This window comes from Acomys minous (genome assembly GCF_964271855.1).
Source record: "Acomys minous genome assembly, chromosome: 14".
Lineage (NCBI taxonomy): Eukaryota > Metazoa > Chordata > Mammalia > Rodentia > Muridae > Acomys > Acomys minous.
In genome coordinates, this window is record NC_140496.1 from 54,794,968 (window position 1) to 54,855,915 (window position 60,948).

At 48.2% G+C, this 60,948-nt stretch overlaps 1 protein-coding gene and 2 long non-coding RNA genes across 5 annotated transcripts; 1 reads left to right on the plus strand and 2 right to left on the minus strand.

Moving 5' to 3' along the window:
* Positions 1-15,959: 15,959 nt before the first annotated feature.
* Positions 15,960-29,191, minus strand: LOC311582661. Its single transcript, XR_014774187.1, has 2 exons — positions 29,079-29,191; positions 15,960-17,451 (listed from the first exon to the last, which is right to left on the minus strand). It is a non-coding gene; the product is annotated as an uncharacterized lncRNA (long non-coding RNA).
* A 118-nt stretch (positions 29,192-29,309) lies between these two features.
* On the plus strand, positions 29,310-46,780 carry ACP6 (acid phosphatase 6, lysophosphatidic). 3 transcript variants are annotated; one of them, XM_084755871.1, is made up of 11 exons: positions 29,310-29,427; positions 29,535-29,885; positions 35,408-35,536; positions 35,645-35,775; positions 36,101-36,177; positions 37,249-37,336; positions 37,715-37,847; positions 39,969-40,069; positions 42,142-42,237; positions 45,891-46,056; positions 46,598-46,780. In XM_084755871.1, the coding sequence occupies exons 2-11, from the start codon at positions 29,688-29,690 to the stop codon at positions 46,748-46,750; spliced, it is 1,272 nt and encodes a 423-aa protein (XP_084611997.1). In that variant the 5' UTR covers positions 29,310-29,427; positions 29,535-29,687; the 3' UTR covers positions 46,751-46,780. The 3 variants fall into 3 exon arrangements, with proteins under 3 accessions (XP_084611997.1, XP_084611998.1, XP_084611996.1); XM_084755870.1 differs by having other exon boundaries at positions 29,371-29,885; XM_084755872.1 differs by lacking the exon at positions 42,142-42,237 and having other exon boundaries at positions 29,367-29,885.
* Positions 46,781-55,538: 8,758 nt separating this feature from the next.
* LOC311582847 lies at positions 55,539-58,487 on the minus strand. Its single transcript, XR_014774273.1, has 3 exons — positions 58,453-58,487; positions 56,935-57,175; positions 55,539-55,656 (listed from the first exon to the last, which is right to left on the minus strand). It is a non-coding gene; the product is annotated as an uncharacterized lncRNA (long non-coding RNA).
* Between the last annotated feature and the right edge of the window lie 2,461 nt (positions 58,488-60,948).

The following is a 60,948-nucleotide window of genomic DNA, read 5'->3' on the forward strand; positions in this document are numbered from 1 at the left end:
TTGGGTCAGAAGACGAAGCCGGGCGGCTAGCTGCTCAGAGGACTGTGGCGAGTTGCTGGAGCTGCGTCTCCTTGTCACTTAAGAGGGAGACGCTTCAGAATAATAACCATGGCTTTCAGACAGGGCTCTGCATAGCGTTCTGTTCAATTATTCATTAGCTAAATATTTGAGTTCTTGCTCTATGCCAGACACCATGCTATACACTAAAGATGGATCACTCAGAGAAGCAGATCAGGGTCACTGCAGTGTAGTGCCAGAATCTTCAATGAGGAAATCACATGGGATCCCAGGTGTGGAGGCAACTGCGTTCTCAGGAAGATCTAATCTCTTCTTCTACCAGGCCACATGGACTGCCCGTGTGACCAACGTGGCCTGCAGTTTCTGCCTGTCTCAGATTGCTCACTTGGAGGGAACATAGCTACACCACGCCATGATGCACACTCAACCTTCCAGGGAGAGCTCCAGAGAGGGAGGACAGAGGCCCCTTTCTTGCCAGCAGCCGTGTGAATAAGCCACCTTGTGAGCAGACCCTCAAGCGCCAGTCAGGCCTTCAGAAGTGACTTGCTAAACTGTAACCTGATAGGAAATCCCAAGCCAGATCAGTTAAAGCGCTCACAAGGAAAGAACAAATTGTCAGGTTAAGAAACTAAGTCAGGGGCAACTTGTCACACAGCCATAGTTAACTAATACCAAAGGGAACAAGGAGTGACAGCAAAGTTGAGTGGGGCTGCTGTTTTTAGTAGAGTGGTTGGGATAGGTCTTTCTTGGAAGGGGGACACAACGAGCAGAGACTAAAAGGAGGCCTGGGCATCTGGCGTGGTGGCCCACGCCTTTAATCCCAGCACTCAGGAGGCAGTGGAAGAGGCAGGGGGACCTCTGAGTTCAAGGCCAGCCAAGGCTACACAGAGAAACCCTGTCTTGAGAGAGAGAGGCAGAGAGAGAGAGAGAGAGAGAAGGAATGTCTGGGGGAAAAGCAACCATTCAGAGAAAATGGCTAGAGCAAAGGTCTGAGTCAGGAGTGTGCTGAGAATTCTGATGGACAGCAAAGACAGTGTGGTGGGTGGAGAGCAGGGAGACAGCGAGAGGAAGGCAGTGGCTAGTCACTACAGGTGTGGAATGTGCACAGCACCCCATACGTCATCACTGGCCTCCATGGGGCAGTTTTGGTTTCAGTGTCCTGAAGGGGTTGAACAGGAAAAAGAAGAGGAGAAATAGCTCCAGAGCTTTGTCACAGCGAGTAAGAGAGAAACAGGATGTCCCTACAGAAAAGCAACTAGCCCCCAAAAGAGGTTTTCAGTTTAGGAGGTACATTCCGGCACATGGGGAAGCTGGTGAGCCTTTTCTGGGAAGACGGAGATGAAACCTGTGTTGAAGTAGGGGCGGGGCGTGTAGGCAGGAGGTTATTGTGTAGTTTAAACTCTGATTTCCTGACTAAATGTTGTGTAAATTCTGTTTCCCACTTGTCCCCCCTCTTACGCCAATAAAGCAGCTTATACCTAATCAATGAGCAGGAAAGAGAATAGGTCTGGACTTCTTGCCGGCCCGGGGAGGAGGAGTTTAGGATATTGAGCCAGGGGATTGGGCCGTAAGGAGAAGTCCAAGGACCATCAGGAGGATGGAGCTGGAGCTGATGAAAGCTACAAAGTGCAAGCATTGCTGGGATGTTTGCAGGGAGTAAGACAAAACAGCATAGAGGGTTAAAAACAGGCTTAAACTGCTCAGATTGTGCCGTGAAGCCTTGTAGTATAAGAGTCTCAATAATTTGGTGATCCAGGTTAAGAAATAAGCTAAGAGAAACAAAGACTGTTCTATAAAAATGACTTCAACAGGGGCGAGTCAAAGATGCAGTGAAGCTCTGGGGGGCTTCAGAAAGCCTGAGGAGTCATCTGTGTTAAAGAGGACAGACAGACTGGGCCAGGCGGCAGGGGCCCTGGCAGCTCCTGGTTGATAATGTCTCCTTTTTTTTAATGGAGGAAGGGAAAGGTTTGCTTGTAACACACTGCTAGAAGTGACAAGTGCAAAAATCAGGATGTATGGAAGACAGAAGCCGAAAGCCATGTACAGCTTGTGTAGGAAGGAAAATGGCAGAACACATGGGGGAAAAATCCTTACATCTAGCACAAACAGGGTTGTGAGTTGCGCCTGATTACTGGCACTAGGTGCCTTTTCTATGGGAGATGTGAAGAACACACATGCCTTCACCCCAGGCAAGACAGTGACGACAGACCAAGGCAGTGCTCCACTCAAGTCCAGCAAACCAATGGGGTTATTGCATTACTACTTACAAGAGCATGGGTGAGGGTTTACTTACAGAAGTACAGGCCCTTCAAAGGCAGGGCCACCACTGAAAAGGGCCGCCCCAGCATGGGTGGACATCTCAGAACGTGGCATCTCTGGAACTCCCTGCCCTGCCTGAGGGCAGCTCCACATGGAGAGACTTCTCTTGTCAGCTATTGCCTGCTGTTTTTCTAACATTATGGAGGGGGGGTCTACAAGTCCTCCACCTTTGGAACATTTTGAGTTTTGTAAGTTCCTATAATTTCCTAAACCTTGGAAGTCCTTCGGCTTCCTGAGTCTTATGCCCTGCTAATCTGTGTGCATTCATGCATGAGTTAGCTGTATGATAAACATATAGAGTTATAATTCCAGAATATGGGCTCATTCTGGCCTACTCAATTCTCCCACATTATGATATTCAAGGTTTTAAAAAAAGATTCTTGTCCTTGATTTTTGAGAGGTATATAGCTTGGGTGGACCACACTCAAATTTTGAGGAAAATGTGAAAGTATTCAAAGCGGATAGATCCAAGACAGAATCCTCTTAAGTCTTACCAGGCGGGGTTCATATCATATTATACCATTATCCGTAGGTACTCAAAATGCCCCCTCTATTTGCACCCAAGTACTGTCCTTGTGTTCAGCTGCAGTGCTTGTCTGTCCTTTCCTCCAGGAGAAATGCTTCGGTGTGGGACTCCACAGGGCGTCCTTCTTTACTAGCTGTGATTATTAAAGTGGGTGATCATTAGCTCCTACAGGCCCTAGTCCCCGGAGGCTCATTAAGTCCTGACTCGCAGAAAATCAGCGGCCTGCCGCCCTGAATTTTCTGCAATGCTTTGAGCTGGTATGCTGGAGTTCCCTAACTACAGGCTGCCTTCTCTCCTCAACCTTGGGTCCCCTTTTATTCCTTTATTCCTCAAACTGAAGGGAGAATAATTATTTTATTAAGGCCCATACTGCAAAAGTTAAATAGTGTGTTGATTTTCCCTAAATACTATGAGCTACTTTTTTTAAGTCTGAGGTAGACGCAGGTGCAGGGTGGGGGTGGCGGAGTTTGACTCTTATAATAATTGCTCTATAGTCAAGATAGATGATAAGTAATAGATAGATAGATAGATGATAAATGAGTAGGTAATTAGGTTCCTTCAGTGTGTAACTTTCATTAATACACAAAAACTTCTCTTTAAGGAGAGAAGACCTTATTGTAGTAGCAGTAACTATCACACAAAAAAATCTCAAGTTAAACTTTAAGAGAAATTATTTTAAGAGTACTTATTTACTGAAGTTGAGTAAATAGAGAACAAGTGTTCCCTCTACTTCCTTCTGTCTGTCTCTCTAGCACAGGCTGGCAGAGGACACAGGGGGCCATTGGCTTCAGCTGACTGCCACATGCACCTTAGAAGGGCTGCAGGCTTAATCAGCCACTCTGCTGCCTGCAGCATTCCAAGACTCATCCAAGCCGCTCACACTGAGCTCCTGCTGTGCCCAGTGCACAACAATCTGCTTTTGAGAGAGAGGAGACCCTTAAAGAATCGAAGGACATGCTTTCTTCACAATGAACAAGCACACAGGAAACAAGTACAGAACCAGATTTAACAGAAATACTGAATGCTATAGGAGAGGAAAGTGGGGGGGAGGGGAGGACAGGGGAGGGACCATGGTTATCAGTCGCCTCCTATTTGCCAAGTCACTGTGCTTGAATGATTTACATGTGGCCCTTTCTTCATTCTTCCCATCAAAACCATGACGTAGGTGCAGCCCCTTTTATAATAAAGGCAGTAAAGCTCAGGAGGCTCCAGAAACTCACTCAAATCCAACCACGGTAAAGGAGAGACGAGGAATAGGATGGGATTTTAAGGATTGACAGAGGAGGGGCTGAGCAGCAGGAATCTGACCGTTGCTGTCAGCAACAGGAGGCCTGGCTGGCAAGGCTCGGCAAACAATCAAAAGTGACCCTACCCACAACGCGTTGTGGGCGGAGTCCTGAGCTTACAGAAAAGCAGAAAACTCACTGCTTCCCAACAGTCCAGGGCAGCACACCATAGGGAGCCACCCCAGGGGACTGCCTCTGTTGACCTTCAACAATAGATGCAGAAAGGATTTTTTTTTCAAAGACTATCACAGATCCTTTCTGGTTTTAGTAGACTGGGATGTTATGCCTGTTTTTACTGCATGATTCCTGTGACTTGGGTAGTTACTCAGTTTTCCTGCTTTTCTGGGCCCAGCAAGGTCATCCACTGTAACCAAGAGCTAGAATTCTTCAGGATCTAGTTTTAAATTCATTCTCCATTCTGCCCTCCCTTTAAAAAATATTCTATTTATCTATTTGTAATTAAATCTTGACTAATCATATTTTTATAAAGGAATTATTTTAAGAAGGTGAAAGGAAGGAAGAAAGAGAAAGTTAGGAAGGACAGAAAACCAGAGACTCCCAGAAATTTGAGGGAGCCTTGAAATCCTAATGAAGGCAGGGGGGTCAGCTCTTCAGAATCAAAGGGCAATGGATCATGCGGAAGAAGATGAATCAGGCATAGAAACTGAAACAGAGCAGAACTCCAAGGCTGAGGAGCTACACTTGCCCTCTATGGCTGCTTGAAATCCAGCCTTTTACTGTAATTCACTTTTCAGTTTGTCCTAGTAGCCCATGAGAACAGCCCACTTGCTCCAGAACTCCTCTTTGTCACATGTCATCTTGTTTAGAGTTCTTAATCCAGAATGTCTTAGTTAGGGTGTCTATGACTGTGAAGAGACACCATGACCATGACAACTTTTCTTTTTTTTTTTTTTTAAGATTTATTTATTTATTACATATACAGTGCTCTGCTTGAACTGAATGTACACCTGCAGGCCAGAAGAGGGCCTGCAATATATTCTAGATGGTTGTGATCCACCATGTGGCTGCTGGGAATTGAACTCAGGACCTCTGGAAGAGCAGTCGGTGCTCTTAACCTTGGAGCCATCTCTCCAGCCCCCAACTCTTATAAAGGAAAACATTGCACTGGGGCTGGCTTACAGTTTCAGATGTTCAGTCCATTACTGTCATGGAAGGAAACATGGCGGCATGCAGGCAGGCATGGTGATGGAGAGGTAGCTGAGAGTTCTACATCCTGGTCTACAGGCAGCAGGAGGAGACTATGAGTCACACTGGGGAATAGCTTGAGCATAGGAGCCCTCACAGCTTGCCCCCACAATGACACTTTCCCTCCAACAAGGCCACCCCTACCCCAACAGGGCCACACATCCTAATAGTGCTGCTATGGGCCAAGCATTCAAATGCATGAGTCTATGGGACCCACACTTATTCAAACTACCATACAGAGTATCAAGGTTCCAACCTCTTATTATCAACTTTTGTCATCTTATAATTCAATTCCTCATGTAGCATCTCTCTCCACACACTGCCTTAAATATGCACATGACCATACTCCTTAACTGCCAGTCATGGCCAACACCAGTCTGCAGGTGCAATAAATGGTCCTGCAACAATAAACACACCAGTGGGAGTGGGAGCTTGATATGGTCCCAGCCCCCAGCCCTGTGAAGTTCATTTCCGAGAAGGAAAGGCTTATTTGGGCTCCTGGCTTCAGATGTTTCAGTCCAGTGTCATCTGACTCTGTTTGGGGGGCAACTCTGGTGAGGCAGAGCACCTTTGTAGAGAACGGATCGTGGCTGCTATGCCATGGTGGATAGGCAGAGGAGAAAGGGGGAAAGAGAGAAACAGAATATGAATGAGAATGCGTTGGAAGACACAAGATACAGTCCTTTAGGACCCTTGCCATTCAATTAAAGTCCCAGTTCTTCAGTTTCTATTCCTTCTAAAATAGCCCATCAATGGATAGGTCCTCAGGGGACCATTTTCCACTCAAGTCACAACACTGAGAGATGCCTCTGGTATGTCCAGCCAGCTGTAAGGCCAGAGGCACTTTATTTTTCTCACTTGAGAGATGAGCACACCTGCTATCTTCCATTCTCTGACTGGACACATTGTGACCCTTATTTTGTACTTAGAATGGCTTGTTTATTCTGTCCTGTGTGAAGCCACATGGTACATCAAAGCCACCCAGCCCACATTCTCTGTGGTCTGTTCTCTGCTGTTTATTGAAGGACAGTCAGGCCTATAACACCTGCCACAAACCCTTTTCTTAGTATACAAATGCTTGAGCAACAGCTGGGTGCCTTTGCAATTCTTCAGGTAGTTAGCCACACTCCAGGTAAACAATCTGAGTAAAACCTTACTGTCTGGGGCAGGCTTCCCTGAGGAGGAGGATGCTTCCATTTGCCCAACCCAAAGACCACCAAGAAAACCATCTCAGCACACAAGGCAGGTTCTGCCTCCCACGTCTCCACTTCCTGGTGGAGTTGTTTAAGGGTCCCTTCCAGGCCATTTGAAAGTGGAAATGTGCCAAATATTTTCAAGGTACCAAATATTTTTTAAATTTCCAGCACAGTTAGAAATTCAGATTTTTTTTTTAATCAAAAAATCTTTCCTTTTCTAAACTAAAAACAGATAAGCACATTCTTTTGAATCATATAGGAGACTTTCAGGCAAGATATCAAATTAGGAGCTGTGAGGAGTCAGTATAAAAAAGAATGCACTCTATTCCAAAGAGAGCAAAGAGAAGAGCTTTGGAGACTCACAAAAGCAAAGAGAGAATAGCTGAAATGTGTGAGGGAGATGATGCCAAGAAGAAGCCCGCCACATAGAGCATTGCCCCAGCCACATGGCTCCCCAGTGTCGCTGAAGCGGACACCTCACCCAGACATTTGTTTAGTCATCACTGGGTGATACTGGGGAGTGAGCACTCAAGAGCAGGCTGCAGAATAAGATGGTACACCAGTGAATCCCAAAGAGATTCCCAAGCAAACATGTGCAAGTCATAACACAGAAATAGAAGAAACATGGAAAAGGAGGGCAACATCACCATGATGCCTCCAGCTGGCCATTGTAAGACCCCCAGCACGGTGGTCTTAACGTGGAGACCCCCACCAAGAACCAGCGAGACCAAGGTTTCGGTTGCAACACGCAAGAGGCTTTATTGCAGGGGGTCGGGTACCCGGGCGTCTCAGTCTCTGGAGAAGCTGGCGCGCCGAGCGAGTCTTTCGGGGGGGCCTTTTATAGGGATTTTAGCCGGAAGCGCAGGTACAGAAGCGAGAAGCATAGTTACAGGGCTCTGATTGGTAAATTTAAATGAGGCGAGGTTATGGCCCGGTCATCAGATGGGCTCTAGGAACAGGGGAGTTTACCCGTTCTCTGGGCCAGGTGGCCAACCATAAATATCTTGTTTGACAAGGACAAACTGTTTCTGTTATCTCGGCATGCTTTTATCTTTCTCCTCTGGGCCCCAGGCCTCATCTTATCCCGGGAACCTATTATTCTAGTCTTGCCTTGCAAGATAGCGTTACTGCTGCTATGCTTGCTATGGCGGGTGTACAGGGGAGGGGGTCTTACAGCCATAACTCTCAATGAACAGACTTAAAGATGCTGACATAGGTAAAATTTAAAACTTAAAAAATATATTAAAAAGTATATGTAGGCTCTGTTTCTTAACAATTAAACTTTATTATACAACCGACTAGCTTACACAAGAGTGAAAAAAGGTTAAAGGGAAAAAAAGAGTGAACTTTCCGGTATCTGTTCCACAGGACGGGTCCTTAGGTGTCTCTGGCCTGCGTGCTGGTCCAGCCTGTTCGCTGATGCACGTGCGCTCAAGCCTGGTCTCAACCTGTTGTTCTCTCCTCCCCACCTGCCTGTGTCACTTGTCAAGGGCGGTCTCCTTCTCCCATTGAGGGTTGATTAGAAAAACAATAGTCCAGGTGGAGTCCCCAAGTCTGCTTCCTGAATTCCAGGCCCAGGATGGCTCCACTCAGTCTATCACAAGGTATCCATGGGGTGCCCAAGGGTAAAGCCCGCCAAGACTGCTTCCACCTGTGACAAAGCTTATAGTCTTTCCCACAAGTATACTAGTGAAAAGAACCAGTGACATGAAAGAGGATGTAGTCAAGCAGGTGAAGTCAACCTGGGGCTGGAGGAGGAGGCTAGTAACGGAGGGTCAGCACAACTGTAAGACTCCAGGACGGGATCTCACCTTCCGGGAGACCCCAAATGAGAGACGGAGACCGGCTCGATGCAAAAGCAAGAGGTTTATTGATCCAGCACACTGGGGTTGATCTTCACCCTAGGGAGAGGCAGCCCCGAACAGAAGAATCTTAGGGTTTTTATATTCTTAGGCTGGGCAGATTTTGGTAACAGCGGACTAAAGCAACTCATTGGTGGGTTCAGATTGGGTGGAGGCTGGATCTCAAGGGAAAGCTGTGGGTCACAGGAACGTCGACCTTCAGGCAGGTTTAGTTTATGGCAGTGCGTGGTCTTTCCCGGAACGCAGGAAGAAGTGAAGTCACCTGGAGGACAAGTTCTCATACAGAACATGGTAGTAAACACAGAATATAAATTACATATAGGATATGGCATTAATTTTGCCCTTACAGAACGAACGAGAAAAAAATGGCAACAGAGATGAAAAAGCTGGCAACACTGAGTATCTTAATGTCTTTTCATATTGCTGTGCTAAAATACCCTGACAGGAGCAACTTAAGGAGATAAAAGGTTATTTTGGCTCACAGTTCCAGAGTGATACTCTGGGGGTTTGAATGCAAAAGGCCTCCATAGGCTCACCTTGTTGGAGGAAGTGTGTCATTGAGGGTGGGCTTGGGGGTTTCAGAAGCCCAAGTCAGGCCCAGTGTTGCTTTCTCTTCCTGCATCCTGCTGATCCAGATGTAGAGCGCTCAGCTCCTCTCCGGCACCATGTCTGATAATGATTACAATTGACTAAACTTCTGAAACTGTAAGCATCCCCAATTAAATGTTTTCCTTTTAGAAGAGTTGCCATGGTCATGGTGTCTCTTCACAGCCATAGAGGCCTAGCTAAGACAAACACGGTCCACAGTGGCAGGGAAGACATGACAGCAGAAAGGAAAGGCACCGTGGCAACAGGAGGAGGCTGGCTGCGTGACACACACATTTGGGGAACTGGGGGAGACGAATGCAAGCTATTGTTGAGTTCCATTTCTCCGTTTTACAGGCCAGGATCCCCTGAGAAGGGAATGCTGTTGCCCACAGCTAAGATGGGTCTTCTCACATCGATTAATGCCCGACATACACAACAGCATCCAACAAGAGACTGCCTCAAGGTGGAAGGCAAGGTCCAACACTCAAGGTTGACCTACATGTTCTAAGCAGGACTTGTCACAGCCCTCTGTGGTGAGTGTGAGAAACACACAGGCTTCAAGCCTCACCATGCTTAGGCCCTGCTCACTGAGGCAGGTGCCACCCTCAGTCGGGGGTGAGCAGAGTGGGAAGGGGGGTGTAAAGAGGGCTAGGACTCCTCCTCCTCCTCTTCCTTCTCCTGGCCTTCACTTCCTCTCCCAGCTGCAAAAAGAAACATGCTACTGGCTGGTTTGGGTTTTCCTGTAACAAACTAACCAAGCTTCAGAAAAGAGTTTTGGGAGAAGGGGGAGAGGGAGAGAGGGGGCAGGAGGACAGAGGGAGAAGGGGAGAGGGGGGGAGAGAGAGACAGAGAGAGAGACAGAGAGAGACAGAGAGAGAGAGAGAGAGAGAGAGAGAGAGAGAGAGAGAATAGCTGCAGCCAGTCTTCCCTGCTCCCCCACCCCCAATTGCAGATGCGCCCTCTAGTGGAGGCCAGAGGCATGGGATTTTAGAGGCAAGTCCTGGAGACCTCGGAGCTTAGTGAGCAAAGGACACCAACACCAGACACTAACACCAGAGGGAAAGGCTTCTTCAGGTGTGCAGAGGAATGCAATGCGCCAGCGAATGTTTGCTGCTCTCTGAGGGCAAATTTCAAGGCATTAGCGGTAGCCGCAGTCCCCACCATGGAGATCTTTGGACAAGCACGCTGCAGAACAGAATGCCTGGCACTGGGACAATGGCCTGACCATGCTGAGGTGGCTTTTCTGTGTCCATTATTCTCCTCAGCAAAGAGGAGCTGTGTGTGGTATGTTCCTGTATCTGCCACTTCTCTCTTCGGTCCAGTTCTTATGCTCAATTTTTATGTGTGTTTATTGAGCAAACATATTAATAGTATTACTCTATGGAGCTCGTGTAGCACGTTTGCATATAGCAACGCTCTCCTCATTCATAATGCCGAATCAGGGAGAAGAGAGGAACATTTTCTAAAATGCACCGCAAAGCCTCTTTGTGACTGCTGCTGTCACCATGCCCCCCTGAGAGCATCCCACCTAACGGTAACTGAGTTGTGACATCAGTAACACTTGTGCTTCTCCTTGGGCATCATCTGTCCCCCACAAGCAACTCTCCTCCATTTCCTTAGGAGATGGGCACAGCCCAACACTGGTAAAAATCCTTTCACTCCTTGTAGCAGCCTCTTCCAAACTCCTTCAGGTACCTCCTCTTCTCTCTTTTTCTATATCTAAAACCTCAACTACATGAAGATGGACAATGGCCAATACATACATGGTCTGTGGCTAACAAGACACTATTTGCACTTCAAAGGCAGTTCCTAAGTGTAACACCAAAAAGACACATAGCAAAAGAAAACATAGATGTGTTGGACTCTTCATAGATTTAAGAACTTGTTTAAAATCAAAGGGCACTGTTCAATGTAATGGAATGTCAATGCTCAGGATGGCAAATGTCTTTGAAAAAAATCACAAATTTGATAAAGAATTGACTGATATCCAACATATATAAGAACACCCTCAATTCAACAACACATGGCAAAAAATCCTATTTTAATGTGTGCAAAGAATTCACACATATCTTTCGCCAAAACAGAAATACAATATGAGTATGGGGGTATACACTTGTAATCCCAACACTCAAGAGGCTTATGCAGGAGGATCAAGCCTGGGCTGGCTAGTGAGAGCCAATCTCAAGACAAAGAAGAAACAGAACTGACAGTAAAACACATGAAAAAGGATGTTCAGTAGCACAATCACTAGGAAAATTGAGAATAAAAACTATAATGAGAGTCACAGTACACACACAAGGATATACTGTAAAACAAGTATAAATATAGATGTAGAATAATTGGACTCCTACAAATCAAGGTTGGAATGTAAAATGGTGCCGTCACCATGGAAAATATTGCAGTGGTTCTTCAAAAATTGAAATGCAGAACTACCATCCAATTCATAACCCTGTGTATGAGCCCAAACCAAAGCACTGAAAGCCAGGCTGACCAAATATTTGTTTCTCTGTATCACAGTGAAAATAACCCAAATGATTGTCAGTGTGTGTCAGTGTGTGTCAATGTGTGTCATGGTGTGTGTCTCGGTTAGGGTTCTCTTGCTGTGAGGACGCACTATGACCACGGCAACTCCAATAAAGGAAAGCATTTAGTGGTGCCTGGCTTATGCTCAGAGGTTTAGCTCACAGTCATGGCGGGAAGCATGGCGGCATGCAGGCAGACATGGTGCTGAAAAAAGAGCTGAGAGCTGTAGACTGGGTCAGGTCTACATCCAGATCTGAGGGCAGAAGGAGGAGAGCAACCCAGTGGGCTTAGCTGGAGCACCTGAAACTTCAAAGCCTATCCTCAGCGGCACACTTCCTCCAAAAAGGCCACACCTCCTAATAGTGCCATTGCCTATAGGCCTATGGGGGCCATTTTTATTGAGAACAGCATATTACGATAATCTATACAACAAAACATCACTTGGCTTTTAAAAGAAGGAAAACTCTGGTGCCTCCTGCTATGATGGGGTGAACATTTAAGACAAACATGAAAGAAGAAATATTTTTATTCCACTTTTATGAAGCTTCTAGAAGAGTCAGACTTAGAGAGACAGGCGGTGGGTCTTCCCAGATCTTGGGGTGGAGAAAGGGGCATGGAGAATTATTATTTAATAGTATTAATTAATAATATTATTAATATGACTTTCAGTTGGGGTGATGAAAGTTTTCTAGAGTTTGATAGTGATGGCACTGTGACTGTCGCTGAGCTGGACCCTGGAGCCGGTTAAGATGCTAACATCTGTGTGCTGCTGTTTTACCACAGTAAAGTGAAATGATTCTTTCTGGCTGGCCAAGCATTAAGGCTGTGACTGATGATGTACGAGCTCTCTAAAAGTGTGGCATCTCTGACACCCCTAGAATTAGAGATTGGACATGTGTGAGGCCTAGTCTTCTCTTGCAAGACATTAAAAAACACGCGCTAACTTTCTAAGCTAGAATTTCCTTGTCTCTAAATCGGAGCTCAACGTAACTATTGGAATTTCTCCTTCACATAGGAAGATGTAGAGTTTCCTCAGCCCCCAAGGCTGGCTTTGCTGAGTCTACTCCCTGGGTACTGGAGGTGGGGCTGGGACATGACTCAAGTGTTTCTTCTTTCTCTGAGCAAATGGGCTTAAGACCCAAGAAAGTTCAATAGAATTAATCCCAAAAGTCTTTCTAGAACAATTTAGGAATTTCTTCTTTTGACTGAGCTTCCAATGAGATAGAACATGGAAGTTGCTGGCAGCCATTTGTGACTGAGGAGAAGGCTTACCAGAGCACAAAGAAGACATAGGAGAGAGTGGGCTGAGGAACAGAGAGCACAGACTTGCACTAAGATAGTATGATCTAGGGTCTAGGCTCAGTCGGTGAGTGCCCGCTGCACAGCACAAGGACCCAAGTTCAGATCCACAGCATGTACGTAAAGCAGGCAGGACAAAGTGTTGTTTTTAACAAAATTTCAAAGGCTTAATTTTACTAATAAAGACTAGGGAGCCAGATACTGTGGTGAAAGCCTGCTAGCTCAGAGAGCCATTGAAAGCACCCAGCTGACCTTCCCCCTCAGCAGATGTCCCAAAGGAAAAAGAGGCCACCCTTCCCCATGCCATCTTAAAACCATCAAACAACCACCACCCTCGAACTGAATATTCCTCCCTTCCACTTCCTGTGCAGTCCTTCCTCCTGACTTCCTCTTCCTCTTAATGGCTTTTCCTGTGTTCATTCCCTATTAACTGGTTGCTTGCTCTGCTTCTTGACCTAGGGTTAATTTTATTTAATCCTGTTTACAATACTCAAGCAGAAAACTCTTGATCACAGTGTGATCAAATATCCTGAGACAATGCCATGCATCTGAAATCCAAGTCCTGGAGGGGGCTAGAGGATGCTAGTACAGGTAGGCCCTTGGAATTCAACGACCACCTGGCCTAGCAGAATTGATGCTCTAGGTCCAGTGAGAAATCCTGCCTCAAAACCAAGGTATAGCACCATCGGAAAGACAGTTAAAATTGACAAGTTGACTTCTGGACACACACACAGAGAGAGAGAGAGAGAGAGAGAGAGAGAGAGACAGACAGACAGACAGACAGACAGACAGACAGAGACAGACAGAGAAAGAGACAGAGAGAGAGAATACCATTTAATCCTTGGCTCAACAGTACCTGAAGGACAAATCTTTACAGATTTTTTTTTTGTTACAAGATTCACTGTTTTTGTTGTTGTAATTTAAAACATCGAATGATCTTTTTTGTTCCTTGTAACTAAAAAACATCTTGACAAACGCACTTGCTTTTCTGTGTTATGGGAGAAAGTAAATGTAACGATTATGTAAAGCCTACACATCGCACTTTCTTGTTTATCTCTGAATCCCATCCAGAAAATGTAAGTTTAACAATCTTAATAGACATAGGGAGTCACAAAAGTATAAAATTTGGGACTCTGGGTATGACCCATATTGTACAGGCTCATAATATAAACTCAGGAAAGCTTTAGATAGGCTTCAGTGAGTTCTCCTCCATGAAGCTGAGACAGGCACGGTGTAGCGGCTGATGCTCATCATTTGTGGTAATTAAGTTGACCATATTTTAAGTGGCTCTTATATATAAAGCACTGGTTAAAAGACCAGTGACGAACACTAGCAATCAAAAACACATTAGCATGCCCCCAAATTGCAGATGTTGAAGCTTGATACTGTCTGTGGAACCAAGGGGGTCATTTTGGATAGTGGTGGCATTTGACCTGGATATTTAAATGAGGACTGACTGTGAACAGAGGCAAACTACCCTGTTCAGCACAGAAGGCAACATAAAGTATCTTGTTTCAGGACAACACCCTAGGTAAGTCAGGCCACGGAAGAGTGCTCTGTGTGCTTCGTTCCTGTTGGGGCTTTGTTCGTTTGTTATTTGGATGACCAACTCTGCCTGCTCCCATAGTCTTATTCCTTACAGAAGAAAATCTTCCTGGGGGCACATAGCATACTCTTAGTTCAAAAATCATCAAGTCAAAATATGATACAAGAAAATATGCGCAGCAGTTAATCCATGAAGCTCAGTAGCTGGAGGAGGGAGTGAGTTGATTTCCAGATGACTTAAGAGATGTCAAGAACAGAGCAATGACAATATAGCTCTCCCTAAGCCAATATCCCAATGGTTTATTATGCCTGAAGCTCTGGGCTTGTCCACAGAGCAGAGGCTGCGGGAGGATGAGGAACAATGGCTGACTCTTACAGTCACCATAGCTTATCTCAAATGGACCAAGGCAGAGGATGAGCATTGCATTAAGGAAGCAACCATAGTTCCTACCAAAGAGAAGGGGACACCAAGGATTTAAAATCACAAGGTACTAGAACAACACTGAAAGTTAATTCTGAAGGTGAGAAGGGCTCCTGAAATGAGTGGCCACTTGGACAGAGTGTCTGAGAGTCAGGATAAAATAATGGTCTAGAATATTTCTTATTCTTATTAGTCTAGTTATTATCAAACTATGAAGTCTTCTAAAACTAATTCAGTGCAAGACCTAGTAATTCCACAAAGTATAGACAGACTCGAAAAATGTAAATACGTTCACATAAAAGTTTATAGATGAATGCCCATAATGACGTTATGCACAATAGGCAAAATGTAGAAACAAACCAAATGTCTATCAATTAACAAATGGATAAATGCTGCCTAGTTTTATATCAACTTAATACAAGTTGTTTTAGAAGAGTGAACAAACCTGAATTGAGAAAAAATTACCACCAGACTGGCCTGTAGGCAAGCCTGTGGCACATTCTCTTTTCTTTTTTTTTTTCTTTTACAAGTTTGTTGTTTGTCTTTGTTTTTGTTTTGTTTTTAAGACTTATTTACTTATTTATGTATACAGCACTCTGCCTGCCTGTACACCTGCGGGCCAGAAGAGGGCACCAGATCTCATTATAGATGGTTGTGAGCCACCATGTTTCTGGGAATTGAACTTCAGGATCTTTAGAAGAGCAGTCAGTGCTCTTAACCTCTGAGCCATCTCTCCAGGCCGGCATATTTTCTTGAGTGATGACTGAAGTAGGAGGGCCCAGCTCCCTGTAGGTGATTTCATCCCTTGGGGCCATGGTTCTCAGTGCTATACAGAAGCAGGCCCAACAAGCCATGAGAAGCAAGCCAGAGAGCAGCGTCCTTCCATGGCTTCTGTTTCAGTTCCTGCCTCCATGTTCCTCCCCTACTTGAGTTGCTGTCTTGACTTCCTTCCATAACAGAAGTTCTATGAGTTAGAACTCTAAACCAAAATAAACCCTTCCCTCCCAGGTAGCTTCTGGTCGTGGTGTTCCATAAAGAGCTAACTAAGACAGTATCCTTACAATGGAATGTTACTTAATGATTCAAATGAAGTTTGAATTCATACCACATGGGTAATTCATGATACATGGGTATTTCTTATAAGCATGATGCTAGATGAAGGAAGCCAGGTTAAAAAAGACACGTATTATATTATTTCATTTATTTGAAATGTGAATTGGCAAATCCATAGACTCGGAAGGTAAATTACTACTAGTTGCCATAGGCTCAAGGGAAGAACAAGGAAAAAGGGGGGACTATGGATGGGTTTGGGGTTCTCTGGAAACAGAAGATGCTGTGGGATTGGATACGAGAGAATGAAGAGTTTTTGCTAATATACAAAAACATCACTGACTTATTCACGTGAAAAGGTTGATCTTATAGTATATGAATTAATAAAACCAAACTGTTTAGATCACTCCAGCTTTGTGAAGACTTCCAGAGCCCCTTGCTTAGAACCAACTTTTCCTTCTATATACAAACTTCAGAGCACACTTTTTTGAGGATTTATGTGACTCTCTATAATGTACCATCCTCCTCTGCTGACTATGAGCTCTCCCGGGCAGGATGCTCTGGTCTGTGCTGGTATCCTCAATGGACACACAAAACTCACTCACTGCATATTCAGTAGATAGACGGGGATTAGTCATTTCTGAAACCTTCATAATCCACCGCACTATTGAGCAACTTATATTAAATATAGCAAATGTTCTGCACATTCTGTATGTAAGACTTTGATGATATAAAAGTGGAAAAGTCATAGCCTCTAGCTCCAAGGAATATTTTCACAAGATAGCTACAGTACTTCTATGCTTAGAATCCACAGCTAATAGTTTAGGAATGTAAAAATCACCACCTTAGGATGATGACAGGAAGACAGCTGAGGGCGGAGGCGGGAGGGGGGGGGAGATGGAAGTCAGGGTTAGGGTTGTTATGGGGACGTTGGCTAAGGTACATTCCAGAGCCCACAGGAGAGCTGCACTGCTTTGCACAGCACAGGGAACAGGCAACTCTCAGAGCGAGCATGGAGTCCCTGACGAGAAGTCAGCCTTGAACATCAAGCGCAAACTTGATCATCAGCACAGCACTAATCAACCTGAAGCTCTGCCAATCCTCCTGAAGCTCCGTCTGCCTCCTCTAGGGTTGGGAGGAAGGAGAGCGGGGAAAGCAAGTAAAATGAAGGCCCTTGCCTTCCTACTTTCAAATTCCAGGCTTCGGGCCCCAGGGCAAAGCGAGCTGGTGGAGAGGGTAGACTTCAGCTTTAAATTGAGGCTGAAGTTAGAATTCTTACCTAGCCCTGACATTTTAAATTCCCAACTACCACTTTGTTTTGTGACTGTGAAAGCAGCAATGCTGGGCCTGGGAGATGGCTCAGCAGGTAAAGGCCCCTGCAGCCAAGCCTGGCAACCCAACTGGAGCCCGTTCCTTAGACACATGAGAGTCGTCCTCAGTGGTGAAGAGCATTGGCCACTCTTCCAGAAGATCCAGGTTCCATTTCCAGGGCCCACATGGTGACTCACAACCGACTCAGAACCGTCCAGTTCTAGGGAATCTAATGTCCTCTTCCAGCCTTTGTGGGCACCAGGAAAGCACACAGAGCACAGAGAGCATGCAGGCAAAACACCTAATAAACAAAGTGAAAGAGGAAAACGATTTCAGTGACAACCTTTAATTATCTCTGAGGTGTAGGCTCAGGTTTGTCAAAAACCTATTTTATTTAGGGTTCTTAAACACTTCTACCTCCCTTCAAACCCCCTGACCAGAGGTAGGGAAGAAAGAAGGTTAATAGGAAAAGGAGGTTGTGGATCTGTTTAGTGGGGCGACTCCACTCTTCACTGTCAGGATCCCAGCAGCAGTCCAGTCAAATAACAAACATGAAAAGGCCACAGGAATCATCAGCAGTGGCACGATCCAGCAGAAACAATAAGACTCTGACGAATTTGTACAAGTCAGCGGAAACAGCCAGAGTACCACAAGAAGTTCTCTGGAGCATTTCTCTCTGTGACATGAACTGCAGAAAAACAGAGACCAGCAAACTGATGTAAAGGTTGCAATGTGATGCAAAAGCATTGTTGTCTCACTGTCTGTGGGTTTCTATGTATCTTTTCTCAGAGACCACACAAAGTAGCTTCTGCAGCTGGCAAAAACCATGCCCCTTGCATGAGACAGCTTCCAGCCAAACATCAAGTGCCTTCTCACAGGTCTGTTTTCTGCTAACAAAGGACATGAGGCTGTCTTCAGTGGTGGAAAAATACTCTCACATCGCATACTTTCAAACAACACAAACAACACATTCACAACTGAGTCTTCAAAGAAACCAGAAACTTCCATTTCACTGAGGCATGACTTACCATGGGGTGTAGGATGCACATTGGCACTCAGTACCATGGGGTATAGGGTGCACACAGGCACTCACTACCTTGGGGTGTAGGGTGCACACAGGCACTCACCACCTTGGGGTGTAGGGTACAACAGGCACTCACTACCATGGGGTATAGGGTGCACACAGGCACTCACCACCTTGGGGTGTAGGGTGCACACAGGCACTCACTACCATGGGGTGTAGGGTACACACAGGCCCTCACTACCATGGGGTGTAGGGTACACACAGGCACTCACTACCATGGGGTGTAGGGTGCATATAGGCACTCACTACCATGGGGTATAGGGTACACACAGGCCCTCACTACCATGGGGTGTAGGGTGCACACAGGCACTCACTATCATGGGGTATAGGGTGCACACAGGCACTCACTACCATGGGGTGTAGGGTGCACACAAGCACTCACTACCATGGGGTGTAGGGTACACACAAGCACTCACTACCATGGGGTGTAGGGTACACACAGGCACTCACTACCATGGGGTGTAGGGTGCACACAGGCACTCACTACCATGGGGTGTAGGGTGCACACAGGCACTCACTACCATGGGGTGCAGGGTGCACACAGGCACTCACTACCATGGGGTATAGGGTGCACACAGGCACTCACTACCATGGGGTGTAGGGTACACACAGGCACTCACTACCATGGGGTGTAGGGTACATACAGGCACTCATTACCTTGGGGTGTAGGGTGCACACAGGCACTCATTACCTTGGGGTATAGGGTGCACAAAGGCACTCACTACCTTGCGGTGTAGGGTGCACACAGGCACTCACTACCATGGGGTGTAGGGTGCACACAGGCACTCATTACCTTGGGGTGTAGTGCACACAGGCACTCACTACCATGGGGTGTAGTGCACACAGGCACTCACTACCTTGCGGTGTAGGGTGCACACAGGCACTCACTACCATGGGGTGTAGGGTGCATATAGGCACTCACTACCATGGGGTGTAGGGTGCACAAAGGCACTCACTACCTTGCGGTGTAGGGTGCACACAGGCACTCACTACCATGGGGTGTAGGGTGCATATAGGCACTCACTACCTTGGGGTATAGGGTGCACAAAGGCACTCACTACCTTGCGGTGTAGGATGCACACAGGCACTCACTACCATGGGGTGTAGGGTGCATATAGGCACTCACTACCATGGGGTGTAGGGTGCACAAAGGCACTCACTACCTTGCGGTGTAGGGTGCACACAGGCACTCACTACCATGGGGTGTAGTGCACACAGGCACTCACTACCATGGGGTGTAGGGTGCACACAGGCACTCACTACCATGGGGTGTAGGGTGCACACAAGCACTCACTACCATGGGGTGTAGGGTGCACATAGGCACTCACTACCATGGGGTGTAGGATGCACACAAGCACTCACTACCATGGGGTGTAGGGTGCATACAAGCACTCACTACTATGGGGTGTAGGGTGCACACAAGCACTCACTCCCATGGGGTATAGGGTGCACACAAGCACTCACTACCATGGGGTATAGGGTGCACACAAGCACTCACTACCATGGGGTGTAGGGTGCACACAAGCACTCACTATCATGGGGTGTAGGATGCACACAAGCACTCACTACCATGGGGTGTAGGATGCACACAGGCATTCATTACCTTGGGGTGTAGGATGCACACAAGCACTCACTACCATGGGGTGTAGGATGCACACAGGCATTCATTACCTTGGGGTGTAGGGTGCACACAGGCACTCACTATCATGGGGTGTAGGGTGCACATAGGCACTCACTACCATGGGGTGTAGGATGCACACAAGCACTCACTACCATGGGGTGTAGGGTGCACACAAGCACTCACTACTATGGGGTGTAGGGTGCACACAAGCACTCACTCCCATGGGGTATAGGGTGCACACAAGCACTCACTACCATGGGGTATAGGGTGCACACAAGCACTCACTACCATGGGGTGTAGGGTGCACACAAGCACTCACTACCATGGGGTGTAGGATGCACACAAGCACTCACTACCATGGGGTGTAGGATGCACACAGGCATTCATTACCTTGGGGTGTAGGATGCACACAAACACTCACTACCATGGGGTGTAGGATGCACACAGGCATTCATTACCTTGGGGTGTAGGGTGCACACAGGCACTCACTATCATGGGGTGTAGGGTGCACATAGGCACTCACTATCATGGGGTGTAGGGTGCACACAGGCACTCACTATCATGGGGTGTAGGGTGCACACAGGCATTCATTACCTTGGGGTGTAGGATGCACACAAGCACTCACTACCATGGGGTGTAGGATGCACACAAGCACTCACTACCATGGGGTGTAGTGCACACAGGCATTCATTACCTTGGGGTGTAGGGTGCACACAGGCACTCACTATCATGGGGTGTAGGGTGCACATAGGCACTCACTATCATGGGGTGTAGGGTGCACACAGGCACTCACTATCATGGGGTGTAGGGTGCACACAAGCACTCACTACTGTACCCCAGCTGGCTTCTCCTATCCAATCGTTTCTTATGGAGACAGATTTTTCTCTTGCCTTTCTGTCTTTAATTACAACCTTCTATATGTCTTGATCCCAGCCATATCAGGTTTGTCAGGTATGGTTGCCCAAGGAGTGAAGCAAGGCACGTGAATGAAAGGAAGCAGATCTCAGTGGCCAGCAAGGGTCCATTTTCAAACTTCTGAAGTCCCTCGATACCGTTTCCTGTAAGTAGTCATTTACATCCCACTAACAATGTACAAGAATTCCTTTCTCCCCTCCTGGTCAGCACTTGGTATCCTTAGTCTTTTTGGTAACAGCCATTCTCGCAAATATGAAATGCCCTCTGACTGTAGTTTTGTGTTTCCCTGATAACTAATGATGCTAACCACTTTATATAAATTACATATAATGTGTATACACACATATAATATATAAATATATTTACGAGCTATTTATATATTTTATAAATGCATATATACATATATTATATATATTTACTAGCTACTAGTACGTCATCTTTTGAGAACTGTCTACTCAAGCTGGAGAGATGTCTCACTGTGTAAAAGCACTGGCTCTGAAAGTATGAGCACCTGAGTTCAAATCCATAGCACCCAGAGAAAAAGCTGAACATGGCTGCTCATTGTAGGATGGCGTTGGAAGGCGCTACATAGCTGACGGGCCAGTCACAGGTTAAGCTGAAACAGAAAGCTTCCAGCTCATTGGGAGACCCTGTCTCGAGACATTAAGAGAGTGACATAAGATCTGAGGCCCCCCACTCTGGCTCCCACATATGCAAGCACCTTGTCTGCATTCCAGAAGTATGAGGCTCCACTCTGGCAGCCGTGCTCCACTCTACCGGACCGGATACAGACTCTTCCTCCTTTCCTCCTGTTTATTTCTGTCCAGGGTAACTCTTTCATATGGCGACTCAAGGTTCAAGAAACCCTCACTTATAACAAACAGTCCCTCCAAACAGGGTAGGGAAATTGTTCCATAGCAGGTTGCTAGGAGCCAATTAGAATTCCCCTCACCCCTATACCCACCACTCCTGCATTTCACTATTTTTTTTTTAATCTGCTTCCTCTTTGATCAGACTGAAGGTTATTATTATAAGGAGTGGCCAGACAGACATGGAGGCTGCCCATACTGGTCTTGCCAATGCCATTCGCCATTCAAACCTCACCTTGATTCTCTCCTCTCCCTACAAGATAAGACTTGTGGGCTGGAGAGATGGCTCAGAGGTTAAGAGCATTGTCTGCTCTTTCTGAAGGTCCTGAGTTCAATTCCCAGCAACCACATGGTGGTTTCCAACCACCTGTAATGAGATCTGGTATCTTCTTGTGGTGGGCAGGCACACATGTGGGCAGAATACTGTATAAATAATAAATACATCTTAAAAAAAAAAAGACTTGTATAACTAGGACCCATGAAATCCTAGGTGGGTAACAGGCACTGACGGCAAACTCAACCACCCATTAAACCCCAGGTACCCGGTAAGCACAATTAGTATTCAGAAAAAATATATCACGATTATCCAACCCCAGGACATAGAGAAAGTAGAAGAGGTAATTAAACAAATGATACAAACTTATCATTTCATCTCCTGCTTCAGACTCTGACCTCGGCCTACTGGCTTCTTAATGTCACACAACCTGGCCACTTTGGAGATGGCTGTCTGTGTGTTCCTCCTGGGACTAGCTCACAACTGCCACTCACAGCTTCTCTAGTGACCTTGCCAGATAACTTTACCTCACCATGTACCAGCTGTACCCGAGCCTGGTGTTGCCATGATTCCCTACCTTTTTCATACCAGCCTCGTTGGCATGGCAACCTGTTTTAAGGCATCTGGGACACGCTCTGAAGGGGCATCAAATCCCCTAGACTGCAACACTCTCAATACCTCATCTCAGCCTCAGGCCCTACAGTCCGTAACACCTAGACTCTTTGTGGTACTCAGGTATAAAGGAAGTTTCGGGTTCTTTGTAAACTCAGTTGTGTTGTGTAAATATGTTTTTGTTTTAATCCCAAGTGTGGGATTTCAGCTTGAGCTTGTCCACTGCGGTTAAGTGTCTTGTGGTGGGCATGGCTTTTGCCAGCTGGTAACAGCCTGCCCCATGGGGCATGGAGAGGGGCGTGGTCTAGGTCTCTGAGGATATAAATAAGAGCTCAGAGAGGGTGTGGTGGGGTTTGTGGTGTCGTTGAGTGGCATGTGGCATGTAGCAGTTTGAAGATTCCAGAGATGGATGGGTTGGCAGTTTGGAGAAGACAGATGAAGAGAAATGCTTTTGGGTGCAGCAGCTTGGAGGAGACTGCTGGTACATCTGCTGCTGACAGAGATTGGTAGAGACCCAAAGACCTTTCGGCCCTAAACAGCTGGGAGAAGTAAAGTGGCCCTTTCTCCCCACTAACCTTCTTTCTCCTACATAGGACTGGGAGGTCGGAAGAGAGGTTAAGGCCTAAACACCCCAAATAAAGTGGAGTTTAAAGAGAAGAGCGCCACATTCAAGACTGCCATTGCCTACCTGCTGGTTGGTCAGGAGTTTGCACGCTAGAATTTCTCCTCCCCAAGCTGGGGCGATCCATGGAGAGGAGCCCGTAGCAATTCCAGATGTGGACTCAACAGCTGCCCAGCACAGGAAAAAGGCAGCTCAAATCTTACCTGTCACCGGAATAACTGTGGGCGTCACCACTAGGCAGCAGGACTGACCTCTTAAGGCCTAACCTTGTATCATTAGTTTCTTTGGAGTTTACCCAGGACCTCCAGCAGGTGGTCCAACCACACTCGCTGTTCAAGGACAAACTGACTTCCTGGCTGCAGTGGTCCTTCAAATCTAAGGGGGACTAGAGCATATTACAGCTGAAAAAGGTGGCATTTACCTCTTCTTCCAAAAAGAATGCTGCTTCTATGTCAACCAGTCAGGTACAGTAAAAAACAAAACCCAACAACTCCAAACAGAACTCCAAAAACACAAGGAACAACAGCTCAATGCCTCCAACCCCTGGGACATTGAAAACTCCATATGTAGTGGAAATTGCCCTTCCTGACCCGCCCCTCTTCTCATTTTTCTACTTTTACTCATCGCACCCTGCTTTATCTATTTCTTCTCTTTATTTCTCCAACAGCAAATTCAAAAGAATCTTAATGAAACAATTAATCAGTTACTTTTACAGGATTACCAACCACTGGCCACAGAGCCTGAGGCTCACAACTACTGAGTGTGTCCCTCATGGTGAAGATCAACAGTACCCAGAAAATGAGGACACCCCCAGACAGCAGGAAGTAGTATAAGAGCATGACATCCTCATCCTCACCTCACCATCACCCCCTTCTAGTTCCTCTGATTTTATAATAAACAAAAGGGAGACATATTAGCAATCAGGCATCTCCACCATAGCCAGCCCCAGGGACCCAGTGACAGCAGGATACATCTTAACTAGCTTCCAAAGGTGACATTCCTACTGTCACATATCTTGCGCCTGCGTGCGCACTTCATCCCCTTATAAATGGCCTGTTCCTCCCCCTTCCCTCACTTTCTCTTTCCCTTCCCCTCCCCCACTTTCCTTTCCCTTCCCCTCCCCCCAGAGGCCGCCTCTGTATATCCTCTCCCAACAAACCTCCCACATGAGCTCTGTCACACAGTGTGACTTTATGGCATGCGTCACTTAGACCATAACACTTGTTTCCAGCTAAGCATGGAGGCAACTCTCCTGAAGCTGTGGATAATGTAGGCTAATCACGTCTTTGCTCTTTTTTTGCTGAGTCAGCCTGAGTGAGTCTGGTTTTCGGTGACTTGCAACACAAAGCCCTAAACTATTTTCAGTGGAGACAATGAGCAGGTGGGAACACGTCCTCTGGGGATGGAAGTGGAGGTAGGCAGAAAGAGGCTCGCTAAAGTAAGGTCACGGCAAAGTTTCAATCTCACATACAAGGCAGATTGCTCCTTTCTGACTGTCTACCCCAACAGTATGTGTGCTGGAACTCCAATGTGGCCGTGCTTGAGAGGTCATAAAGGTGAAACCCTCAACCATGGATTAGACTGGCTCTACGGGGACGGCTCAGTGCCAGCAGGAGTAGCCTTGTTATAAACTATGCCACTTCTAGCTTCATCTCTGTATCTACCTCTGTGAACTCTCCCTCACTGCCTTACCTTCTAACCTTTGATACCCATCACCACGTTGTATGTAATGCAGCAGGAAGAGCTTCACCGGATGCCAAGAGGATGCCAGTGCCACGCTCCAGGACCTCTCATCCTTCAGAACCATGAGGCAAAAAAATCTGTATCCTTTATATATTATCTGGTCTCTGGTATTTTTTCCATGGCAACAGAAAAGACAAGGGCATTAACCATGGTAACTGTCATATAACTTACCACCTCTTCCTAAGTGAAATATATATAGCTCATAGTGTAAATACTCCAGGATTGAAAATTTAGATTTAAGTCACTATCACAGAAGATCTGTGCATCCCTAGGCAAGCTATTTATCTACCGCCTAAGCTCAGGTTCTTTCTCTATGAAATAGCAATAGACTAGATCTGCCACTTGAGTTACAGTAAGAATTAATTAGTACACTGAATGTCAGGTATATAGTAGTAACTCAACATTCAATTATTATTACTGTTTTCAACACCTTTCCAAGGTTGTTAGACACATTTTTGGGAGGGAGATTATTTGTTGGAGATTAAACTACCAATGCTGCCGGCATTAGCATCTATCCTTACCTCTTCTGTTTCTGCCCTGTGAGGAGTGAAAGGCATAATTCTTCTACTGTCAAAGGCTTTGCTTTCCTCCTTTCTTCTTTACCATACTTTTCCCCAGAGCCTTGATTCAACTCTTAAGAATTATGTCTGTCAGTTATTCCCTTTGCCTTCATTTTTGCCTACTGACAATCCCACTTTATTAAAAGTCTCCACACTAAAATACTGTTGCTATCCCACCAATACACTGTATGCTTGCAGAGAAAAGAAACTATGGAAGAAAAAGGCTCCTTAAATTCCTATTACCAATGCACCCTGTGGGGCCTCTTCTTTGCCTCATCAGTGTAGAGAACACGAATCACTCCACTGGATCCTAATTATGTAGACCAAATTCCTTTCTCATCGTGTTTCCACCGTCTGAGGAGCATTCTGGACCCCATATCTCATCTTTAGCCTCTCCCTCCCTGTCAATCAGCATTTAACACAAACATAGCTTTCTCTTCAAAAGACCAGTCTCCCTTAGTTTCCCAGCCAGTCACCTCCAGTGACTGAATGTAGCACCTCTTGCTCACCGTCCTCATCTTGATGCATTTCCCACATACTCCCATGTTCCTTGAGTTTGAGGCCACTGTTTCACCAAGGCTGCTGTCTCTATATCGGCCAAAGAGGACTGGTGTTGAATCCCATCAGCCTTACAGGGCTATCAGTTTACTCTTGGTTCCCTCTGACAATTACTGCTCAGTCTTTTTATGTTTTATTTTTGTTTTAGAAAGGGTCTCACGTTATAGCCTTGGCTGAACTGGAACTCTCCATTTAGACCAGGCTGGCCTCACACTCAGACATCTGCCTGCCTCTGTCTCCGAGTGCTGGGATCAAACACATCAGCTATCGATTCCTTCTTAACGTTTTGCTCGGTTTCCTTCATAGTTAAGTCTTGAGTGGAGAGTTCTCAGAGACAGATCTCAGACCTCACTTTACCTCTTACCATCCTACTGCACCAGGACTTTCACCCACGCAAAGTCTTACAATATCAGCCTTGAAGCTGGGCGTGATGGCGCATGCCTTTAATCCCAGCACTCGGGAGGCAGAGGCAGGTGGAACAGAAAAGTCCCGCAGAGACATTCCTGGCCACCCCTGCTCTTATCTCCAACCTCTATCATCAGCTATATAGAGGGTGTTTCTGAATGCCTCACAGGTACCTCCAGTACTACACGGTCCAAGTTCACTTGCTAGCTTCTGCTTAACCTCCTTCCACGGTGCATGACATCATCTGACGTTACTTGATCCAAAGCTCAAGGGCCTCCCTTGGCGCTTCCTCTCTCCCTCCTCCCTCCAACTTCCGATGTTCATGACTTCCCACGTCTTCTTCCTGGACTGCAGCTACAGCTGCCTAACTGAGTCTGTTCCAAGTCTGCTCCCATCCAATCCACAGTGTCTCACACCACAGAGGAAAAATTACACCTACATTATAGGTTGGTTGCAAATTATGCTCCTGGCTTCCAAACCATCAAAGCAAAAGTCTCGGGAAAGTAATCTTCATATCTCTTGCTATTCGTTCTAGTACTAACACCATGCTTGGAATCAAACTCAGGAGATTTAAACAGGAAGTGACAATGACACAATAGTCAGTGACCTCTACACTATTCCAATGGCATAGTCTATCTGTTTTTTTTAAACCAGTATTTAACAAGTACTCACAATGAGTCAGACACCATGTTCACCACTGGAAATAAAGCAGTGTGTGTGTGTGTGTGTGTGTGTGTGGTGTTTTAATCTCATGGCTAACACTGAGTTTCAAGTAATAGTAAGTGCAACTCTAATGAAAATTTGCTGGGGGAAGAGGGCTTGTGTCTCAAACTAGCCCTACCTTGTAGACAGTAAAATAAGGGGCAGAATAACCATTTCTCAGAACTCTCCCTCTTGGGTCTGTCCCCAGAGCAGATCTCAGGACATCGCACCTTTCTATTTCAGCTACCACTACTGTCCAGTACACACTGAATACTGACAGGACTCCTGAGTGCTGTCACTGGCCAGCTCCACCTGCTGTGACTTCCTACAGAGATCTACCACGGACACACGCCACCCTTCCCCACAGTCCTGATGGCACGGCACTGCTATTGCTCATGTAGGCCAAAGGTGCCAGCGATGCTTGCCTAGTCAGTGCTAGCGATGCCAGAGAGCAGGGTGGGGCAGCTAGATATCAAATCAACCCTGCGTCACCTTGCAGGCTCTCCAACGGGCGAAGAATGCCAAAGAGGCTGAAGCTGCTCACACACCAGGATCTGCTTGTACAGAAACTATACCATGTTTCCCCCTCACTTGTCTGAGAGCCACACTCCAGCTGTTAGCATTATGCTGCATTACCCAGGTTCCGATGTACTGTTGTTGTCTGATGCTCCTGAAGGCCTTCGTTTGTCATGTGTTGTATTTTGGGTGAAAGTGTTTGCCCAAAAGCTCGTGTACTGAAGGTTCAGTCTCAAATGCAGCAATGTCCTGGGGTGGGGAGGGGATGGGTGGTGGAGTGTGTGTGACTCTATCATAAAGATCCCAACCTACTATTTTGACTGGCTCCTGGGAGGTGACAGACACTTAAAGAGGTGAGTCCTACTTGGAAGTGGGTCTGAGCTAGGATAGAATGTCAAAGAAAAGTATGGAGGCACAAGAAGAAAAAGGAGCCCCTCACCCAGAGTCTGGTTAAAAACAAAAAAACAAAACTCTCACCAACTGTGAGGCAAGAATTCCAAGACAATTCACATTTGCTTAAGGCCATTCTCCCAGCCCAGCTGTAATCTGAGACTGGTGGTAGAAATCCAGTGGCGCCTGGTTTTATGTTACCAGACCCTAAACCATCCAAGGTGATGCCCTGGAGTCTTACCAAAAAAAAAAAAAAAAAAAAAGAAAGAAAAAAGAAAAAAGAAAAAGAAAAGAAAAGGTGGGGGGTGGTTCTTAGCAACCCTTTCCCCTTGTATCTTGAGAGCCACTAAAACAGTAAATATGGCAACTGCTAAGACACTCTTGTGGAAAGGCCAGACCCACTCTTGGATGTTTACTCTCTCATTAAGCATCTCTCTGCTGTAACTCTTTTGCCTAAAATGGCTTCTAATAAGCTCTGGTATTATGTGGCACGCCTACAGCCATGTATGCCCTGTGGCAAGCTTCGCTCTTTCTTTTCCTTGCTTTTCTTTCTATTCCAAACAGACTTCAAATCTATTTCTTATTGGTTTGTTTTGAAATTCACTTCTGAGTTGAAGCTGAGAATACCGTGCCTGAGTTAAGAGATTAGAGGAACACCTCAGGATAATTACAACAGAGGCATACTGCGACAGCCATTCCTCCAGGCCGCCCCTAACACTCTTTGGTGGCTCAATTCTAGGGCAACCCTTTTCCCTCTCACCCACTTGCAGGCTCTAACGTTTTGCGCATGCTCGGAGCGTGTTCCACTGCTGAACTACATGCCTAGCTCAATTTTTCTTAAACAAAATGGGGAAAGGTAACCTCACAAATAGTAAGCATTTAGCTGATAGATGTCTCAGGTCTTGGCTTTAGCAATCTTAGTTTGAGGAGCTTCAGGGAATTATTTCCACAGTCCCCTAACCCTAACCCTCTCACTCTCATTTCCTCCCTACTCATCCCAGGTAAACCTGCAAAAGGGGGGGGGGGGGGACCATAAGCATGCATTCCCATTAATTACCTGGGGCCTCTTAGCAGCCTCAGCCCAGTGATGGGCGAGCTGAGGAGTTGGAAGCACGGGTGGATGGGGGCGGGACCATGAACACGGATAGCGGCCAACGGAACTGTCTTCCCTGGAGCCCTCGGCCGCGTGCAGCATTGTGGGAGTTGTAGTTCTTACGTGTCTGAGTTTCCAGATCGGAAGAAGCCTCTGGACTTACTTTCCCGTGCTCCTATGCGCAGACTTAATTGGCTCCGGCCCTTGGGAGGGCAAGAACTCACTTGGGAGCTTGGTTATAAAATGTGGACAGGAGGTCCTTGTGTCGGTGTAGCTCCTCCTGTTGCAGCCTCCTCTGAAGTGCAAGTTTCAGGTCCTCGTTCTTGCCCCGGCTGATTCAGTAGCGGGAGCAGCCAGCGTCGGCTGGGCTTAAACTAAGAGGCAGTCTTTCTGCTCCCCCCGCCCCCTTCTTTCTACCAGGCTCCCGCCCCTCGGGCCCGAGTGTCGCCGGGTTGCCCCGCCAGAGTCGCTTATCGTGAGGGCTGGATGTGCTTGCCCTTCAGTCCCCGCGAACTTCAGGGCAGCTGCTGAGTCCCCGAGCCTGCGGAGCCCTCAGCTTCCAAAGCCTCCAGCATGCGCGTGTGGGCCCCCGTGGGCGTTCTGACCTCACTGGCTTACTGCTTCCACCAGCGGCGGGTGGCCCTGGCCGAGCAGCGGGCGCCGGATGGCCAGCGTCCGGTGGACCGCAGCCTCCTGGAGCTGAAAATGGTACAGGTCGTGTTTCGACACGGGGCGCGGAGTCCGCTCAAGCCACTCCCGCTGGAGGAGCAGGTGAGAGGCGACCCATGTAGGGGCTCGTGGGGACACACCCTCGGTACCCCCCCCCCCCCCCCCCCCGGCGTAGACGGGCTCGGGCTGGGTCCAGACCAAAGGGAAACAGCAGATTGGCCCTTAGCCTGTGGCCTGGAGCCCGCTTCCACATCCTCATCCCCCACACCACCAGTGTATAAGCCTTCCTTGCTAGGGCAGCCACCCAAACTTTGAGCTTCCAGGTGTAGTGTAACTTTTTAAAAGATGCATAGGAGTGGCCTAGGGGATCTTTAAATGCAGATTCTAATTTGTTGCGTGCGAGTTGGAGTTGGGTACAGTAGACTTTGTAAGTGCCTGTTTCGCTGGTAGGTAGTGTCAGAGACCTTTGTACAAGAGGCTACCCTTCACGCTATTCATGGCGCAGATTTTCTCAGTGCTTGCTGGAGACCATTTGGGATCTCATAAAGTCCTATAGGTGACGACGAGGACTGTATCTTGGGGTTCTTTAACACAGCTTAGAAATCTGGAAAGGATTTGTGGTAGAAAGAAAAAACAAATCAAGTTGGCTAGTCTTGTGGCTGTAAGTCAGGATAATTAGGATTAAAGCAGAAGTAATTAGCGTTTTGTTTTAGAAATGTTTGCCTTGTCAGGTGAAAAAGGATAGGGCACAGAAGTCCCCAAGGTTCCAAATGTTGAGTTTACTCGTGCTATTTGTCCACTTGGATCACTCTTGATTATCATATCTGCCTTCTGAAATCTTATGAGTTTTATCTTCAGCCCAAGATCAGGTCTTTAAAGAGGGTCACACATGAAAAGGTCGCGCCTCCAGGGCACTTTCCACATAAATACGTTCTAGCAGTCGGTTATTTACCAGGTCATTAGTCAGCCTCTTTTATGGCCGTACTACTTTCTGTCTGGTACTGCAGCTTGCTTTTTGTTTCTGTGATCCCCCTCCCCCAACCCCCTCCGTGTAGGGACTTTAACAGTAGATCTCCAACGTTTTCTTATTCTTTTGTCCACACACGGCTTATCTTTGTGTACCCTTATTCTTTTTATAGAGGGTTAGAAAGATATATTTATGTTTTAGACAAAGTTATCAGCGATAGGAAAGAATAAAGTGTGCCTAGCTCTGGACCCAGTGTATATAAACAGCATATGTACCTTATGTGTACCAGCCTGTACTGGTGGGTTCCAGTAGAGCACTGGCTTCACTGGGATGCTTTGACAAGATGTCACCAGTCTATACTGATGGAACTGGGAGAAACAGCCCTATTCACTTCATTACAAACACTTAAATACTTTCAAGGTGTCTCTGTCTCTGTCTGTCTGTCTGTCTGTCTGTCTGTCTGTCTGTCTCTCTCTCTCTCTGTGTGTGTGTGTGTGTGTGTGTGTGTGTGTGTGTGTGTAGGTGTGCAAACAGGTGCCTGAGAAGCAGAAGAGGACATCAGATCTCCTGGAACTGGAGTTGTGGTGGTTATGGGCCATATGGTGGGTGCTGAGAACACACTGCAGTCCTCAGAGCAAGCTTGCGTAACTGCAGAGTGATTTCTCCAGCCCTGGGCGGAAGGTTTAAGCATGTCTGGCTTTCTTGGATCGAGTTCTGTGCGTAAAAGCCTGGGGAGGAACCGACTCTCAGGCTGTGAGTAAGTGCCGTCAGCCTCCTGTGACTTGTTTCTAGATATTGTCTCTTGGATTTTCTTTTCAATATCCATGGTTTGTGTCACTTCTAGCCCTTATTATTCTGCCATTAATTATTATCAGAACAGACTGTGTGGCAGCAGTTATAAAACTAAACTTACCTTTGCTACATTTTCTGATTTCTGACTGGTTTATAGATGAATTTGTCATCGGTCCCGTGTTCTCATGAAGCCGTACAAAGTGGCATTGTTATAAGAGTAGATTTCTGCTGAATTGTTTAATTATGCTTTGAGTAGCAGTTGATCTGTCCTACCAAAAGACTGTGCTTTGGAAATAAAGTTACGGAACTTGCTCCAGATTCACTTCCAAACAAAGACTCTTGGCTCTGCTTTCAGCTTTCCCGGGTTTCTTCCACACAGTGGCAAGGTGACCCCCTTAGGGAAGTACTTCTGCTCTTAGAACGTTTGGCACACTCCAGTTCCCTGTTAAATTCTTGTCTGTCTTTGACAGTAGAGATGAGCCGAGGAGCGTGTTACGTTGCTTAATTCCTGCCCAAAGCTCAGCTGAGAGAACAATTTATGAAGGATGTGCTGGTTCATTTGCTCCGTTGGGTTGATGGTTCTAAACCCTGGGAGGGTATTGAATCCTTCTGGGGTAGCATTCATGCCCAGTGCGCAGGAGCAGTGGCTCAGCAGTTTACAGTATTTACTGCTCTTGTAGAGGACTCTGGTTTAATTCCCAGCACCTGCACAGCTGCTCAAAATTGTGTGTCCGGTTCCAGGGCCTCCACTGCACTCAGGCCTCTGTGGGAGCCAGGCACACGTGTGGTGCTTAGGTGCACATGCTGGCAAAACACTGATAAACATTTTTTAAAAAATTCAGCCGGCGTGGCACACACCTGTAATCCCAGCACTTAAGGGGGCAGAGGCAGGCAGATCTCTGTGAGTTCAAGGCCAGCCTGGTCTACAAATCGAGTCCAGGGCAGCCCAGGCTACACAGAGCAACCCTGTTTCAAAAAACCAAAAAAATAAAACATAAATAAATAAATAATTCATGCCTTGGTCTTCCTCCTAGAGATCAAAATTTAATTGGTGCAGGGTACCCAGGCATTTCAGGAACATCTCATCTCTGGTGTTTTAGAAATATCTGGGGCTGGAGAGATGGCTCAGAGGTTAAGAGCACTGACTGCTCTTCCAAAGGTCATGAGTTCAATTCCCAGCAGCCACATAGTGGGTCACAACCATCTATAAAGAAATCTGGTACTTTCTTCTAGCCTGCAGGCACAATGCTGTATACATAATAAAATCTTTTAAAAAAAAAAAAAAAAGAAAGAAAGAAAGAAGGAAAGAAATATCTGCTGAGTGGAGATCCTGTCCCATAAAAATCCAGGTGTGCTTAGCCCCCAATGAGGCTTGGATATCAGCAGTCTAAAAATCCCTGGTGATGACTCATTATAGCCAATGTTTAAGACCATTGCTTTTCCCTAAAATCTTCACCTGGAAGGTTTCAGTGTATCTATCTCTATGTACGTGGTGGAATTGCCTGCCTGGCATTGCGCTGTGGTGGGATGTCTATGCTATGTTGAAGGAGCAGGGAGAAACAGTCCTACAGAGCTCTCAGCACATTCCTCTAAGTCTGATCTGGGTCTCTTCCACCGCAGTGTAAATTCTTGTAGAGCTCAGACTAAGCCTCCATTCTGGTTAAGTCCAGTGTCTAGCACAGAATCCCCTGCCCAGGCCCCACTCAGACTCACTAAGTAATCCCTGAGCACACTCCCCCACAGAGGACCTGTGGTGCTTCCCAGGGACAGTTCCAATGTCTGGGTCATGGTGAGTCAGATTTTTATGCATGGATGATATATCCATTCATAGATGCTGCTACCCGCTCCCTCCCGCCTTATCCTCATTCTTGCTGTTGAGTTTGTAAGTGGTTAAACAACAACAACAACAACAACTCAAACCAGCCACAGTGACAGGAGGCTGAGGCAAGAGAGCTTTGGTAGAGGTGACTGTCATTCACAGTGCATATTGTTAACTGCTGAACTCCAGTGAGCTTGTCCTGGCCCCACCAAAGTGCTCACAGCTTTCCTGCTGTTTCGCTTTGTCTTAGTTGTAGTCAGGATGTGTCTCTGTGCCCTGCCCACAGTAGCCCACACGCTCAAAACCGAAGCCACGTTCATTCTTGCTCTTCCTGCCACCTCACAACCAGGCCCCCAAATGGAGCTGTGTTCACCCTCGTCCCAGGTCCAGCTCAGTGTCTTAGAGCTGCCTCCTCTGTTCCTGATGCCTTAGATGGAATCTTGTAGGTCTCACTGACATGTCAAAAACCAGCGCTTCTGTGTTTGTTGTAATTGTGATGCACACCACTGGTGTCCAGACAACCCCGTGGAGCTGTGGAGCCATGTTCCCATCACACTGCTGGTGGTGTGCCAGGTGGCTGGGGCTCTGGGCACTTACTCCTGCTTCAGCTGGACAAACTGCTGTGTCCACTTCTCTGTTACTGCGCTGAGGTTCATCTGTTCTGAGTTCAGGTGCTTGCTGGTCTGCATCCCTTCAAATGCTCTGGCCAGAAGAGCCGTGTTGAGCTCTGAGCTATGTCAGCAGTGTTTGGCGTCTTGGAGGACACCAACTTCTGCTGTGTCATTGCTTTCGTTTATGTTCATGGCTTCCTTCCTCTAAGCTGAGAACCCAGGAAAGGCCAGATCAGGTTACCTAACTGACATTTGGGATCCCAGAGATCCTTAGAGCTGTTAATTGCACCCAGACTAGAAGACCAGTAGATGGCTTGGTCTCTGTTCTCCGAAAACTGCCTACTGAATGGGACAGACTAGTAAAGGAACTTGCCTGGTGCAGTTTGATGGTTTTTAAAGAGCCAGTGAAACTGTAGTGTAAGCTCAGGGCCATGGCTGCAGCCTCTTGAGTTCTGTGCCGTGAAAGTTTCTTCCAGGGACTGGGGCAGCAGGGAGTCAGAGGTTTGGGTTTCGAGTATGTAGTTGTGGTCACAGCGAGAGAATCAGTACCTTGGGGAGAGAAGCTGTTATGTTGGCCAGAACAGTGGTTCTCAACCTGGGGGTCGTGATCCCTTCAGGATCACCTAAGACCACTGGAAAACACACATTTACATTATAGTTCATAACAGTAGCAAAGTTACAGTTGTGACATAGCAACGAAAATAATTTTACGGTTGGGGATCACCACACCATGAGGAACTGTGTAGGGTCACAGTGTCAGGGAGGTTCAGAGCCACTGGAGGAACATCATATCTGACTCCACACTAGTAAGAGTCTCATGGGCCAGTTGAGGTGATGCTTTGAAAAATAATACAGTTGAGGCAGGAGCCAGATTGCGAGGACTGAAGAAAGACAAAGGCGTCTATAGATTGCCACCACTTGCTTCAGAAGCTAGAAAACAGAGGAAATGAGGGAGGAGGGAGTAAGCAGAGGCGGTCAGCAGGGTCCTCGGTATGGATGTGGGGCATGGCAACTACTCATCGATTCCTCAGAAGTACTCACTAACGTGGTAATCACTGAGATCATTCATTCATTCATTCATTCATTTTCCCACCCATTCACTCACTCAGCTCACCCTTTGAGCAGCTGTGCACCAAGCAGCCTGGCTGCTTCTCCCCTTCAGTCGAATGGGCGGAGTATGGCAACAGTGCTGTAACACTGAGAGTCTTAGAGTGGCATACATAGGACTTGAGCTAAGGCCACAAGGAATAACAAATCACAGTCATTTCTTCCTTTAGTTGGAGGTAGAATTCAAGTTTCTTTCCAAGGAGAGGTTACAGGCCTAGAGTCAAGTGATTCCAATTCCAAACATGTATTGCAGAGGCCACAGGGTGTTGGTGCTGTGAGTTTCAAGAACTTTTATTTAACTATCTTTTTTTTTTAATGGTCACGACAGGTAGAATGGAGCCCCAAACTTTTAGAGGTCCCACCTCAAACTCAGTTTGATTACACTGTTACCAATCTAGCTGGCGGCCCGAGACCTCACTCTCACTTCGACTCAGAATACCACAAGACCACCTTGAAGGTACGTGATGCCGCTGTGCCTGTGAGGCCCACTGCAGAGCTTCAGGGGTGTTTCCCTGGCCTGAGTTGTGCCATCTCCCATCTTCTCTTTGTCTGTGCCCCACTCTAGGGTGGCGTGTTTGCTGGGCAGCTGACCAAGGTGGGCATGCAGCAGATGTTCGCCCTGGGGCAGAGACTGAGGAAGAGTTATGTGGAGGACACCCCCTTCCTCTCACCCATCTTCAACCCGCAAGAGGTCTTGTGAGTCACAGACAAGGAGATACCACTTAAGGTCTTGACCCTGAGTAGCCTGTCCTCACCTCCAGTCTCGTCTAAAGGTGGTTTGGGGCCCAGAATGCCACTGCGCAGTTACCCTCATGTCATAATCATCTGTGAACAGTCAGTCACTGCAGGTCGCAGCCACTGGCCTTCACGTTCCTGGGGGCAGCCGGACTATAGGAAGGAGAGGCTTCCTCCTGGTGGGATCCCGCGTACAGTTTTGAGAGGCTCACAGCTGCTCCGTTCCCAGCTGTTCTCCGTTCCTGTGTGAACATCTCGACCACTGCATGTCTATTTCCCCCCACAGTGTCCGGTCCACCAACATGTTCCGGAATCTGGAATCTACTCGGTGCCTGCTGGCTGGCCTTTTCCAACGTCAGAGAGGTTTGTGTTTGTGTCTGAAGGTTGCACCTGCGCCAGAGGAGCTCGCTCTTGTCACCCCCAGAGCCCTTCTCTTCCTCCATGCCTATTCTCTTGATCCCCCTGTGTGAGGACTTCTACTTGCTCCTGCTATTGGGGTCCTTCCCCATCCAGCCTTCCGTTGCCCTTAACCCGACCTCCACAGTGAGCAGGAATTGGATGTACCTCCGCCTCCTGACTCCTCAGGCCTCTACACACGCTGGAGAGGGTAACCCTGTCTTGTGAACAGTAGCGAGACACTACTGAAAAAGAGAGCAAGGGGCACGCTTAGCTGGAACCCAAGACTTCCACCATTGCTCTGGTCTCAGTGGCAACCCTCAGCCCTCCTAGATGCTGAGCAGTAGCGCAGTCGTGCTTGGCCTTTCCTAGGTGAGAAGGTTGCTTGGGTTTTAGCATATTTATCAGTGAATGGTTACAGTCATCAACTCCAGAGGTTTTCACCAGTGAGGACTGCGTGTCCTGTTTCCTTGCTGGATCCCATGTGAGACCTGTGTTTGCCACTGCCACATCGCTGTGAGCAACAGAAACAACTCAAGGGGAGAAGAAGGGGAGAAAAGTTTAGTTCGTCTGACAGTCTCAGAGTGGTGGGAGGCTGGTGTGGGGGCCGAAGCAGCACAGCAGGTACACCCTGCACAGCTCCTCTCTGTATCTGTGACTGCCAAGTGTGAGGCAGTGAGTGCTCACGTTGTGCCAGGCAGGAAGCAAAGGACGTAATTCTGATGAAGTAGGGGACCAGCCGTTCTGTTAGAATGCCCACAATGCCAGTCCTGGTTCTGCCTGGGGCAGGCAGTCTTTGAGACAAGTCAGGTCTGTGGCCCAGAAAGAGGGGGTGTATGCTAGACAGAACCAAGCCGCTCCTTTTCCAGTTGGGAGGAGAACGGAGGGCAGAGCCAGGGCAGGAACTGCCTTCAGGAGTGGCCTTGGGATCTGCCTTTTGGGTCAGCTCTTAGACACAGAGAAGCAGAAGGCAGAAGTGGGGGGGTCTTAGAAGAGTGGAATTAGACCCCTCCCCCTGTGTTTCCTTCCTCCTCCCAGGATCTGTCGTCATCCAAACCGATGAGGCCAGCTCTGAAGTCCTGTACCCCAACTCTCAGAGCTGCCGGGCCCTGAGAGACAAGACCAGGTAACAGGCTTTTTTAGCTCTCGCTGGTATTGGCGGGTGCTTGGGAGTTTCTGGGCTGCGCTAAGAATGTATCCCAGAGCAGAGAGAGTGCAGTCTCCAGCAGATCTGAGCTATGCGCTGGTTTCTGTAAAATGGGTAGAAACTGCCGAAGAATAGGATTTAGAATTTTTAGCCTTTTATTCTAACTCAAATTCTTGCATTTATAAGTCATTTAACTTCCTGGAACCTTGGTTTGTTCATCTGTAAAATAGAAATAATATTACTAACTCCACAGGTTGTTAAAAGGATTGCATGGGATCATAAGGCTGAAGAAAATTACATTTTGTAAATTACAAGTCACTGTACAGTAGTAATACAAGAGCTTGTGGGTTTTGGTAGAGGCCGGAAGAAGGCTGCCGTTTTGCTGCCAGGCATCTCAGAGGATCTGGAAAAGGTGAAGGCAGGTGTGGGCATCAGCAGTGGTGATGAAGTGGACTTCTTCTTTCTCCTGGACAATGTGGCTGCTGAGCAGGTAGAATGGCTGTTTCACGGGTCCTGGGTTTGGGGAGCCATGAGAGTGGGCTGGCTCCTAACTTAGAACCGGCCAGAAGTCCCCCTGGTCTGCAGGCTGCTGTCATGGGATTTGCCAATGAGAGGGGTGTGGGGATTGAAGGGCCCCAAACAGCTGAGGAGGGATAGGAACAGTCGTGAACCCCAGCAGTTAGTTCTAGATCAGTTTTTGGAAGTTCATTTCCCAGACAGGTTACCTGACATGCGTGTTTGGGAGAGTGGAGGGAGGGTGGAGCTTTGCCTATGAGTAGAGAGTATGTTAAAGTATGCACATACTATTTTTCTATGTGTACATGTGCACATATGTTTGGAAGTCAGAGGACAACCTCAGATGTCTTTATGCAGGAGATATCCACCTGGGTTTTTGAGACAGTCTAACTGGACTGGATTAGCAAGCCCTCTAGGCCATCAGGGACCTGCCTGTCTCTCTACCCAGGAGTAGAGAGAGTTGTGAGCTTGTGCCACCATGGCTGGTTCTCAAGCATGCACAGCGAGGACTTTACCAAGTCACCCAGCTTCCCGACTGAAGTTTTGTTTTCTTTGAGACAGGATTTAGCTATGCAGCTCAGAACTTTCTGGGACATCTCTGCCTCAGACTTCTAAGTGTGAAGGCTACAGATGTGTGCCACCCACCATGCCTTCTTTGTAAAATTTACATTTAGCATTTTCAGGCTCCAAAGCCTTTGGGATCCCTCTTTATCGCATCACTTTTTGGACGGTCTGTATGAGTATCAGCCTAGTTTAGATATCTGAGCTGTGTGTGGCCTACATTCCTATAATTCCAGACTTTATAAGATGCCTAGGCAAGAGGATCAAAAGTTGGAAGTTAGCCTGGCCTGCACACTGAGATCCTGCTGGTGACATGGTTTTGTAGGTGAAGATGCCTCCAAGCCTGACAACCTGCATTTGATCCCCAGAGCCCACATGATAGGAGAGGACTTTCAAATGCTCACTGTGGCATGCACACGTGGGCGAGGGCGCGCGCGCACACACACGCGCGCGCACACACACGCACGCACACACAGAAGGACCCCTGGAGCAAGTCTCTTTGCTTCTGCCTTCCCACCCACCTGCTCACTCCTCCCATGAGTTTCAAAGGAGAAACAACATGTGTGGCTCAGGTCCTGCTGCCAGCCCATGACTGACGTTCCTCCTACTCTTGGCTACAGGAGTGTAGTAAGGTAACCCCTGCTCCTTGTAGGTTTGGGAATTTTCATATATTCCAAAAGAATATTAAGCTGATTGGTCTTCAACGAATTTCCTAAGCAGTTTTAGTCAGAAGTACACACACAGACACACACACACACACACACACACGATCAAGCAATCAATCAATGTAAAATATTGAGATATCTGTAAAGTAACTTGGTTAATCCTTTAGTCTGTTTTCCTCAAATTGATTTAGCCATAGAATCTTTTTATGTACTAAAAATATATTACACATATTACATTTTATGAATGCATATAACATTTTATGTAATATGTATGTTATTAAAATGCATTGAAATATATATTACATTTCGTGCAGTAATAGCATCACACAGTGGGAATGCTTCTGGGGACTGAAATCTGGTGCCCGAAGGCAGTGTGAAGTCTTTTTCCTTGTCTTACAGAGATGACAGTGCCCCCAGGGCATCAGTGTGCCTTGTGCTTATGTGTAGTAAATTTGAGGTTATATGGCAAGGGTTCATAAAAAGTGTTTATATGGCATACAGTTTCTAAAATGATTTTTAGGGAAATAAAAATCAAATGAAATTTGTTGATTCCTTGGCTCACATTTTATTCTTTTATAAAAGTTAAAAATTGTTAGTTTTGAAGCTATCATGGGGTGCAAAGCACTTCTTACAATTCTGTGCCTATAGGGGCTGGAGAGATGGCTCAGTACTTAAGAGCACTGGCTGCTCCTCCAGAGGACCTGAGTTCAAGTCCCAGTACCTACATGATGGCTCACACTGTCTGTAACTCCAGTTCCAGGAAACACTCTGACACTATATACATGTAGGCAAAACACCAGCTGAAAGCTGCCTGGTGCCCTTAGTAGGAAAGAAGTATTTTCCTGTAACAATCTCAGTGACCCTTACAGGTGCACAGTCTCCTAAGCTGCCCAGTGCTGCAGAGATTTGCCCAGCTGATTGAGCGGAGAGCTGTGGACACAGCCTTGTACATGCTACAACCGGACGACAGGTGAGGGGTCCCTGTGTGTGTGTGTGTGTGTGTGTGAGAGAGAGAGAGAGAGAGAGAGAGAGAGAGAGACAGAGAGAGAGAGACAGAGAGAGAGACAGAGAGAGAGACAGAGAGAGACAGAGAGAGAGAGAGAGACAGAGAGAGAGAGAACGCGTGCAAGAGCGAATGAGCAAGCTGCCTCACACCTGTCGGCAGGTATCTCTGTGTGAGGGGGTAAAAGTCCCGCTCTGCCAGCCTACCCTCATGGTGACCTGCACCTCCGCTCCTGTTCCACAGACCAGGAGTCTCATACTCTGTCTTTTGTTTTCAAAAGATTGGGATGGAGGGAGTGGAGGAAGAAAGTTTGCTGCGCTCTGTTGATCATGGTTCAGTTACAAATGATTTCCTGTCTCACCGGGGATGGAGTGGGAGGGTGAGGGGGGGGAAGTTGTTACTTTTTGCTGTTTTTATGGTAAAGGAACCTAGCAGAATCTGCAGCCCCCTGCTCTTCCCCCTGTCACTGTTGAGAGAGAGGACTGGGCTGCAAGAGACTGGCTGCTTTTCCTGGGCTCGTTTGGCAGGTGGCAGGACTAGGGCTTGGTCCCAGATCCTTGACCTGTTTGCCACATCTTGCTGCTGCTTGGGACTGTTCTGGAATTCCTGTTATAAGCATTCAGTTTGCACTAAGAGTAGGTGACTTGGAAGCCCTTAGGACAAAGTGAAGGGATGATCTGGGCCCCTGTTGATGGAGGGGAGCAGTTAACATTTCAAGAATTTACAGGGTCTGTTGCATAAGGGAAGAGCCCCTAGTCACATTGTCTTGGAGTCAGCACCCCCATCTGTGTACTAGCCTTGGGCATCCATACCATCTGCAGCCAGGACACTCAGCTGCCACTCCTGGGACCAGCAGCTTCCAAGCTTTCTTCATGAAGTGGTTCCGCCAGACCGAAACTAGCTCTCCCTTCCCTCACTGTGCCGGTCCACACACAAACACACTGGGTAAATACATCAGGCACTATGGGCCATGCCTCGTCTGCTGCAGCTTCGTTTTTCCACATCATGAAGCAGCTCTGGGTAACACACACACACACACACACACACACACACACACACACACACACACACACACACACACACACACACACACACACACACGGGCATGGGTAAACTTTATGAGAACAGGTTGTCTGGCCTGTGTACCTGGCAGGTACATGCCTCAGGCACTGTTTGTTGACTCCTCTTTATCCATTGCTTACCTTTCCTTCAGTGACAAAGGCGGCCATTTCTAAAATACATCTACACGCATCGAGCCAGCCTCCTTCTCTTTCATGCAGTTGAGTCCTCGGAATCCTAAGGGTGGTAGGTTTTGTTTTAGTTTTTGGAGCCCTCACCCCCACCCCCTAGTAAAGAGTGGGAAACACACCCACAGTAAATCTTTCATCCTTTGCTAGCCTTTCTTTGCTTTGCCGACCCAGAGTGAAAGTGACAGGAGACTAGCTCTGAGCTCACAAAGTTAGATGAAAGAGACTGCAAGAATTTATGACTCAGCTCCAGAAGGTGGAGCCGGTGTGAACCGGCTTGGACCAGTGTGGACAGGAAGCAGGCGTTCCTTCCCAGGGCTTTTCCAGGGGCTTTGTGTGATTTCTGAGCCTTGCTCCTCCTACTCTTCCCAGCTTCACACTTTTATTCCTCCAGGTATAGTTCCTTTCTTTCCATACATGAGGTGAGAGGAAACCTCCCTAGAGTGCGTAGCTTCCTTCCGCTGTGTAGCTTCCCCATAGTTTTAGCAGGCTTGGAAGTAAGTGACTGTGTACCCTCTGAGCCGCAGCTCCAGCCTGGGACTTAGTCCCTGACAATCCCCACTCCCTGAGTGTCTCCATCTCAGCTGCCTTTATGGGAAGAGTGTGTGTCCTGATGGATTTTCATTGGGAGTCTTTGTTCACAGAGACCCCACAAACTCCATGAGAAGCCATTTCTCCCCCACCCTCTGTGTCCCTTGTCTTTTCTCTGCTTCGTGTGACTGGGCTGGGAGGCAGAACTGATACCTCTGCTGGGTGCCTGCTTGGGCCTTGAATGTTCTTCACGTCTCCCAGGGAAGGTATCCAGATGGCGGTGGGCCCATTCCTGTACCTCCTGGAGGGAAACCTGCTCAAAGCTATGGACCCCACCACCCCACCCGGCAAGACCAGGTACCCAGCACAGTGAATGCTTTTGCCCCAGAGAGGCATGGGGGTGGGAGCCTCTGGCTACAGGGAGGAACCCAGGTATATGGGTCAAGAACCAGGCTGTCAGTTGCTGCAGGTAAGTGCTTAAAAGGTCCCAAGCAGTTCACAATGTTATTTTTCTTTTCTTTTTTTAAAAAATTAATTGGATATATGTCTGATATATTAGTATCACACTGGTTTGATATATTAATAGTCCAAAACAATGATGACTTCGTTTGAATCCTTCATTCAGTGTACAGAAGGTATGATCACTATTCTTTTTAAAATATTGGAAACGGCTCATATATCGCTTCTACTTTTACAAAGCCAGGGACACCAGGCTAGGACCCTAGATTTGAAATGTCATGTGTCCTGGGCTCAGCAAATTGTGGTCTGCCTGGAGATTTGTCTTAGGCCCTTCTCTGTCCTGCCAAAGCAGAACCTGCATTTTAGTTAGTTGCCCCTTCATGTTAAAGTACTGCTAGAGCATGCAGAGAGGGGTGGACCTGACAACACAGCTCAAAGCCCACAATGAGAGTGAAAGTTGAGGGAGCTCAGTTCCTGGGGTGACACAGGCCTGGAGCTCGGGGGTGGGGGGGGGGGCAGGATTTCTAGCAGTAAACAGTACCCTGCCTCTCTCTGCCCTCCACACACCTGCAGTGGACTGCTCTCCCCTCCACACACCTGCAGTGGACCTCTCTGCCCTCCACACACTTGCAGTGGACGTCTCTGCCCTCCACACACCTGCAGTGGACCTCTCTCCCCTCCACACACCTGCAGTGGACCGCTCTGCCCTCCACACACCTGCAGTGGACCACTCTCCCCTCCACACACCTGCAGTGGACCTCTCTGCCCTCCACACACCTGCAGTGGACCTCTCTGCCCTCCACACACCTGCAGTGGACCTCTCTCCCCTCCACACACCTGCAGTGGACCTCTCTGCCCTCCACACACCTGCAGTGGACGTCTCTGCCCTCCACACACCTGCAGTGGACCGCTCTGCCCTCCACACACCTGCACTGGACCTCTCTGCCCTCCACACACCTGCAGTGGACCGCTCTGCCCTCCACACACCTGCACTGGACCTCTCTGCCCTCCACACATCTGCACTGGACCTCTCTGCCCTCCACACACCTGCAGTGGACCGCTCTGCCCTCCACACACCTGCAGTGGACCTCTCTGCCCTTCACACACCTGCAGTGGACCTCTCTGCCCTCCACACATCTGCAGTGGACCGCTCTGCCCTCCACACACCTGCAGTGGACCGCTCTGCCCTCCACACACCTGCAGTGGACCGCTCTGCCCTCCACACACCTGCACTGGACCTCTCTGCCCTCCACACACCTACAGTGGACCTCTCTGCCCTCCACACACCTGCAGTGGACCTCTCTGCCCTCCACACACCTGCACTGGACCTCTCTGCCCTCCACACACCTGCAGTGGACCTCTCTGCCCTCCACACACCTGCAGTGGACCTCTCTGCCCTCCACACACCTGCAGTGGACCTCTCTGCCCTCCACACACCTGCAGTGGACCTCTCTGCCCTCCACACACCTGCACTGGACCTCTCTGCCCTCCACACACCTGCAGTGGACCGCTCTGCCCTCCACACACCTGCAGTGGACCGCTCTGCCCTCCACACACTTGCAGTGGACCTCTCTGCCCTCCACACACCTGCAGTGGACCTCTCTGCCCTCCACACACCTGCAGTGGACCGCTCTCCCCTCCACACACCTGCAGTGGACCTCTCTGCCTTCCACACACCTGCAGTGGACCTCTCTGCCCTCCACACACCTGCAGTGGACCTCTCTGCCCTCCACACACCTGCAGTGGACCGCTCTGCCCTCCACACACCTGCAGTGGACCTCTCTGCCCTCCACACACCTGCAGTGGACCTCTCTCCCCTCCACACACCTGCACTGGACCTCTCTGCCCTCCACACACCTGCAGTGGACCGCTCTGCCCTCCACACACCTGCACTGGACCTCTCTGCCCTCCACACACCTGCAGTGGACCTCTCTGCCCTCCACACACCTGCACTGGACCTCTCTGCCCTCCACACACCTGCAGTGGACCTCTCTGCCCTCCACACACCTGCAGTGGACCTCTCTGCCCTCCACACACCTGCAGTGGACCTCTCTGCCCTCCACACACCTGCACTGGACCTCTCTGCCCTCCACACACCTGCAGTGGACCGCTCTGCCCTCCACACACCTGCAGTGGACCGCTCTGCCCTCCACACACTTGCAGTGGACCTCTCTGCCCTCCACACACCTGCAGTGGACCTCTCTGCCCTCCACACACCTGCAGTGGACCTCTCTGCCCTCCACACACCTGCAGTGGACCTCTCTGCCCTCCACACACCTGCAGTGGACCTCTCTGCCCTCCACACACCTGCAGTGGACCGCTCTCCCCTCCACACACCTGCAGTGGACCTCTCTGCCCTCCACACACCTGCAGTGGACCGCTCTCCCCTCCACACACCTGCACTGGACCTCTCTGCCCTCCACACACCTGCAGTGGACCTCTCTGCCCTCCACACACCTGCAGTGGACCGCTCTGCCCTCCACACACCTGCAGTGGACCTCTCTGCCCTCCACACACCTGCAGTGGACCTCTCTCCCCTCCACACACCTGCACTGGACCTCTCTGCCCTCCACACACCTGCAGTGGACCGCTCTGCCCTCCACACACCTGCACTGGACCTCTCTGCCCTCCACACACCTGCAGTGGACCTCTCTGCCCTCCACACACCTGCAGTGGACCTCTCTGCCCTCCACACACCTGCAGTGGACCTCTCTGCCCTCCACACACCTGCAGTGGACCTCTCTGCCCTCCACACACCTGCAGTGGACCGCTCTGCCCTCCACACACCTGTACTGAACCGCTCTGCCCTCCACACACCTGCAGTGGACCTCTCTGCCCTCCACACACCTGCAGTGGACCTCTCTGCCCTCCACACACCTGCAGTGGACCTCTCTGCCCTTCACACACCTGTACTGAACCGCTCTGCCCTCCACACACCTGCAGTGGACCTGCATCTATTACACCTTTTGCTCCTTGCCACTTTCCCCCTTTGTATCTGAAGAAAGAGCTGATGCCAATATCCTAGGTTGAGAGTCAGTAAAGCCCTTGATCATGCCTAAGAGAGAAATGTTGGCATCAAGCAGATACAATAAAATGATTATTGTATTACTGACTACATAAAACTACTTAGGAAATGTATTGAAGACCAATCAGCTTAATATTCTTTTGGAATTAATAAAAATTCCCAAATCAGCAAGAGCAGGGGTTACCCTACTACACTCCTGTAGCCAAGAGTAGGAAGAACGTCAGTCATGGGCTGGCAGCCCTGAGCCACACATGTTGTTTCTCCTTTGAAACTCGGCAGGGGGCAATGAGAGGGTGGGCCAGAAGGCAGAAGCAAAGAGACTTCCTCCAGGGGTCCTTCCCCTTAAGAGAGTGGGAGTGCGAGTAGATGCTCACCAGCTGCTTCAGAGGAGTTTTAAACCAGCTCAACTGCTGCTATTGCCCCTTGTTTCTGAGGCAGCTGCTGTTTCCACTCAGAGGAGACAGGCAACATCCTGACCTCTTGATCCCAAGGCAAGCGATTATGGAGTGCCATTTTCTTCTTGCAGAAAGCTGTACCTCTATGCCACACATGATGTAACCCTCATCCCTGTCCTAATGGCCCTGGGGATTTTTGACCACAAATGGCCTCCGTTTGCTGTTGACCTGACCATAGAACTCTACCAGCACCAAGAGTCTAAGGAGTGGTTTGTGCAGCTTTATTACAATGGGAAGGTAAGATCTCTGAGGTGGGACTGAGGTGTCTGCTATTTCTTCTCAGACCCAGTGGAGCCTCAACTCTCTCTGAATGCCATAGAGCCGAGGGCAGCCTTCAGCCTGTGGTACAACATGGCCACATCTCAGTTCTGTTACGGACCCCTTCTGGGAGCAGCCCCCTCTAGCTCTCCTGTGTGTGTCTGCCAGGCTGTACAACCCGCCTCTGAGGCCCATTTCAGAAAGCCATACAGGTGTCTTGATTGCCAGCACTGGTGGTGTCTTGGCTCACCCATCCATCCTCGGTGTCCAGGAGACAAGCGAGTGCTCTGCAGCGACGGGGCTGTTAGCTCTTCAAGTCAGGGCCAGAACGTGGCTGGGCCTTCCCAGTCTAGCCAGCAGCCAGGATGCAGGGCTTTTTATTCCAGTAACTGGAGGCAGTGGCACCTTCCTGCCTGTCACATGTGTGCTCGCACTTACTTCCTGTGTGATACTGCGGGGCTCGGCTGAAGACAGAGGATGGAGCTCTCTGCAGACCTGCTGAGTTCTGTTTCTTCCACAGGAGCAGGTGCCGCGGGGCTGCCCTGACAAGCTCTGTCCACTGGACAAGTTCTTGAGTACCATGTCAGTTTACTCTGTAAGCCCAGAAAAGCACCGCACACTCTGCTCCCAAGCACGGAACTTGGAGACTGACTCGTTTACCCAGACAAGCTGATTTTTAAATAAAGTGCCTTTATATAAAAGAGTTGAGGTTGAAGGGGGTTTCTCTACTTTGTGACATGATTTCTTATTTTACCTTATGTCTATGGATGTTTTGCCTATATGTAAGTCAGTGCATACCACTTGCATTCCTGGTGCCCCATGGGAGCCAAAAAAGGGTATTTGATCCCCTGGAGTTAGAGATGGTTGTGAGTTGCCATGTGGGTGCTGAGAGCCTAACCCTTGTCCTCTGGAAGGATAGTCAATGCTCTTAACCGCTGAGCCATCTCTCCAGCCTCATGGCCTGGTTTCTAAGGTCAGAGCCTGGCTGTGGTTATGGGGAACACAACATGGTGCATTGCTTTGGGACTTCAAGTCCTTTTTACTGTCAGCTACTCAGGCCCCTGTTAAGTCATGGTTATCAAAAAGGTGGCGGGTTCTGCCTTCAAGTTGTTACAGTTGCGTGGTAGAGAAATCTAAGTGAACCCATGGCTTCTAGTGCACTGTCTCCTCAGCCGTGACCGAGTATTATGTAGGGTGTGCTGAACACAGGAACAAACCTGCTCCTCCTCGTAGGGACTACACCAGCAAGCCAAGAAGCCTTCTGGGAAAATTCTGTCTTGGTCTAAGTCAACATGGGAACAGTAGTTAGGGTTAAGCTCAGCATTCATCTATAAATAACAATACAGAACACAAATAGATTTAAGGACGGGAATCACTCTATCACCTCAGTAGGGCAGACCTGTGGTCAACATATGGTAGAGAAGGAAAAACGGAAAAGTCAGAAGGTAAGTGTGTCCACTCCATTTATTCAGTATGATGCTTGAAGCCTTAGCTAGAGCCATATGGCACATGGAAGAAAAACAGATCACCCCATGTGCAGATGACAAGGCCCTGTGCTTAGAAGACCTAAAGACTCCTCCCCCAGAGAAAGATCTCATTAATACTTAGCACAGTGGGATTAAATAATCAGAATACAGACATCAGCAGCCTTTTTATATAACAATAACAGGAAATCAGGAAAATAGTCCTAATCATAATAGCCTCAAAAATAAGAATGATTTTAAAAGTAAGAAAATTAATCAAAGAAATGAAAGGCCTTGTCCTGGTTTGAGTCAACGTAGCAGAACTAAGTCACCTGGGAGGGAGGGGTCTGGAGCGAGGCCTATGTCCAGGCCTGTGGGCCACGGTCTTGATGCGCAAAGTGCTGAGCAAGGGCCCAGAGTACTGTGGGTACTGCCATGTCTAAGACAGGTGCTCCTGGTTGTATGAGGAAGCTGGTTGAGCAATAACTAGAGGAGGCAAGCCAGCAAGCAGCATCCTCCGTCAGTTCTGCCTTGCCTTCCCTCCGTGATTGTGACTGAGGAGGGTAAAGTGAAATGACCTTTCCTTCCCAAGTCACTTTCGCTCTCGGCATATCACAGCAGGAGAAAGCAAACTAAGACAGACCTCTACGACAAAACCTTAAAACACTAAAGAAACTGAGGACACTCCAAGGTGAAGGACAGCTCATTTTCACGGATCCGTACTATTAATATTGTGAAGTGGCCATATTACCAAAAGCCATCTACAGATTCACTGCAAATGCTGCAGAACTCCAGTGACAGTCTTCACAGAAACAGAAAAGACAACCCTACAATTTATATAGAAGCACAAAAGCACCCAAATAACCAAAGAAATACAGCAAAAAGCAGTACGGAAGGTGCCATGATACCTCAAGTTACATTACAGAGCCATGGAGTCAACACCAGCAATGAAAACCACACAGAAGCTGATAGAAGGGAGCAGACAAACGTGTGTGGCTACAGGCACTCAGCAGAAACATCACAGAAAAGACAAACTTCAACATACAGTACTAGGAATACTGGATAGTCACAGGTAGAAGAAACTAGATCCCTAGCCTTCACCTTGTACAAAAATCAAACCGGAGCAGTGGCCTTGGAGGCCTGAAACTCAGAGTCTGTTAGAGGAAAACATGAAAATAGAGGCAGGAGCAAGGATTTTCTGAAAAGGACTGTTTAGCTCAAGAAAAAGTTGCACTTGATGAAAGGAATTGCATGAAATGAAAAGCTTCCTCACAGCAGAGGAGGCAATGAGAGAATCAAGAAAATCTTTGCCAGTCTGACAGGACAGTTAGCATCTATAGAGAACTCAACTGAAATCCACCAACACACACCTAAAAACTCTAGTGGTTTGGATGAGAATGGTCCCCATAGGCTCCTATGTTTGAGTACTTGGTCCCCAGTTTGGTAGGACTGGGAAGGATAGGGAGGTGTGCCCTTGTTGGAGGAGTGGGCTTTGAGGTTTCAAAAGCTCTCTCTCCCTCTCTCTCTCTCTCTCTCTCTCTCTCTCTCTCTCTCTCTCTCTCTGTCTCTCTCTCTCTCCCTCTCTCCCTCTCTCCCTCTCTCCCTCTCTCCCTCCCCTCCTTTCCCTCCCTCCCCCTCCCTCTCACCTACTTGCAGTTTAAAATGCTTTAAGAGATCCCAGCATTCCAGCTGACAGACCTTTGCTCCATCATGGACTCTAGCCCTCTGAAACCATAACTACTTCCTTTTGTGAGTTGCCTTGACATGGTCTTTTATTACAGCAGTAGGAAAGTAACTACAAACAGTTCAGTAAGTAAATGAGCATGCACATAAAGAGTAAAGTGTAATTGCCTTGTGGTATATGAAACAGAAAGTGCTTGGCAACCCTAACCCTCACAAAAAGTAAAAGCCATATTGAGATTCCTTCTCCACCAGCCAGAAAAGTTATAATTAAGTAAACCAGCAACAAGTGCTGGTGAGGATGTGGGGAAAGGAAGCCAGACACCACTGTTGGGAATAGAAACCTAATCTACGCACTGTGGAAACCCCAAATATGTTCTAAACTCTGAAACTATATCTGCCATATAATGTACCGCTCTGTGGTATAGCCCTGAAGCACACAGCACAGAGACACCTGTGCATCCATTCCCCCCTGAGGCAACCACACAGAGACACCTGTGCATCTGTTCCCCCTGAGGCACACCACACAGAGACACCTGTGCATCCGTTCCCCCCTGAGACACACCACACAGAGACACCTGTGCATCTGTTCCCCCTGAGGCACACCACACAGAGACACCTGTGCATCCATTCCCCCTGAGGCACACCACACAGAGACACCTGTGCATCCATTACCCCCTGAGGCACACCACACAGAGACACCTGTGCATCCGTTCCCCCCTGAGGCACACCACACAGAGACACCTGTGCATCCGTTCCCCCCTGAGGCACACCACACAGAGACACCTGTGCATCCGTTCCCCCCTGAAGCACACCACACAGAGACACCTGTGCATCCGTTCCCCCCTGAGGCACATCACAGAAAGACACCTGGACATCCGTTCCCCCCTGAGGCACACCACACACAGACACCTGGACATCCATCCCCCCCCTGAAGCACACCACACAGAGACACCTGTGCATCCGTTCCCCCCTGAAGCACACCACACAGAGACACCTGTGCATCTGTTCCCCCTGAGGCACACCACACAGAGACACCTGTGCATCTGTTCCCCCTGAGGCAACCACACAGAGACACCTGTGCATCCATTCCCCCCTGAGGCACAACACACACAGACACCTGGACATCCATTCCCCCCCTGAAGCACACCACACAGAGACACCTGTGCATCCGTTCCCCCCTGAAGCACACCACACAGAGACACCTGTGCATCTGTTCCCCCTGAGGCACACCACACAGAGACACCTGTGCATCTGTTCCCCCTGAGGCAACCACACAGAGACACCTGTGCATCCGTTCCCCCCTGAAGCACATCACACAGAGACACCTGTGCATCCGTTCCCCCCTGAGGCACACCACACAGACACCTGTGCATCCGTTCCCCCCTGAGGCACACCACACACAGACACCTGTGCATCCGTTCCCCCCTGAGGAAACCACACACAGACACCTGTGCATCCGTTCCCCCCTGAGGCAACCACACACAGACACCTGTGCATCTGTTCCCCCTGAGGCACACCACACAGACACCTGTGCATCCGTTCCCCCCTGAGGCACACCACACAGAGACACCTGTGCATCCGTTCCCCCCTGAGGCAACCACACAGAGACACCTGTGCATCCATTACCCCCTGAGGCACACCACACAGAGACACCTGTGCATCTGTTCCCCCTGAGGCACACCACACAGAGACACCTGTGCATCTGTTCCCCCTGAGGCACACCACACAGAGACACCTGTGCATCCGTTCCCCCCTGAGGCACACCACACAGAGACACCTGTGCATCCGTTCCCCCCTGAGGCACGCCACACAGAGACACCTGTGCATCCGTTCCCCCCTGAGGCACACCACACAGAGACACCTGTGCATCCATTCCCCCCTGAGGCAACCACACAGAGACACTTGTGCATCCATTCCCCCCTGAAGCACACCACACAGAGACACCTGTGCATCCATTCCCCCCTGAGACACACCACACAGAGACACCTGTGCATCCATTCCCCCTGAAGCACACCACACAGAGACACCTGGACATCCATTCCCCCCTGAGGCACACCATACAGAGACACCTGTGCATCTGTTCCCCCTGAAGCACACCACACAGAGACACCTGTGCATCTGTTCCCTCCTGAGGAAACCACACACAGACACCTGTGCATCCGTTCCCCCCTGAGGCAACCACACACAGACACCTGTGCATCTGTTCCCCCTGAGGCACACCACACAGAGACACCTGTGCATCCGTTCCCCCCTGAGGCAACCACACAGAGACACCTGTGCATCCATTACCCCCTGAGGCACACCACACAGAGACACCTGTGCATCTGTTCCCCCTGAGGCACACCACACAGAGACACCTGTGCATCTGTTCCCCCTGAGGCACACCACACAGAGACACCTGTGCATCCATTCCCCCCTGAGGCAACCACACAGAGACACCTGTGCATCCGTTCCCCCCTGAGGCACACCACACAGAGACACCTGTGCATCTGTTCCCCCCTGAGGCACGCCACACAGAGACACCTGTGCATCCATTCCCCCCTGAGGCACACCACACTGAGACACCTGTGCATCCATTCCCCCCTGAGGCAACCACACAAAGACACTTGTGCATCCATTCCCCCCTGAAGCACACCACACAGAGACACCTGTGCATCCATTCCCCCCTGAGGCACACCACACAGAGACACCTGTGCATCCATTCCCCCTGAAGCACACCACACAGAGACACCTGGACATCCATTCCCCCCTGAGGCACACCATACAGAGACACCTGTGCATCTGTTCCCCCTGAAGCACACCACACAGAGACACCTGTGCATCTGTTCCCTCCTGAGGCAACCACACAGAGACACCTGGACATCCATTCCCTCCTGAAGCACACCACACAGAGACACCTGTGCATCCATTTTCCCACTGTGGTACTATTCTCATTGGTACTATTCTCAATGAACCACAAGTAAATGTCCATCAGTTGAGGAATGGATCAGGAAAATGTGGCATGCATACACAATAGTTTTATTCAGACTTCTAAAGAACAAAGTAATGGTGTTTGCAGAAAAATGAATTGAACTGTAGATCATTCTATCAAATAAAATAAGCCAGATTCAGAAAGATGGATGTTTTTTTGTATGTGAGTCTTAGAATAGATGTATTTACATGTTAATATAGATCTAAAGATTGATGACATGAAAGTAGAAGACTATATAGGAAAAGGAAATGGAGTAAGCAGAGACAAATGTATGATTAAATGAAAATATTTATGAAGCCTATTACTATAATATAAAGAATATACACGGGTAATAATAAAAAGGTAGGGACGTAGCCAAGTGGCAAGAGTTTCACCTTTAATTGGATATTCATAAATGGCTGTTGCTGCTGCTCCTGCTGCTGCTGCTGGTGACCCTGTTTCTTTGTCAGCATTCTCATTCTTTGCCAGAATTGGTTTTAAATATGTGGTGCTTTCAAACCACCACCTAAGACAGAGCAGCCAACAGGAGAGCCTCCCTCCTCCCTGCTGTCTGCGTGACAGCTGCTGAGATGCAGAGCCCAAGCCTAGCATTCTGGCCTTCAGACTGTCCTGTACACAGGCTTCTCTCCCACCAGGCCCTCACTGGAAGGCTGACCAGAAGCCTGATGGTGTTTCCTCACACATGGCCCTGTGTTCAGTTCCGTTGTGCTACCCGCCCATTTCTCCATCTTGTCTTCCATGTCCTGTCCTTCCTCCCCCGCTGCGTGATGCAAACCTTATTTCGCTAAGAAAGCAAAACCAAGAAATGTCCATATCTTACAGCAAATCTAGCCTAGTTGAATTGCAGCCCATCCCTTCCTCCCTCAGCCCCTCCCTCTCTCCCTTCTTCCTCCTGTTACTTCCATCCCAGGACAGCCTTCCGGCTTTGCTTTCTCCACAGTGTTCTTTTCCCACCCCGTGTTCCCATTAGCATACAAATAAGCTATAAAATCTCCTGTCTTAGAATTTCTCCCCATCTTTCAGCTATGCCATTTTTCTTTCTAGCAAGGCTATTCAAAATACTTGCCATCTCTGATTCTTATTAGGGATTCACTCTCACACTCCATGGACACAGCCCTCGTCAAAATCATCAGTGACCTCTCTGGCAAATGCAACAGGCAATTTTCAGTTTCTTCATTTGGCTTCGAGGGTGCTCTCTGTCTCTCTTTCTCTGTGTCTCTGTCTGTCTGTCTGTCTGACTCTCTCTCTCTCTCTCTCTCTCTCTCTCTCTCTCTCTCTCTCTCGCATTTGAGACAGGGTTTCTCTGTATAGCTCTGACTGCCCTGGAATCTGCTTTGTAAACCAAGCTGGCCTCGAACTCACAGAGATCTGCATGCCTCTGCCTCAAGTGCTGGATGAAAGGCTGCCACTGCCCCTGGGCTCTAGGGTATTCTTATTTCCTCCACTTTTCACCATGTCTGGTTTTGCTGAATTCCCCCTTTCCTGATCTTTAAGTGTTAAGAGTGTCTTGACTTCGTTTTTGGACCTTTTTTTTTTCTACCTCTTCTCCTGCTGTCACTCCCTGGTGACTTCAAGCAGTTCTGTAATTTTAAATATCAATTGCACAATAAAATTATACTTCAACAAGACTGAATTTCGGTCTCACTTCTTTTTACTCAGTAGCACCTCAGTTTAGGTATTAAATTGTTTTATTAATTTTATATTAAATTAGATACTTGTGTTGGGATACACTGTGTGAAGTGAAGGTGTGTCTCTGTATATTCAATTGTTGGTTGCTACCAATAGAGAGCTAAGTGCTGGCAGGATATTCCTATGGCCTGTCACCTGGTTTTCTATTTTGTAAATGTTCATTCTTCCTCACTGGCCTAAGGCAATTTAGAATGTACCAGAGATGGTCTCACTACTGATTGGCTATAATAAAGAGCTGATGGCCAATATTTGGACAGGAAGTGGAAGATGGGACTTCTGAGTGAGAGAGGGGGACACTGGGAGAAGGAAAATGCTCGAGATTTGCCTGCAAACACAGGGGAATGGATGGACTCGGGAGGAGAAAGGTAGAGCTAGCCACATGGAGGCACCAGTCAGGTTATGCTAGAAAGCTAACTGGAGGCTGCCCAGCAAAGGCCTAAGCCTTAAACTGTATTAGTGGACTCCGTGTCATTATTTTATCACTGACAGATCTGCAAAAGTCCCGCTATGTACTAGATACTAAATTTAAATATTAAAAATTTCATAGGCATGAGACTGCCCATGGCTCACAATAAACTTTCAGTTCTGAAGCACTCTTTTCTATGTCCCCCTCCCACAGGTACCTCATCTAGCTAAGTCACCATTCACTGAGTTGCTTGGGCCAAGGCATTTGAGGGTTCCATAGCCTGCACCCACTGCATCACCGGTGAATTCTCTTGACTCTTCATGCTACACCCTTTGTTGCTTATCACCACCCACTGACCTGGGCTCCTGCCAAGGCCTCCTAACCTTTAGTCCTGCATTTCTGCCCTTCTTCCTCAGTCTATCCCAACACAAGTGCTGCTTTTAAAAACAATCTAATCCTGATTTTCTTTCCCCCAAAATTCTCTGGTTCTCAACTCAAAGTAAGTGCCAGTCATTGTAATGGTCCTTGAGGCCCTGGAATGTCCCGCCTTCTTGCTTATTCCTCCCCTCCTCCCCAAGTAATTTTTTGATTTCATTTGAAATTGATGAGTAATGACTGTTTATAAAGCAAAATATAATATTTGATACATATCTACAGTATGAAATTATTAAATCAAGCTAATTACCGGTAACATAACCACCTTGGTCATTTTTTGTGTGAAAAGTAAAATCCATACTTTTAGGAGAACAGAGTTGCTGTGACTTGGATGCATTTTCCTGTCCAAATTTTATGTGGAACCCTAGCCCCTAGTGTAAAAGTGCTGGGGCACGTGGCCTAATGGCAGGTGTCTGGGTCATAGCAACTCTGTTTCATGGATCAATCAATGAGTGGCACTGAGAAAAGAGCTTTCGGGAGCAGTTCTGTCCCCTGTTCTTCCATATGGTGACACAGTGTCCCTTTTCTCAAGGATGCACATGTCACCATCTTAGAAGCAGACAGCCAGACTCTGGCCTGCTGGCATCTTGATCTTGGATGTCCCAGTGTCTTGAACTACGTGAGATGCATCTTCTTTTAAAATTACCTCATTAGTGACATTCCATTATAAAAGTCCAGAACAGTCTACAGTAATGATAAAGATGCCATGCAATGGTAGGAAAGGAGATTTATTATGGGAATGGGGAGAAAAGGGGAGGGTGCCCATGATGGGGGGGGGGGAGAAAGAGAGAGGGGGAGGGAGAGAAAGAGAGGGGGGAAGGAAACAGCATAAGAGGCTGGTGGGTCGTTTTCATCAGTGATACACCTGGATGAGGCAGGTGATGACGTCAGAGGTTGCTAGGTCCTTAGAGGCAGGTTAGCAGGCCCATATGCTAACAAACACATTTAATCATGGTCAGCATGCTGTGCAGGAGATCATTATGACTTATGCTCCCTGACTAAACGTTTGTACTCTTAGACCTTCACCTTTCCCTAACCCCTGGCCTTTGTTGCTGCTCTTGAACATGAGTGTGCCAAGATGCCTAGAGCCTTGCCGTTACTGCAGTCACTTTGCACAGGCTGCCTGTTTTCTTCCTGGGATGGTTGTCCTGGCATCCATGTGGGTAGATCTCACTCTTCACTCAGGTCTCGGTTCACTGCCTTCTCAGGAAGGCTACCACATTACCCTGTGTGAACAACACACCCGCCCCTCACCTCTCTACTTTTTGAGTCTTTGCTACAGTCTGTCACTTTGTATCATGGGCTTCTTAGGTCCTCCAAACGTTCCTATTTGATGTGTGAGGCCCTCTCCTTTCAGACAGATTAAAGACGCCATCAAGTCAGTGAAGTCACATGGGTGAGTTCTGACCCAATATGACTGCATCCTTATAGGAAATCGGGGCACTGAACAGAGGGGATTCCATGGACCCACATAATAAGACTGCTCTCTGTGAGTTAAGGAGCGAGGTCTTGAGAGGCCACCCCTGCCACGCCCCTCACTAAGGAAATGCCCCAGCGCTAAGGAAATGAATTTCTCTTGCAGCCCGTGTCAGAAATACTGTCCCCCACAGCATTTGTTAGGGCTTGCTGCCTCAGATTCATGAATTCATGTACTTACCCCCCTGACTAGAATGTAAGCTCTTATGAAGGCAGGTTCACCGTCTCGTCCACTCAGGTGTCCCCAGCAGTAGGGTGACACCTAACACACCTGCTCAGATATTTGAGGTTTGAGTGGCAGGTCCCTCCTTTCTGTCACTACTTTCCTGAGCTCATGTTCAGCCCTCTAAGTCACTGTTGTGGCTTCCTAATGTTTCAGTCATTTGTTTCCCCTCATGTTCGGAGGCCTAACCTTTCCATCCCTGTTCCTCACACACCTCCCTGGCCAGGAAGATATGTACATATACTGAAATTATTGCATTTGTCTATTTCACATGCACGGGTAGGTGAGCGTTTGATGCAGTATGCATATGGAGGTCAGAGGACAACTCGCTGGAACGGGTTTTCTCCTTCCACCATGTGGGAAGCAAATTCATGTCGTCAGGCTTGGCAGCAACTGCCTTTAGCCCCACCACAACACCCTTCCAGCCCCAAGAACTATATTTAAAGAAAAGAAAATTCTACTTTTCTGACCTCTTTTTTTTCGGCACACATTCCTCCCCCTGACCCTGCACCTTGTTGCCTTTGGCTGCCCAATCCTTGCTCATCTGTTTCTGTTGGCCACTTCCACGTTGGACGTTGGTTACTCATTATGGGTCTTGCATGCTATTGTAGTCTAAAGACGGCTGCAGGGGTTGGTGTAGCCTGGACTTCAGCAAAAATGTTCTGAACGGCAATGTCTCCTTGTGTGCATGCTCCCCTGTTCACCACTAGGGGGAAGCCCGGAGCAAAGGAAAACACCGAGGCTGGCTCTCCCTGGGTTCAAACGGCAATTGAGACGCATAATTACTATTTATTCCTCATAAGTACGTTTCACTTGTGAGCCTCTCATGAGCAAACAGTTCCCCAAATGCCTTTTCTCCATTTCTCCCTGCTTTCCACTACATTTTCACCTGTGAGGGTTTCCTCTCCTGAGTCCCACCAGCCTTCTGCAGGCCTCCCCAGGCAGCAACCCTGCGGGTACACTCACATCCAGACTCCCTCCCTCAGAGCTGGTGTGACCCAGGCAAGTCATGTAACTGCTATGCGCTTGTGTTTTCCTATCTACGAGAAAGGAGCATGGCTGTTGGCCCACCAGACAATTTGGCCTACGTGTGGAGGGGGAAAGATGGGTATGAAGGAACTTTATAGCTCCTCCCTTGGCCCCCCATCCGAACTCCTTTCTCTGGGAGTCCAAGAAAGGAGCTAAAGAAATCCTAAAGATGGCTTGCTCAAGAGTGGCAAAGCAAAGGGCCCCCTAGGCTTCCTTCCCCTTCTCAGCTCCTCCTGCCTCCTCTCAGAGCTCGGCTTGAGCCAGGGGGCTGTAACTCCATCTGGGACCCACTGCTAGAACTTTCTGAGGGCCTCAGTCAAGGCTTGCCCTATGGAACCCTGTTCTGCAAGTTCATGGAATAAATGCTGGATGAGCCTAGCCTCTGCTTCTGCTGTGTGCAGATTCCCGTAACGCTTTCTCCTGGGAAGTGAAAAGGGAACTTCTAGGCAGACAGCAAGGAAATAGAGCTCAACCCAGAGAGGGGGAGCAGAGCACCCATCCTGCTCACTGTGGTCCTCAAAGCACCAGGACCAGGTGTCCTTCTAAGAAACTGAGAAACTCTAAGAAACCTGAATTCCAGCCTTTTTAAAAGGTGGTGCTTGGCACCTTACTAAGCTAGAATCTTTTGGGGACACGTCCTAGACACCTCAAAAAGCCTCAAAGGAGGCCTGTGAGAATAGGGCTTGCAAAAAAAAAAAAAAAAAAAAGTGCCTACGGCTGTGTTTGCTACATGCTGGGGATAGCGTTGGGAGGGAGAGCTGCTGGAGTGGTGTGTCCTGGCGATGCTGGGCAAACGCTTGAGGCCCCGTCCAGCTGGCTGGGAGGGCGATCCCTGGGGAACTGGCTTTGCGCTCTGTTCAGGCCCTGCCCTCTAGTGGCCAAGGAACTCTGCAACCCAGCCTGCCTCAAGAACCCCGATTCTGCCAAAGGCTGGCTGCAGAGAACTGAAAGGCATTCTCCCAACAAAAAGCTGCCCGTCTCATTTCTCCCTTTTCCCTACCTGGTTTTTGAGACGTGCCTTACCCTGAAGAAATGGGGGTGGGGCACAATCAATCTTTATGACGCAGACGCTTATCTAAGGCCCGAGAACTGGACGAGGCTGACCTTGGAGCCCTGTCACGCTGGGTTAAAGTCCTCCCCTCTGTACTGTTGGCTTACTTTTGGACAGGTCAGTTAATCTCCTGCTGAGCAACTGTATAGAGCTGGGGTGTGGCTCACTTGTGGAGCACTGCTTAGCACAAAAAAAAAAAAGGCCTGGAGCTTGATCCCTAGCACCACAAATATACTATACAAACAAAAATATTTCTAGAACTTCACTTGTAAAGGGGATCTAACGTGATTTCTCCCTCTTAGTATTGTCTAAGGGTCACATGGGTTAGGTATGGGAAGCTCTGCCTAAGATGAGGAGCGCTGTATGACCACAAAGGCCTCACTCCTGTTGTTCCAGTGAAGTCTGCCTGCCCTCCCTGCCCGCCTGAGTCTTGAGGCCCCTGTGGTCACTGGCAGGCCACTAGCAGGTACTATTTCTGTGACTGTGTTACAGTGTGCTGGGATTGCACGAGCCACACACCCACCTTGCTTGGGGTTGACCATCTGGGACCTGACCTAGTCTTTCCCTGGCCCTGGGGCAACTGTCGAAGCACTGCAAGGCTTCTGCTGTGTGCTGTGAGGGGGTGACGATGCTGTGTGTCAAGGCCTGGGAGAGGTGGGCAGGTGTTAGGCAAAATTACTATGGAAGTATTTGGAACGTGCTAGTTGTTCAAATACAAATTTGGAATCCACATCATGTTGAATTTGGGGTTAAAAGAACCCAGAACTTAGCAGCTATTATATGCACAAACAGTGGGTTGCTCCACAGGGCACCAGTTTTGAAGAAGGCTAGTACATAATTTGATATCAGAGATATGGCATAATTATGCCAGCAGAACTATGCTGAGGTTGGGTGGCACTAATAGAACTGTTTTCTATATTTTGATAGGCAAACAGGGCTTTTTATTATTATTTTTTTCTGGGTAGGCTTCTCAGAGAGAAATATGGATTTGGGAGAGATTAAAAGTCTTAAAGGTGAGGGAAAGATGTAAGGAAATGGCCTGCACTGAGTCACTGCAAAGGACAGTATTCATCAGAGAATTAATTTGGAAGGAAATAGGGTGTGAAATAGCAGCTAGGCTTTCAACTCTGGCATCATGGCCTCAGAAACCCAGTCAGAGCATCAGAGGCAGCCAAAGCTCAGCCGGGGGAGCCACGTCTGGAAAGCAGCTGGGGATGCTCAGAGACCACAAATTGTTGAGCTGGGGAGAAACTGATTGAGTGTGTAATTAAGGGACGGGCTGTATAACACTCGGGTAAGTAGAACTTGATGGGGTCAAACCAGCAGGGGCTTCTGAGAGCTGAGAGAGCAGCCAGGGGCGCCGTTAGGAACTGAAGCCAAATGCTCCGAGGTGGGTGCAGCTCACAGGGGCCCCATAGGAGTGAGAGAGGTGGGAGGGGGTGCCAGAAGGAGTGACTGCTCCCTAGGTCAAAGTGTCCCCACTTAGTATCTCAGTGGCTCAGCTTTAGAAATAAGGCAGTGTTATACAGCAGCAGCAGACCCTATGGAAATGAAAAGTAAGATGGGCTGTGATGGGGCCAGGATCATGTAAGCAGGACAGAGATCTCATGGGTTCTCGACTGTGGCTGCACGTCCACCAGGCTTGATGTGTGTGAACGCTAGTGGTGAGGACTGCATCACGTTGCTTGGAGTGTGAAGGAGTATTCTTGGATCTTGTAGGAGAAGAAGGAAACCTTTCGTGGCTCAGTGTCTGTGTGGACAAGGTGGGTATAACTAAGCAGGATGCTGGAGCAACAATTCAACAGGTTCTGAACTGGTTCAGTCACTGTAACCCAGGTCCCCATGTACAAAGGCCCTGCCTGCCTCTCCCGCCGCACCCCTACCACACTGTCATCCTTTCCCACACCATGAAAAGTTGTCCTTCTTGCCAGTTCGGACCCCATCTTAAAGATTCTTCCTTCAGATTGTCCCCAGGGAAGAGCACACCAATTGGTTGTCTAGTACCTACTGGTCAGTCTTGAAAACATGCAGACTGATTATGTTATGTTTAGGAATGTATATGTATATATACATATATGCATGCAATAACAATTAATTAGAAAGGAAGCTAATGAATTTGAAAGACAGTAGGGGAAGGGTATATGGAAGAGGTTGGAAGAAGGGGAGAGATGTACTTGCATAGTAATCTCAAAAATTACAAAAATAAAAAGATGTCTCTCTTGCACAGGATAGCATTTGCTTATGTATCTGTGAGTCCGTTTATATTTATTTTCACAGATGCAGCAGCAGGAATGGTTAGGCATACAGGCTCTGGAGCCAAACTACCTCATCACACAATTGGATGGAGGCTTCAGTAAGCAGTCTGTTTAGTATGAATCAATAACATGACCTGGTCCCCAGAATTCTAAATATACAGTGGTCATCCTGGTACCCAGCTTAAAGTGT

What these genes read in the sequence shown, in the direction of transcription:
- ACP6 (XM_084755871.1), top strand. Translation starts at nt 29,688, where the DNA reads ATGCGCGTGTGGGCCCCCGTGGGCGTTCTGACCTCACTGGCTTACTGC. An exon ending in ATGCTACAACCGGACGACAG is followed by an intron (nt 40,070 to 42,141) that starts GTGAGGGGTCCC and finishes CACGTCTCCCAG; the next exon opens with GGAAGGTATCCAGATGGCGG. An exon ending in ACCCCACCCGGCAAGACCAG is followed by an intron (nt 42,238 to 45,890) that starts GTACCCAGCACA and finishes TTCTTCTTGCAG; the next exon opens with AAAGCTGTACCTCTATGCCA.